The 60,948-nt window shown below is 35.9% G+C and overlaps 1 long non-coding RNA gene across 1 annotated transcript; it reads right to left on the reverse strand.

Annotated features, from left to right (window-relative positions):
* Nucleotides 1-28,150: 28,150 nt before the first annotated feature.
* On the reverse strand, nt 28,151-60,536 carry LOC140141787 (uncharacterized). The gene is made up of 2 exons (XR_011857452.1): nt 60,238-60,536; nt 28,151-31,806 (listed from the first exon to the last, which is right to left on the reverse strand). It is a non-coding gene; the product is annotated as an uncharacterized lncRNA (long non-coding RNA).
* Between the last annotated feature and the right edge of the window lie 412 nt (nt 60,537-60,948).

A 60,948-nucleotide genomic window follows, 5' to 3' on the forward strand; every position in this document is an offset into this window, starting at 1 on the left:
AATTTTAATCAGTTTGTTGACTTAAAAAGTACGCACAGCTCATCTATAGCTCATCGCAGCATATTTTGTTTTATAGATCTGTTGATAAAATATATTACACTACAGTTAAGAAATATTGCATTTTTGCAATCATAGATGCGCATACGCAATGATTTGATAGTAGAATTTGGGTTGTTTTGAAGACCAACGTATTGAGCAAAAACTTGACCTGTGATCACTTGATGACTTCAGGACATTGACCCATTGCAAGGATGAGACTCATGCATGATCAGGGTTACACACAAATTTAACATAATAATTTAAGAGTTACTCATCTTCATAGAGCTGTGATTAGAAGATAAAAGTATTTATTGATGACCTTGATAATATTAATTTTGTTACACAGCATAGAGTTGTTCTGAATTAATTCATCATTATATTTCAATATTGCAAATGATGGAAGATGTGGTTCTTCTTTAAAAGCAACAAGCTATTACTTGATTGTGTTACAAATAAATACAGAAACATTTATAACCATTAATCAAGTGTGATATTCATTGACACATTTGTAATGAGCAGGAACTTAACCCTATTCTTTTGAAGTCTATATATTACTCAAAATACCATTTGCAAATAATGGTGGATGGTAAAAGAAAGATCCATGAGAATTGGGATTATTTTTGCTCAGATATAATGCAATACAAAAAGATTTTGCAATATTTATCTTTTAATTATTTATTGGGAACAAATCATATTAACACAGCAGGTAGGAGATTGTTTCCCTGATAGATTTGAGTGTTAAGTGGATGCTTTTAGTTTTAGAAATGTGAAATCCATACCAGGTAATAAATAATTCGTCTGGCCGAAACAGAGTGTGTCTTTTCTATAATATATAGAGGAATGGCTTATTAATTATAAGATGTAACAGAATAGAATGCCAAGGGGATGAACCAGGAAATAATGATATCACAAAATCAAGCTCTGTGTCACTTGCTGTTAACTCAGGAGTGCATTAAATATAGCATTTAAGCTTATATTTTCAGATGTTAATAGTATCCGGAAGGTCATCATAGTTTTACATTATTTGATATTGTATTGTCAGTTATCTACATGTACTCACAGGAGATCTCTCTTGAAAGACAACATGTTTGAGCATGTTTCAGCTTTTTTAAATAAATTGAATCAATCCATTAGTAAGCTGTTTTAGACCAAATAAAATCAGTTTCATTCCATCAGTGAAAGTGATATGGTCACTGGTCAGCCTGATTGTCTGGCTGTACTTCAGCAATTGATTGTAGATAATATATCTGGGGATCTGGAATATCAAACAAAATTACTTCAGAAGTACAGACATCAGCTGCTTGATCTTGTTTACTACAGGCAAGAATGGCAAACATGTCTTGAAATTTGGAATATGAGCTAATTTTGCATGATATGAGCTAGATTTTGGTGACAAATTGGTTTATCTTTCATCACATGGCCATTTGTGCCGGTTTCAAAGCAAATTCCTACATGTACTTCTCATACATGTATCGTGACAGGTATGTTTTTTTAGTGCTTTTGTACCTTACTAGAGGGGTGTTCACAAAAATTTTGAGAACACATAATTTTGTGAACACCCTCCAGTAAGGTACAAAAGTGCTTCACTTAATCTTGACATCTGATATACTCCCAAGAGCAAAAATGATTGTGGTTAAGTCAAATGGTCATTTCTTACAAGCCTTTGAAATATACATTGAAAGAACGTTATAATGTATACGTAATTCCTAACTTACGGTTGTGATGCAAATTAAGAAAATTGGATTGTCAATTTGACCTTTTCTGTCACTTGTTAGAGGATTGTATAAAATATCCATCTTATCTTACGCATTTGAGCAATTACAAGAATATTATGAAGCAGGTTAGAATTACATTATGGATAATTGCATGGATCAATATTGGGTCTTATGAAGTAATTTTGCAAGAATTTTTTGGAGATCTGATTCTCACAAATTATATCCTGTGCAGAATCTGAACAGTTACGAGAATCAACTACTCAAATTACAACTGACAGGTACTAACAGTAGTCACTCAGACCATTCTCAGACATCAAATTCAGCATTGGATTGTTCCCGAGACAAAAGAAAGAAAACTGTTTGCCACGGTTGTTTGATGGGACCATTTATTAATTTTTCAAACAAAACATCATGTACAACCCAATTTTAGGCTTAAACAGCTAAAAGTGATATCATGCTAATGTATACAGATGCTTTTGAATAATTTTCAACTTTAATTTTCGCTCTTTTACAAAATTATTCAACTTTATAGCATTTTTTAAAAGCTTTTTCGGATGTAAAATGTATCTTTTAATGACCAAATTGGTGGCGCTATTTAGTTACTGGAAATTACTTTTTCACGCTTTTAATGCAAATAATTCCTTTTATTGTTTGATAAAATATGTTTATAAAATTTCCTTGTTGCTTGTTTCACCTATTCCAACTGTTTTAATGGCAGTATTAGTCACCCACCCCTTGCAAATAAAGAAATATGATTTAGGATAAATAGCGCCATCTATAGTTTGCATTTAGTTAATAATGAAGCCAATTCTATATACATCAAACAACCGTGTTGCAAGGACAACAAATTTGAGGCAGGCATGACATGCACTAAATCCGTAAGGGATGAGCTGGTAGCTAGAGCCAATAAATCAATGTGAAGATCAGATGTTATCACAACAAGCACAGTGTCTGGACAATAACAGCTGCATTCAAGTAAAAATCCGGTGACAAAGGGATGTACCACAGGGCAGGCACGGGTCAAATCGTTAGTTTTACCAGGCGGCGGATGACATGATCGAGCCGGCAACTCGTGAAACCGCCCGGCCGTATGGCATTTTCCATATACTCGGTTAGTTTTGTGGGGTTCATTATCGAACCCCAACGGTTTTAGCTTGTATTTATATTATTTATCAACATAGGCCTATTTGTTTGTGATATTTCAAGCGTTTTAAAATTTCAAAATAATCCCATTCAATTACACGGTTGACGATGAAAATTTACTGAATTTAGGGAATGCACGTCATACACCACCTGAGTTTTACCTTAACTCTTTTATTCCTTCAATAGTAGCCAAGATTAAAGGAAGTCTCCGGTAATCATGACATTATGCCTTATACGTTGTTTTATTTAAAACAAACTCATATTGACCATAAAAAAACAAATAAAAACATGTCGTCTCTCAACATGCAATATTCAAAATTCCTTTGCCGAAATTGTCTAAGGCAATGATGTCATGGTTATTTGTGCTCAACTTTCGTCAACCTTCATTGTATTACTGCGTCATCATTGCACCAGACAATTTCGGCATCCGGGAGTTTTGAATATCGCATGTTGAGACACTGCTGTTTTTATGGTAAATATGAGTTTGTTTAAAATAAACCATGTGATTCATGCTTTTCTGACATGTAAGGTATAATTCGTTAAAGAAAGACATTTTTTATTCACCCTATTGGCTACACCTGAAGCATTAAGCAATGTTCACAAGGTAGCATCAATGAGTGATTGTAATTTCAAAGCAAAACAAGCTATTTATCTTGATTCTAAATCTAGCGTACATTTTAGAAGACTTTTCAATATTTAATGTATGCAAGCCAATTAAACAGGACTTTCCCAAATTTACCCGGCTGGGTTACAGCCATTTAAAGGTAGGCGCTAGATAGTTATCTTGTGAAGTGCACCAATTTTGTTTATTCGCTTTTATTATGCTGAGGAAAAATAGACTCTAGACAAGCACATTTACAATCGAGCAAATTTCACATAGGCTTGCAGACTATATGAAAAATGTGTGTTTCAAATGCTCTGGGACAAACCTGGTAATTACAGTGTCTTCATTTTAACTTGCCAATTACTGTGATATTCACCATATAATTGTCCCACAGCTCCCTCAAGCTCCAACAAAGCTATATTTCAAGCATTTTGTTAAAATATAGTCTGCACTGTCAAGAATATGAATTCTATGCTACAGGTGAAGCAATTTTTATTTGTCTAAAAACAACTTATTCTATATCAAAAATTTATTATGTTATAGAAATTACAATGGGGAACTAATGAGTTAGTACTTGGTGATGGATGATCGTGGTATGATATTTATCTATCGGAATACTAAAGGTATATTTTGCAACTTTCGTTTTATGCCTTGGATTCAGAATATCCAGACTTTATTAGGCACCTGGCAATTGTTCATTCTGGGAATATTGTAGGACAATATATGAGTCCTCTTTGTTACAATACTATTCTATACAGTCTTATTCATCTTGAGTAGACAGAAAAATATGAGAGACTGGCATTTGTGAATTGTATGAGTTTCAGCACAATCAAAACTTGGGTGAACCACACATTCACCAAATAAAACAAATGTTGTATGATGTGTTTAAGCGTTATTATGGCATAATGTCAGCACAGACTACAAGTCAATTAGTTAACCACAAAAGCTCTTAAAACACACATTCTCCGACACCATTTTCGCATTTTGCACTTTTGATTTAAGATATATCTTAAAGTTGTAATTTATGATTTAGCATTCACACAAGAAAATTATTATTATTTTATTTCTGACATTGACAAGAAAGTTGACAAACAAAATGTAATGTTCAACTTGGTATAAACCATTCAAGGATAATTTAGGCTTATTCAATTGCTTGTTAAGTACTTTGATTGTTGTTTATGTATGTATTGTCTTTAATTGGTATAATTGAAAATGACTTGGGTGTACTTGTAGCCCATTAGATTCAGATTCGTAATTACAGTTTCCACTTTGTCACTACCTATGCGGTCTTAAGATTTCTCTTCCTTGAATAAAAATTTGCTTAAAAGCCATTATAGTACATAGTGATTGATTCTTGCATTGGTTGTTGCAGATTTTGATAATATTTTAAAATCTCCTTTATGCATGTACAATGAGTTGAAATCATCTTCAAAAGGGTAAATCATTGATTTGTGAAACAAATATACACTATATTTCATTTATATGCCATTTAGGATTCAAGTTTTGAATTAAATTGCACTAGCGGGTTTGATTCACAACAGCCCATAGTGCAGTATGGGTAGTATCCATGATAGGGAATGACTTAAATGAGGCTATTACCTTTTTGTTCATAACTTGTAAACGGAACATAATTCATGTCTTGAATTCGCCCTTTGCACGGATCAAACATCTTACTACCATGCGTTTGCACGCGTTTTGCACTTTGCTGGTTTTGAGATGACCGTGCGATCGGCAAATTGAACTGAGATTATGAGCAAAATATGAGCTTTCTTCTAATGATAAGATAAATTTGGAGATGAGGTTTTAGACTTCTATTATTTCAATATGGAGCAGTAAGACCGTTTTCAGCAAACTCTTCTCACTTTTAAAATTTAAACTAAACTGAAATTTTAATATTGAGACCATCATTTCTCTCACTCATTACCCGAATTTGATGTTGAGAGTTCACAGCTAATATTGCATGCTTTTGAATTATGCCGTCGTGCTATTATAATCAATGAATTCCTCATATCCAAAATTCCTAATACACTGGCAGATTTTCTATAAAACACGGAAGTGTATTGTAAGTTGTTAAACTAAGCCTGACAGCCTATTTATAATTCTCAGTTCAGTTTATCATCACAATATAAATTGTCTGATCATCTTTATTATGCGTTATGGAACACATAATTGCAAATTGGTGCTGATTACTTTTCAGTAATTGATTCATTCTTCACGTTTGCCATTTCACATAATTGAGCGCCTAATCACTGAAAAACCTGTGTTATTAATTTATTTTTGTTTTTGTTTTCTCGATACAGATCAAGTGCAATTACGTGTACTCTCCCGTCTTCAATTTCAATGAGACTCTTTAGTGCTTCAACACCTCATATATTTTGTTCCATGTGCGATCTACAATCTTCTAATAATGCATGAAGACAAGAAGTATGAAGACGGGTTACACGAACCACGAACTGTACTCATCATCAAACGCTTATGGCAATAATTTGATGACATTCTATACTCTATTTTTGTATTTCTCTTTTATGTACAAGTTTCAGAAAGTTTGTGTTTGCATAGATGTGTGTGACAAGAAACAATTGCTTCTGTCAAGAAACCCAAGTTTCTCAGTTGGGGAAGAAACAAAACAATTGGTTTATGGAATTAAAAAACAAACAGGTTTTCTTATCGAGAAACCTAGAATCCAAGTTTTTAGTTATAAGAACCCAGTTTCGCCTTTTGAAATGTTTGAGAGACCTAGTTTTTTCTCCACAAACTGGGCTTTTTGTTTGTTCAACACAAACGTGTTTTTTCAAATTTGAAAAATCTATTTGATTGATCGAGAAGCTAGTTTCTCCATATACTTTTTGCCAAAAATAAATCATCATATTTAAACACTATATTTTAGAAACATGACTATTCATTTTTGATAAAGCAAGTTGTTGTTTTTTATTCACTTAAGAAAGTCGGGTTTCTTGAAAAAAGAAGAAAAAACACACAAAAGTTCTCTCCTTTATTGCGCAAAGACCTTGCTATGGTCATGTCTAGAATTTTTAACAATCTGTGCGAATCCTCAGAGATTCAGCCAATGGGATTCTTCAGTGTTTCTGACAAGAATATGTTGAAATTCTGCAAATGCATTCACATATTGTGACATAAATTGCAATTTGGCTCTCTAGGTATTTTTTTGATTGATTTCTTCTTTCATTGTGTACATTCAAGTTCAATATGATATTTTTAGTATCAGTTTTTTATAATTTGTCAGTGTCACTTTAAGTGCTCAGTTATGATGAATTGGAATGCAAAGAAGACAATAATAAGTCTTTGTGCCATTTTGTTTCACAATTGTAATTGCTTGCCTCAGATTAATTCGTTATTTTAAGATATGTGATGTACAAAAGCCTTTGTAATGCCGTAAGCAATCGAGATTGGTCTTATCATAGAAAAAATGAAAATCTGTTGAGATTTTTTGGGGCTGAAATGTCATATTTCATGGATTGTAATTAAAACAACAGTAGAAAAAATTGCTTCAATTGCAGAGGAGAATAAACATATTCCAGCATGTTTCCATGTTACCCTTGAAGGAGAAACAGTGCGTCTCTACATTGTGTTGCCAGGCACCATGTGTAATAATATTCAAATTTGTAGTTGAGATGCCAGAGGTTATTGAGTCGCATGGCATCAACTGTGTTTTTTACGCGGATGACTCTCAATTATACCTCGTTTTCAATCCCGAGGATCGTGATTCAGCTCTCCAAAAGTTCGGAGCATGTATTGCTGATGTCAAAAAATGGTGTGCATATAATAAGCTAGTCCTAAATGATGACAAGACTGAGCTTGTTCATTTTTATTCCCGCTTTAACAATAATTCATCCACGTCTCCTGTTCAGGCTAAGTTATCATAAATATCACATAGTTGTGCAAATAAGTCGTTACGATCATGTAGGGGTAGAATTTTGCAACAATCTGTGAGAGTTATGTGAGATTCTGCCAATGAATCTTTGATGCTTCTGAGAGTTGACAAGAATATGTTTAGATTCTGGAAATATTCGCTTGAGGAATTTACAAGAATGCATTCTCCAACAGTTTAAACTGACTTTCAGCACAAAAATTCACTAACCTTGAATTTTCGATGTGTGACACACATCTTCATCAGAAGAATGCATTCATAATTCGGCAATTTAGCATCATATTTTTAATATTTGATTCGTTCCTTCACTTTTGAGTACAATTTGATGCATTTATGATTACTTGTACCGTTTATCATTGTCATTTTTAAGTGCTCAGTTAATATAAAATGAAGAAGACAAAAAGTCTACGTGTCATTTTGGTTCCCAAGCTGATATCTTTGCTTGCCTGAGATTAATTTCTTATTGTACATGTACAAAAGCATGTATGTAAATCAAAGCAGCACAATGCTGTTGGTACTTAAACCACTCTTGACATTATAATTAAATATCTTTGCCACAAGAAGTACTGAACAAAATCTTGAGGAATTTTCCTGTGATAATAATTTAATGCCGCAAGCAATCACAATTACTATATAGATTGGTCTCATTACCAAAAAAAATCTGATAAGGCTTTTTTTTTTAAAACCGAAACGTCACATTCCGTGTCTGGATTGTAATTTAGAGCATCAGTAGAATAATTATATCATGCTAAGATTACTACGATATTGCTATCTCTCGCATATATTGTAAATTCGACAAGATATTGAATCAATGTTCAAGTTACAGTTTGTTAATTTCTTCAATTTCAGCGATGTTGCAATACCGCACGTGTGAAGTTTGTGTGTCTAACTTACCGCTTACCAAATGCCACGAATGTTACAGTCTTTTGTCCAAATCATATTCCTGATGATGTCACGCGTAAGTTATTCATGTTGATATGACATCTACGCTGGTTCCTATCTGTTGAGCAAGTTGTATAAACTTTCAACAACAAAAGAGAGCATGTTTTGAATGCTAAAATTATATCACTAACTTTTGCGATTGCAGTTGCGGTTGTCTAGTATTAACAATAAACAATATGCATCAAAATTCGTTGTTGTGGGGATGATGACAGTGTTGTGAATACAGAAAGCCGTCATGTTTATATTGAACCGAACGTAGACTAAACCATGACGTGATATTTAAGTAACGCCATTCTTTACATCAGCTCTCAAAAGTTTTAAAAGAGTTTTGAGGAATAAAGTATGGACATCTACGAATATATATCAAGCGCATGAATTTAGACCGGAAAGTCCAAAGATATTTAATCTTGAGCAATTTATCTGCATTATTATGATCATTTGTTCAATTGTTATGGTATTTGGTAACAAGAAAACAAAAATAACAATTTCAATAAGGTTCGAAATCTTATATGGGATTAACGATTACCATACTTATATCAGCAAATTTACTGAAACATTCGAACTTTGTTCTGAAAGCTTTTGATTAGAAACACTATAACATAGAGTCCGTCTACTCTGAAGTACAAAGTACAGACGCGGACGCACATATTGTGCCGACTTTGAAGGCACGCAAACCTGCAGGACTAACTAAAGGTTTAGGATTTAACTATGTTTCATTTGGCAAAACATGATAATATTTTTTTAATCCAAAAAAAATTAGTGCTGTATTTTTCTGGAATAGGGAGTAGTAACAGCATGCCAACATAATTACCCTCTGAAAGCTCAGATGTTATGAAATCAGTCTTATAAATAAGGAAGATCTCGTAAAGACTGGACGGAAGCCAGATTGGTATTTGTATAAAATCTGTTTTTCTCTTAGGTATTCATCAAACTGAACAAAAACACATCCTTCAAGAATTTTCGAAATATCAGGATGTTCACTGGCCTGTAATTGCCCACATCCAATCTATTGTTCTTATATTGTAAAGAGGAATTATTTTGGCACACTTTAAGTCATCCAGCACAGTCTTGGTGACAATGGAGATTAACAATATGGGTGACTGACAACAGAGGTAAGTCGCAATATAATGCGATTGAAAGTAGTCTTACGTTGAATTAAAGTTTTAACTTTAACTTCGCTCACCTGGAACGTTTTCACTAGTCCGACTAGCGTCTTCAGCAGATGGTGATGCCGTGTTGATATTTTGTCTATACAATCGGGATATCTACAATCGAGTGATATCAACACAGCATCACCGTCTGCTGAAGACGCTAGTCGGACTAGTGAAAACGTTCCAGGTGAGCGAAAAAATAGTGTAGTGTTGAAGTTAAAAATTCATTTTATCTACCACTACGTATGAATATCCACTCGTATAGTCTTACGTTGTGTTGTCGGAAACTAATTAACTTTGATACTGTTTTCTTCCGGTATTTTTTATTCGTAGGTTTCAATTAAGAGAGACAGTACTGATATCAGAAGAAAAATAACATCCATTGTGAAAAAGCAGCAATTACTATTGTGACATTTTGACTTAACAATTTAAAATCTGATCACACAAGTGCATGACACCCTCGACAAATCTTATATTTTCGTAACCAAAACACACAAGTTGACATACGTTACTCTTACAAAACACTATACAATTACAGAAAAACTGTTACTCACAAAACACTATATAATTACAGAAAAGGTGTTATCTAAGAGCACCTTTTTAGATCTAGCCAATGTAGCACATAAACCGATATAGAACATAATACATTTTACGCAACAAACTGCTCCAGATTTACATTGACAAAAACTCAGAAGCGGCATTGTCGTAATGGAGACAAAACCTCAAAACTTTACGACTAAGTCGGCTAAATAGAAACTTGACGGTTTTTTAATTTGATTTTGGATTAGCAAAATAAGTGATACATAATTACTAAATACATTATAGAATTTTGTATAATGATAACTTAATGTCCGAAATTAACCACCCTACGCTCGACCAGGTCAGATTATTCGCATTAATGGTCATAAATAGAAAATAGATAACCAAAGTTTTCTTCGTAAAAATATATTTTGCTTTCTGACAAAAGATTTCCTCCACTTTTATTTGTCAGCTTAAAACAAACACTGCTGAAAGTGCTTAATAAGATATATAAATATGATAATGTTTAAAGTATTGTTCAGACAATGTAGATTTTAAGAGGTTTTGCTATATCAAGGGCTATAAAAAGCATACATGTTGTTGAAAAGTAGTCATATAAAAGTAGGTTGCTACTCAAAATAGCTGAATGAAGTAGAATAGTGTTTTATCTGTGCGTACTTAAATGCAGGTCATCTAACGAATATGGCCTGTATTGCGCACGAGTTGCCTGTTTGTATGAGATCGACATAACAGATGTTTTCACAGTGTCTGGTCTGTTGCCTGTCATTTGAAAAAGAAAATCAAATGTTGTCGATTTACAGTACACTATGTCAAGTTAAGAAACAAGTTAACCCACTTGCTTGAAACTAAGGCATTTATGATCGCTCTGCATTGAATTAGAAGTGTCAACGGGTACTCTATTAATAATCGTGGCTTTAGTTAGATGTTTCTTTTTTTCTTCCAAAATGATAATATGCAATCATTATGAAAGTTCCCAATACATTTGGACGCGAAAAACATAGGGAATTTGCAAAGAAATCAAGGTCATTACGGCGCTACAAACGATAATAGTGCTTATCACTTACCAACTATTAGTGTTAGTTTTAAAATATCAGAGTTCTATTAATCTAACATTGATCACAAAGACTTTTTAGGGAAACGTATGTGAGAGCTATACAAAAGCGCTAAACACACACGATGGTTGTTGTTTTTTGTCCATTACATGCCTTTTAATGGGCAAAAAACAACAACCATCAACCAGACAACCAAACAAGGCATTCAAGTGCCTTATTTCTTCAAAAAATATTTTCTTTAATCTGCACTTACCCAATAGACCTATATTATATAATGGTTTGCAATTGTTAATTCTGTCAGTTACACCTTAATGGATTTTAGAGCAATGAAATAACAACCATTTTCTCGTTACTTCATTCAAGATGACAGCGTGTTCCAGAGATTTTAACACAAAGAACACGTCGCTATTTATCATTTAAGATACTAAAGTATGTTAGCATAGTAATTATTATTATACTTATTGTTCACGTTTCTTATTATGTATATTATCATGTATCTTTATTTTCGATTTTAATATTCTTCTTGGTCCTAAATCATTTTTGTGTTGTGGGGTGAAGGGAACGATAATATAGCGAGTCTATTGTGTCAGTCGCCACAATATGTGTATCCCGTGTTCACCCGTTTTAGTGAGCGTTCCCATTTACTCAGTTAGCGGGATCCCGCTAGTTATTTTAAATATCGGATTTCCTATTTTCCTGGTAAACCTGTCCCTGAGTTTGTTACCATGTGAGAGGCGTGAAAAGTAGGACTCTCACATGACAATAGGATTTCCCTTTTTCCAGATAAACTCTGTCCCTGGATTTCTTGTCATGTGAGAGACGTGGATGGCAAATGTGTGCCTCTCACATAACAATAGAACAATAGAACAATAAAATAATCTACAAGAAAGTGATTTATTTGATTGATTGATTTCCGCGCTCAAAAAGAAGTTTGATCGAGAAGAAAATTCATTGTTTTTGCTCATATGCATCTATCAAAAATATATCTTAATATTACGTGGGTTAAATGACCACTTAAATTAAGTGCTACTATTGCAATACATGGAAACCTGTTTTCAGAATTATAACGAAACAAACAATACCTGAAAAGGACCAATGGTCTTTTTTCCATGAATTTCAAGGATCAAACTGACACTGGTTTAGCATATCTTAAAGACATTGAACCTAATTACTTAATAAAGTAATCAATAGATGGGTAATTTCGTTCAACTTCTAATTAGACACGATGTGTCTTTATTCCCTCAAGTTATACAAATTTGAATGAAAAAATAAAGCATTTTAAACCTTTCTCACTTTCGAAATACTCTACTTTTTTCATTCAAATCCAAGTTAGACAAATATTGTCGCATCATGCCGAATGAGGTATCCGAATATGCAGAACAAAACAATTATTCTCTCATTAAGGTTTAGTGTCTTTAAAATATTGCATTTGTTTAAGTTTACAGATACTTTTTGTGTACAGTATAGTTCCAAGCTATCGGTTATCGGAAAATATGTAGCCGGGTATAGAGTACCCATTGACACTCTGAAGCCAATTAAAGTATCCACACAGGTCGATTATATTTTGCCTTCGTTTCCAGCAAGTAGGTTAACTAGTTTTTCTTTCCAAAATCAATACAAGTTTCAAAATCTGCCGAGGCTTTGTTGACTTGACACAAGTGTACTGTAATTCAACAACATTTGTTTTTCTCTTCCACCTGACAAGCATCAGACCAGACACTGAGAAAACATCTGATTTGTTGGACATATCCATATGGGACTCGTACGCAACACAATGAATCCAGGTCGTCTTTTAATTACAGATGACCTGCATTAAGCACGCGCAGATAAAACACTCCGTCAGTCACGATAGCAACTTTCTTTTACAAATACTTATCATTCATCTTCATAGATTTTCAACAAATATGACTGTTTTTTGTTATATCCCTTCGCCAACACTGGCCTAGATATGCAAAGACTATTATTAAAAAACCTCTTATGGACAAAAAATTATCATTGTCTGATCAGTATGTTTCAAATGTTATTATATGATTCAGTATATGGTATTTTAAGCAACGTTTGCTTGAACCATGAATTGATACAACTCCACAATCATAAAGCAATATGTTATTTATTTATGAAGGATATAATACTTTGTAATACACGGTGAGTCGAAAAAGGTGTAATACGGCAAAGAAGCGAGATTGCGACTGCTCTGTGCCAGAAGTGAGTAAGTGCAATAACTGCCCTGAGAGACCAACAGGAACAAAAGACAGATCATAGAGGTATTTGAATCAGGCGCCGAGGAAAAAACACCATGAACAGAGATGAAAGAAACTATTTCATTTTCGACTAGCTTCTAGCTTCTAGCGCCGCCAACGGCAGCAACTTCAGGAAAGGAGAAGCAAGGTTACCAGTCTGATGAAGTGCTGCGTAGCCCCAGGGGGTCACTCCCATTGTGGCCTGTACACCCTCCGCGATAATGAAAACGCGTAAAAAGGGTAGTTTTTCGTGGGTAGGCACGATACGCGCGTACCGTGTTTAGGGTGTCAAAAACATGAAAAATTGGACAAAAGGGTAGCAAAATTGTAATTGCTAATACGCGGAAATGAAATATAGGGTATGAAATTTGATACAAGGAATAAAATCCCTGTTTAGGGTGTGAAAAGGGTATCGTTTTAGCCAAGTAAATCCTTGTTTAGGGTGCTTTTCAAAAGTTGATTATCGCGGATGGTGTACAGGCCCCAATGGGATTGACCCCCCCCGGGTGCGTAGCAGTACAAAACTGTAACAAGGTATTGTAACAAGGTATGTATAGGCTTAGGAACCAGGGGCACGAGGCGGCTCAGCCCCCTCAATAATTTTGGTGCGAGCTCAAATCTTCTTCAGCCCCCCCCATGGATGGATGTTATGTACGTATTTTTGACTCCTTGTTGGAACTCCCTCCCCCCCCCGTACTCCCCGCAACAAATGTTAATTTTGTCACCCCCCCCTGTTGAAGTCACTGGTATGTCACCAAAAGTGGATTTGATAGTATGCATTCCCATCAAACAGTTTTTATTGACAATCCAGATGAACCTAATAACAAACTTTCTCATAGTTTCATCATACAATAATGCTGCTAATAAAATAGAGACACTTCGTCATTGTTTCATCATATGCTGTAAATAAGACTAGATGAAGTTTATCATTGTTTCATCATAAAATTGCGGTGTAAATAAAACAAGAGGAACTTAATCATTGCTTCAGCATACAAATATTTTCATATGGAGGGTACTCAAGTTTGGTTTGGGTATGGATATGCCGCTGAGAATTTGAAAGTCGACCCATTCATATACCAATTTTCAAAGAATTTTATTATCATAAAGTCTACATAAAACTATGCATTTATTTTAAATATCGGATTGACCTTTCTTTTTTCCTGGCAAACTGGTCGTAGATTTTATTACCATGTAGAAATAGAAAAAGTAGCCTCTCAATGAAATAATAAAATAATGTACGGAAAGGTGATTTATTTCGATTGACTGATCTCCACGATTCGATTTTTGTGTCAGTTCCTGTAGAACTGACACCTTTAGTACAGGTTTGACGATCACGTGACAAATCGAATCTGTGACGTCAATATTAATATCGATATCAATTTAAGGCTGTTCTAGTTAAATTACATACCCATTGGCATTTTGGCTGTTCCATTTAATTTACATACTCAACATTTCCCTGTGCACTTAGTCCATGAATTGATCCTGATTTCATTGTCGTATAGAGTTATATTTTTGTACATAACAGGGATGTTACTATTGTTTTAACTAAATGAAGCATACTTTTGCTTTTATCTTTCTTTGTCCTTTATTAATTATAAATTAGGTGATTTAATTAATATAATTCTTTGTTTCAGTGACCCAGGGGTAAACAGACAAACAAAACATAGGTCAAAATCCTTCAATTTCTGTGAAAATTGAACAAAAAGTACCCAAATCCCTACATTTTATATCTCCCTGTGTTATAGACACATATACGTCGCATTTAAAATCATTTAAATTGCCTTATGCTATAATTGGGGTCTTATACATTTGTATTGTGTGAACTTTGTTTTTAAATACCTTTGGCTTCCAGGTTAGTTTCTCGGAGCTGGTGAGGTGTATCTGGATGTAACTTGGTAGGGTGGTGGTAAGTGGCTGCCCTAAGACTTGATGCATTTTTTTATAAAAAATATGCAAATTAGGTAGCTAATTTGCATATTTAACTTTAAAATTGTTTTTTTTGGGTTTTTTTTTTTTTTGCCATTTCGAAGAACTGGTGAGGCGTACAGGGATGTAACTTGATGAGGTTGTGGTAAGCGGCAGTTTCTCAGAGCTGGTGAGGTGTATTGGGGTATAACGTGGTAGGGTGGTGGTAAGTGGCTGCCCTAAGACTTGATGCAATTTTTGGCGCAAATTAGGTAGCTAATTTGCATATTTAACTTAAAATTGTTTTTGGTGGTTTTTTTTGCCAGTTCGAAGAACTGGTGAGGCGTATAGGAATGTAACTTGATGAGGTTAGGGTAAGCGGCAGTCGTAAGATCCGATGCAATTTTTGTTGCAAGATATGCAAATTAGTCACCACATTTGCCTATTTTTTTTATTTGTCGAATTGCTTTTGGCCATTTTTCGGAACTATATAGAAATGTAATTTGGTGGGGTGATGGTTAAGAGCAGTCTTAAGATCAGATGCTATTTTTGTCACAAAATATGCAAATCAGCCACCTCATTTCCCCTTTTTCTATTTTTAAAAACGCTTTTTGCCATTTTTTGGAACTGGCAGGGGTATAGATGTAACTTGGTATGGTGGTGGTATTTGTTTATTTTTAAAAGGCTTTTTGCCATTTTTTGGAACTGGTGAGGCGTATAGAGATTTAACTTGGTGGGATGGTGGTAAGGGGCAGTCTTAAGATCCCATGTGATTTTTGTCGCAAAATTTGCAAATTAGCTACCTCATTTGCATATTTTTATTTTTAAAAACGTTTTTAGCTAGAATAGAAGGCTGACGCTGCGCCAAAACACGTATGTAAGTGTATAATTATTTATGATAAATGAACTACCACTAAATGTTCCTGTCAGTGCTGCAGTGCAAAACTTCTCATGCAATTCCATCTTTAACATTACATTCAAATAATAATTACATTGTAAATTGGAACTGACACCAATTTTTTTTCAGGAATTCTTGTTTTCGTAAAGAATGAAAGGCCTTGTCTTTGATCATACATATATCAAAAACAAACAGTGTGGTTATTAATGGCCACTTCAACTAAGTGCCGGCCCTATTGCATACCTGGAAAACATCCCCGTGGTCTTTTCTATAAATTTCAATTTGACTTTCAAGGCTCAAATTCAAACCACTGATATTAGAACACAATATCTGCGTTCAGACTGGTTTGTGTTATTGTATTTGCTGTTTTCAGCATTTCAACAAATTTGTCATTGGACCTAGGTGGTCCAGTTAATAGAGAGTTTGCGAAATGCAGTTCAGAAACCTCAACGTCTAGAGGATTATAGAGGATTATCTATTCAAAACCACTCTGCCATGAAAGCATCTAGAAGTCGAAGTGAACACGAAAATCCAATTATGAACGAAAATACGTCAATTTCTGAACAATAGTTTCTACATTTCCTCATTGACGGCCTGTAATGTATTATCATTTAGCTCATGACGTAAAAAAATCAGTTTGCAAAATCGCGTTCTGTAGTTACTTCAATGGCAAGGGGATTAAGTGCCCGTATAAATGGCCCGTTTTTACTGGAGCGAGCAGTGAAGCATTCTTCTAGAAGAGTATAACAAGTGCATGCATATACTTTAAAATATAACAAAGTCGGTAGGGAGGAGAGGAAGGGCATTGGAAGTGGATATGGAGTTGCAATGGAAGTAGCCAAGGGGGAGGGACAAACCTCCTCCTGTTGGATGCTGGCCACCGTGATATTTTACATTTAAGGCCTTTTTTGCCCATTTATGTTAAAAATGTTTCCTCTTGAATGTCGCCTCCCCCATGCCCTCCTCAAAGAAAAACCCTGACAACGTCACTGGGAAAAGGGCAACTGGAGTGCGAAATTATAATGGGGTAAAGTATGAGAGAGCGATGATAGATGGAGGGGAGAGGGAGGGGAAATAAGGAGAGGGGGAAAGGAGGTGCCGGAAAGAGATGAACAGAGATGAGGGGGCCATTTTCACAGTCACATTTATGAATCATCCCTGGAATCATTTCAGGCGCTAGTACGCCCTCTGTTGGTTACCCATCGACCTGAAGAAAGGATCAAGTACAATGTATACCGTCCATCACTCCCATGATGGCCTTCGACCAAGATTGTCAGGTCACTTAAAGCCATATTATAACATTTGCTGAGGAAGACGCCCTCAATGAATTTTTAAAATTCCTTTTTTTACACGATTAAATTGTACTTTATTAAACCAATTATACCCTGCAAAAATCAAGACTCTAGGTGCAGTAGTTTTGTCAAAATTCGAGATTTTGAATAAAACGCCGGAACCGGCGCTTTATTATTACGATGGAATTATTAGTCGAACGCATACACGATGTTCATAACACACAGTAGTACACGGCGTGCGGTACGGTGATATACACAACAAAGGGTCGTGCCACAACATGACCGAAGGAGTGGTACGTATTGGCGACATGTGCGCTGGTAGTTAATTCCAAATTTCTTTGCTTTGCCGTAGTTGTTCGGTTCAAAAATAAAAGGGGATATTTGACAGTATAAGCTAACATTTTATGGCAAAGAAATGCTAATCTATTTTGTTTGAAAATGTTATAATATGGCTTTAAATGTATTTGGTTTTGACAAGAAGAACATTCTAATTCGGTCGATTCACAATACGATGCGCCTCCAACGTTTGTTGGGGAGAGGTCAAAATACGCAGTGCATAATGGGAAAATGTCGACATCCAAAGCCCGCGTAATACGAATACAAGACGGAAACAGAATGTCACTATGTGTTTAAATGTCAATATAATGATGTTACAGGCGAATGCGGATGGAATTATTAGTCGAACGCATACACGATGTTCATAACACACAGTAGTACACGGCGTGCGGTACGGTGATATACACAACAAAGGGTCGTACCACAACATGACCGAAGGAGTGGTACGTATTGGCGACATGTGCGCTGGTAGTTAATTCCAAATTTCTTTGCTTTGCCGTAGTTGTTCGGTTCAAAAATAAAAGGGGATATTTTGACAGTATAAGCTAACATTTTATGGCAAAGAAATGCTAATCTATTTTGTTTGAAAATGTTATAATATGGCTTTAAATGTATTTGGTTTTGACAAGAAGAACATTCTAATTTGGTCGATTCACAATACGATGCGCCTCCAACGTTTGTTGGGGAGAGGTCAAAATACGCAGTGCATAATGGGAAAATGTCGACATCCAAAGCCCGCGTAATACGAATACAAGACGGAAACAGAATGTCACTATGTGTTTAAATGTCAATATAATGATGTTACAGGCGAATGCGCAGTAAAACAGTAATTTACAAAATATAGTAGATCCATATTCTATCTATTGAATACACGAAATCCTTCATGGAGCTATTTTCAACATTATTATTATCACACTAGTGTGAAAATCCAATGGTGGTTAGAACGGCGATGTCGACCCTGAAGGTCAAAAATTGGACTGAAAAGAGGAAACGCTGGCGGCGCATCGTATTGTGAATCGCCAGAATTGTATCACACAAACCTAATTAATTTTTTCAAGAAATTACAACGTAAGATTACCTTTGAATCTCATACAAAAACATCACCTAGAACTTCAAAAACCACAACACATAAAATAACTTCTATTACTTCGTATTTATCTAGCGGTTATCCATCGGTTTTTGCAGTTTGTACATTAATTGGAGGAATATCAAAACCTACAAAAATGCGGTTCGGCTAAGTTCTTTGCCGCTTGGAACAATCATAAAATGGCCTATTTTGTCATACATGTACTCATAACAAATCAATCATTTAATGACTCTCTGTACTGGCATGTACTTGTCTCAAATGAAAGAAAAAAGAGGAGAGATAGGGGGAAATGAGAGCAGAGAGAAATAAATCGCAGTTTTATGACACATCATTTTGTGGAACTACCAAGATATATTGTTACCAAACCGTACAATGCCGTTCCTCGTGTCAATCAATTTGCCTTCAATCCACATGTGTCTGAGGAATATCTGTTCTATAATTTGAAGGTAATAATTCAAAAGGACGAATGTCTCATAGTCAACTCCGTTGATATATGATATGTTGCTGTTCAATAATAGCATTTTTCAAATAATGTTGGATCTAGTTTATATAGCCTATTTTATATAGAGATCCAAAGCGCAACAACATCAATATGTACGTTGAAGAAAATTCTGAAAATTAAAACCATACTCGGAAGCAAACATATTGCACACCTAAACAAAGCTTCTATAAAAAAATATATAACTTGTTCATGCTCTGATAATTCAAATTGGTATCATTAAGAAATACATTATTAATTTATATCTAGATGTTTTTGAGTACTTGTACTTTTGTGTGCTGCATTGGTTTGATATTTAAAGGCGCGAATAAATAGGTCAATCACTCGAAATCGAATTGGTTTTGAGTCTCCTCCATTTCTTCAATTGGTATCAAAATCGTATAAGTAGCAAGCCATGATATAAATCCTTTGATTAATCCGCATATTCTTAACATTTATGACTTTTGAATTGCCATTTACATACATCAATGTTCTTTCACATGTATCAGTTTAGAGAGAATACATAAAACAGTGAAATTGGTACACATTTCAGTAGTGCTTTCTTTTTTTTTAGATTCCGAGGTTTGTGCAATTTCTCGTATATTTTATGTTGGATAGCCTTTGTTCTCTGACACGTATTTGTCTTCAAGGTGATTTAGCTAAAAGGGTTGCAAAAAGAAAGCTGTGATAAAGATCAACGTGCTATGATGAGCGGATATAAAATTAATGCCAAAAAAAGATGACATGACAATATAGCTCCCATACACGAATTATTCTAAACGTTTTAAATCATGACCAATAAAAGTTATCACGTTTATCTCCAAACATGCCAAATGTTAGTAATTTTGGATAGTTTCTGCTTGACACAGATTGTGCGATTGATCTTATAGTCATCACGATAAAGTGATGTAATCCGGTGTACAATAATCTAGATTTATCTTACTTTCTATGCTGCTGCATTGTCGCTGCTCCGAAATCAATGTTGGCCGATTATACTTTGAAGAATTGTATCACGTGACCACCCTTTGGATGGGGAAATCGACCGAACGTAAGTATTTCGTAAAAGATTATCGTAGACGATGCAACTTGAAGATTTTACTTGAGCATTGTTGAGTTAAAAGAACACGTAGAAATAAAGAAAATATACTAGAAATAAGAAAAGTTAAGACAAGATATATGTGGCAGCCACCGCACCTTGCGACCTCCTCACGCTTGCTCTGTGATTGATTAATTCACACAAAACTGTTTGATTGACAAGTTTTCTGTCAATGACTATTGACATGTCTGAATAAAATGTAAAAACAAAACTACATTACGCAAGATAAGGTATAAATATATAAACGCAATATAAAGTCCGCTTCTGGTAAAACCCAGAATTGAACTTATATACACCTAGCGTTCTTTTACAGTTGTGATCCGGGATGTGGAAAGTCGACTTTGCTTTCAAGATTAGTACGTTTTATTTGAGTTAATTTTGTCTATACTACAGATGTTGGGTCGATGTACTATATTGATTACAGCTTTTATAGATTCTGGAAAGAAGATCTTGTGACAAAAGTTTTGCACACACTACAGGAGGAACTAACTGAAAAGTTTGCTCCCTCCGTACGTACAATGGTGCGGAATAAAAGAAATAAAAGAAAAAAACTTCAAGTTTCGAATAATTAAAGAGTGAAGATCTTTGGAATTTTCTTGACTTTTCAAAATTCATGTGTTGGATATCCAATTCGTGCATGTCCATACTTTATTCTTCAAAAATAAACGTCGGAGAAATGGTATGGTTCATGTAAAGAATGGCGTTACATAAATATCACGTCACGATTTGGTCTACTTTCGGTTCAATATAAACATCACAGATTTCTCTATTTACTGTTGACTCCAAAATATATCGAATGTTGACACATATTGTTTATTGTTAATACCAGACAACTGCAACTACCAACTTTAGCGATTGGATTTTAACATTTTTAATAAACATAAAATTATCCTCTTTTGTTTACATAACTTGCTCAACAGGTAGGAACCATGTCAATACATGAATAACTTGAACAACTTGTGTGACATTATGATGAGTACGATAGTTCAAAAAGTGACAGTGACATTTGTTAAACGGTAAGGTAGAAGTAAGTGTTCATAGAAATCACCCATATCAATTCCTTCTGCCTAACCTAACCTCCCATCAGCATCCTGTTTTACAAGAATGTCCACATATTTCTTGGACATGAAAATAATTTCCTTTTCCGAGCCAAAAGCTCAACAAGTTTCCTTTGGATGTACTTAGTAAAGAATCGGAAGGTTTGAAATACATTTCTATCATTTATATCAAAGAGCATATTTATAGAATACCATACCAGATTGGGCTATTCCAGAAAATAGATGCACACCCCCTATAGAGGAGTTCGGATATCCGGACTTTTTGTCCACTCGTGACTGTTGGAAATCCAGACTTTTAAAGTGCCCAAAGGCAAAAAAATCGGGCAGAAAAATAGTTTAAAATCAGAAATCCTCAATTTGAGAGCTCATTTTCAACATTTCCATGATTTTCTCTTCATTTGATTGGATTTCCAAGTTTTTCCAGTAACATTGGCAACTGGAAATCCAGTCGTTTTCAGAAAGCAAACTTGGAAATCCGGACATTTCTTTGATTGAAAATTTACTCCTCTATAGGGGGTGTACACCTATTTTCTGGAATAGCCCATTGATCAGTTAGTGCTGTACATCGTCTTTGGTTTTTACTCGACGATTGTTTTCAGATGACAAGTCATATCAATATATGCATTGAAATAGGAAAATCACAAGTTTCTCATATCGCATTGTAAAACTCCTCATGTTTTGATTTGTATGTATGTATGTATGAGACAAAATATCGGATGCAGCCTTAGCAATATTATTTGGTATCTTTTCAGGTCGATTTGTACAAAAACAACAATAAAGCGTCCTTCCTTGCACCTTATATTGGATTCTTTCGCTTAACCAATGCTTTATTTCATATGCATGAGGCATAAAATGCATCGTTTTTTCTATAGGAATATATACTGGGTATGTTTTGGGGCTGACGGGTCACAAGTTATGAGAAAGCCAAATTGGAATGTTCGACACATTACACTCACGAGGATGAAATCATGTTATCCTACAGCAACAATAGAACAGCCCAAATAACAAGTATATTCAAGCAACGATGTGTTCCCATAGGTATGTATAGGTATTATTAAACTTATGATCTCAATACAAAGTTAAGACGTACCTTGGTGACAAATTTTCGGTCATAACAGGCATGTATCCTCTTTGGTCCTAGCATTTATATAATATTTAATGTCTCGCACAGACTGATATCCTGCTAGGACCTCTCAATATAATATTGCCAGTTGGAACTATTAGAAGGATTAGGATTTAGTCAATGCAGTGGCGTAGCGTCATAGGGGCACGGGGGGGCACGTGCCTCCATCGATCTGAAATTTTTTAAATCCCATAGGAAAATTGCCAAAAAGTGGCCCCCCCTCCCAATCATGGTCGGTTCCCCCCCAATCGGATGACCCACGCTACGCCACTGAGTCAATTTGTCCTTTGGCAAAACATGGTAATATTGTTTTAATCCCGAAAAAATAGTGCTGTATTTTCTGGAATAGTGAGTAGGTCGGATAATTCGTGAAATGTATCATAGTAAACTATATTGACTTAAATACAACTAAAAGTCTGAAACCCTACATACCTTTTAAATCTCATACACTATACACCCGTAAGAAAACGAAAGCATGAAACATAATATAAATACATATTCCGTTTATTCCAATTGTTTGTTCTGAGGTTTAGGGGACAAATCAGAAGTTTTAAATTCATTATATTCATATGGAGTAACTAGGAAGTAAGTGCGTTGTGAACTGCGATCGAACAGAGGTCCTTCTTGTTTTGACAATATTGCATTATTTATAAAATGTCAAATCTCAACTCAACGTTAGCTTGAATAAATGTCAACTTTAATATTACTTATTGACTTCAATATTGTTTGTATAAATCCACATCGCAAGTCATTGATTACTGAATCTAAACAGGGCTGTTTGAAAGGTGTTTGAATTGCATTGTTTCGTTGCAGCACGGTCCCTGGTTGCAGACACCAACATCATACATGCCAGTGGTTTTAAAGCCAAGCTGCTGAAGCTGGGTGGAAATTTAAAAGAACATTGGACTTCAACCATTGTCTGAAATATGGAACAGAATCAGCAAGTATTGGGTGAGTGATCTCTGATCTGTCATCATAGACAATAGAAGAGCTGCCATCCAGCAGATGAATTCTATAAATCTAGGCTGAACTTACTTTGCGTAAACTATCCACTTTTTATCTGGAACCTCCAGACTTCATCAGGCAACTAACACGTTGGACTAATGACACTGATAGACGACCATGTGTTGCCTTGATGGCCCGGTCTGATGAATGAGATAAGTTAGAGCAGAGTCCGGGGCGCAGAGCCCTCCTTCATGTTCAGTAATGGTTAAATACCCAAATGGCTTCTTTCATTCATTTCAATGCTCCTCCTATGCCACACCACTGTTCCCCCTGATCCAGGATAACAATGTCATCATTGTCGATTGGATGTCCTATATGCTATACGTTTAACGGGTCAGTTGCCCAATGAAGTCTTGAGTTGATGATAGCATCTGTTAATGCAAATTGAGTTTTTCAAGCCTCTCCTTGTTTTTTGTTTTTTCAAAATACCTGCGTGAATATTAAACCATTGCATTAACTTGACAAAACTGAAAGGATACAACTTGTTGAATAATCAGATGATAAGACAATTGATAGGCAAGTTAAAGACACTGTTGTTTTATATGAAACTATTATTTAATTTCATTAATTCATTAATACAAAGAATAGAAGAAATAGAAATGTTGGCACCCATATATCAAAACCAAATAAATGAAAAGAAACGCAAAAAATATACTTTAAATCATTTGAAATTTAGCCACTTATTAAGTGATAGGAGTTGTTAAAATAAAACATGTTTGTGATAAAGGTGTATCAGCTGTTCCAGCTATAATAGTGACAACTCATTAATTTCCTTGTGCCTTTGGATGGATTGTAATAGACTGGCCTCAAAAAGAAACTTACAATTTTTCACAAGGTAATATCTTAAAATCCTGTCCATAAAAGTGATTATTACATACAGGATTACTTCAATACTCTAAACACATGTCAGTAACCAAGCAGCTGTTGTCAAACTGACAAAACAGTAAAATGCACTGACACGGAGCAGCTTCCGGGACCACATTCACAGGCGAATAATTGGAACCCAGCAAAAGAAATCTGTGAGAATGCATACAAGATCCTTATACAGGTGATTATTTCCAAAGAGTAAGTGGAATAGTGTGGAACGGGGCTGCTTCTGCTTTTCACATACTTTCTTCAAGAAACAGGTCTTGTTCCACACTATTCCATTTACTCAGTTTTATTGTGTTGGGTGCCAATTATTGGGCTGGGAATGTGGTCCAGGAAGCTGTTCCATGTCAGTGCATTTTGCTGTTGTGTCAGTTTGTCATTTTTGTTCATTTTTATGGACAGGATTTTAAGATAAGACCTTGTGAAAAGTTTCTTTTTGAGACCAGTTTAGTATAAGCATATTACTTTGCTCCTGAAAATGTTGGTACCTAAATCTCATTGTTGATAAAACTTACGACAAAGCATTGTTATGCTGAGCGATGTAACTCTGCTGTAGCATTATATGGTATTAACAAATAAATTCCCATGCCCCTACAGTGAGTTTATCCTATCCATAGCAATATGCAAGAGGTGACACTACAGCTGGAACAGATAAACTACTGCTACTGTAATCATATCAAATAATCAAAAATAGATGGCGAAAACAAAACACTTCAAAAAAGTGTCCACTATAATTATTAACAGATGAACATATACATTAGTGATCCCAGGGCAACATACTTTGATTGTAATATGTAACAATTACTTCATATACCAAAGTGCCAAACGACTCAAATATGGGTTGTCGCTCTTTAAAGCAAAATAAAAAAAACACACTGGCTTAGAAATGTATACAATGTAGCTATCTGAAATGGAATTTGCTGTACATCCTTGTATGATTGGCACATGTTTATTTGTCAGAAAAGTATCAAATTTGGTCATCAATCAGGAAATAATAACCAATTCGAGGGGATAGTATGAGAAAGTCACATGTGCAATATCTGACTTTTGTCATTTAAAATGTTTAACCCTGTTATGGCATCAAGTCTGAGGGTAGTGGGACTTGAGATACATGATTGTACTTGCAGGAGCAACTTTAATCACCTGATGAACAACTCAAAACCTCATGAGATAAAGAAACAATTGCAAAGCTGTTGAATTCCTCTGCAAATGCAATTGATCTGTTCGGTAAATCCCATAAGCCTTTGCGAGTACACCTAATATGTTGTCATATGACATCACACAGACTTGCAATGAGCAGTAATGATGTTCGCTAAACGATGTGCACATCAGCGTGACGTCAAATGAAGACATTTCAGGTGTACTCGCAAAGGATTATGCGATTTACCGAAAAGGTCAACTTGAAGTCCAACATAACACAAGGCAGTCATTGCACATACAACCTTCTTGCACCCTCACAGATTGACCTTTTTCGGTAAATCCCATAAGCCATTGCAAGTATACCTGAGATGTCATTTAATATCACACCAATTTGTGCCGATGTGCACATCATCTAGCGAACATCGTTACTACGCATTGCAAATCTGTGCCAATGCAGACATCATTTAGCGAACATCGTTACTGCACATTGAAAGCTGGTGTGACGTCAAATGACGACATCTCAGGTGCACTCGCAAAGGCTTATGGGATTTACTAAAAACATCAATTGTTTCTAAGACATGCCTTTTTATTTGTCAAATAGTCTGGCATATAATGTTCTGCTTAATCCAAGTCGTATAACATATGCACAACTATTATGACTCTATACTTTAATATCATTTATGAGTTCAACTATCCATATTTATATAGGGCATCCATATGCTTAACATTTTATAACACAGGTACTCCACACTTTCACGGTTTGCATTTGATGCAAAATTAACAAGGTTGTCTGGCTGGGAACACAAACCATTATTAGCTTGCTTTTTCATTCAAATAATTTAAATTTGTTTCAAAAGAATCCCTTGAATAGTCACTGCTTTTATTGTCATCTGAATGACATTTCTTCACAATTACATGTAGGTAGTGTATTACATTAGTTTATATTTTATACATACTTTGTCTCCATTTGGAACAATGAGTTGCTCTTTAATCCATGCAAACTGTACTTCTAAATGATCTTCATCTGAAGTGTGTGAGTTGCTTTTGTGGGATACATTACATGATGTAACCTAGCTATATAAATATATTGTTACATCTCTTTATTTTTATATTTCCCTGTTGATTTATAATAGTATGGGTTTATGTATACATAGGTTTAATCCATTATTTAGGAACACTGAGTTACTCTATAAATCACTTATTATGCAAACAGGTTTTTTATGACTTTCATCTCAAGTTTGAAATTTTTGAAATGGCAATTTAGTACATGTATTTATAGTCCATTTGGCTTCCTCGAGAAAGAAGACGTCAGTTCATGCTACAGTGGGTGTAGTATTAAAACGTGAGCATTGACTCAAAGAACTAGCGTGATTACGCGCGAGATCAAAGCCGGTTCATCTGTCCACACACAAAGACACTCCATGACGTCACTCTCTTGAGGAAGCTAAATTGACTATGAAAAATACACATTACAGTGATGGTACTTCTACAATGACTATGTAAACATTGTTAGGGGACACACCAAATGATCAATGCAGACCTTCAAGAAACTTACCTAAAAGTGGAGTGAAAAATCAAGAATCTTTTGTTTTTCAGAATATACAAGAGTACAGTCAACATTTTTTAACCTTCTATCCCTAACAAAACTAGTTTCACTGGTAGGTCTTCATCAGTCTTTTGGTTTGGTCCCTTAAGCTATAAGTTGTGTAGAAGTTAATGACAAATTTAAATGATAAAGACATATCAAATGAAATTAAATTAAACACAATAACATACATTCAACAATATTTCTCTCACAATTGTTTCCACAGTAAACATGTATAAGCAACTTTTTTTTAATGAAACATGGAAAAATGAACTTGTGTAATAATGTTTTAATCTTTGCCACAAGTCTAGAAAAACAACTTGGTCTATTTAACAATATTGTTACACTCATAACCTAATCATGGCTTACCATGATAACTGAGAATTTACTGAAACCACATATTTCTGTTATCTACTGTAGACAGCAATTTACATTCTATCTATAGATAGATATAACTTCAAGTCATGTCTACTGAAGTGAGAAATTGGCTTAACAAAAACAACATCATTTGCTCTCTAGGACAATTCCAGTTGAAATGCATGAACCCCAATGGAAGACATAGTCTTAATATTCCACACACAGCGTGTGAATTTCAAATTTGAAATATGCACTCCCTGTGTGGAAGATTAAGGTCAAGTTTTCCATAGGGGTGTATGGATTTCAACTGGAATAACCCATTTTGAGTTCTATTTTGGGTGCTGCTATCTTTCAGATATATGTTTACGCCATATCCAGTGTAGGATGGCAAATTGATGTCATTGTATTGCCTGACTTCATATAGTGTATTGTAATTTGATATGGTCTGTTTGGTTGTAATACCGAATAAGTACTAAACATATCAATATACATGTACATGTATCACCTTTTTCTCCAATTTATGAGGTGAATTTGACACATGTGCAGATATAAAGCATTTGGTCTTTACTTTTCTTTAAACCGTAAACTTTCAAGACACAAAGCCAACAAGCTATGCAGAAACAATATATGAAGCACCACAGAAATTGCATTGCTGTCTTTTGATGTAGTAATTTGAGAAATCAACACAAATGAGAAAAAACAAAAACGATAACAAAAACAAAACAAAAAAGTTACATGCTATAGAAGTTTATCTGTTGATAAACTGGTAGCCTAAGTACAGAGAAAGAAATTGAAATATGATGTCGATTCCCTGCAGAATTTGAACCACTTAAAATTGCCTCTTTAAAGGATTTTATTATTTACATACAAACACTTAGAAACAGAACAAAAGGTTACATACTATCCTTTATATTTGCCACACATTTCCAATATCATTACCATCTACTTTTATGCAATTTATAAAAATATTGCTCAAAGCCGCCACACCATAATTACTGTAATACCCAACATAACTTTTACACTTTGAAGAATGTTATTTCTCATCATACAAGTTACACAATTACGTCCAAATGATGCACATTACCGGAGAAATGCTATGTATTACAGTATTCCTTATTATATTAACTACCTAACCATGCATAATTCAAATCACACCAACTTTGAAAAAAAAATACAATACTGTTTTCATTAGTCGACATATTATGCTATTGTTGTAAACTAATACAATGTATGTACTTGGTAACAAAATGTACTCTATATTATAATATTTCCATGTGACCTCGCTAGAATAACAATTTCACTTTATCATTACACTTTGTCCATTACTAAATTGGCACATTTTATATCTTTTCAAGAAATATCACACTTTTAATAGAAACACATTTGAACATAAAATTAAGTTTTCATCAGCATAGTTTTAAGTGTTTTGAGACAAAGATTATGCTTTTCATTTGATTGTCAATAACCTAATTTTATGCACACAAAAATTGGTACAATTTTTGGAGCTCCGTTTGCTTCTCAAATGCCATAATTTATTCTTCAAAGTCTTGAAAAGGCTCACACAAAAAATATATGGACATATGTCAATTTAGTAATGGTCAAAGAATAGAATGTATTTAAGTACTGCATTATGGATATGACCCTATAAATGTACACAACCTGTTGATGATCATTATCTTCTCCCAATGGATGTGAGCTTTTAATAACTCAGCAGGAAAAATTACCATCCATGTCATTAGAAGAATTTCAAAACAACATTATTCGAACAAAATTCAAAGAGAGAAAATAAAGGCAAGTTTAAAGAGGACTGGATATGAATTGAATTTGCATATAGAAAATACAAAGCCCACAAATTGGAATGCTTAACAACCTTAAGATGTCTGCACAAATGTGATGTGATTAAGCAAAATCAGTCGGAAGTCGGAAATATTGATTTTGAGATATAGCCATACAAAGGAAGTATTTCCTTTTGTTTCCTATTGTTTGGGAAGTTCTTTAACTGCTCATATCTTTTGAACTGGTTGTCCAAATTCAATGGGGTTTTCTGCAAAATGTAGCTTGACAAATGCTTTATACAATCATGTAAAAATCTGAAACTGAAATTTTTTATGCCCAACTTTAGACTGATTCTGCTTGATCACAACACACATGTGAACAAAAGCAAGTGCAGAATGATATGTGCAGAATGCAAGGAAGAACCTCTAGGGAGAACCTTTAGCTCTGCATGTAGGCATGATAGCTTTGTGGAAAATCCACTATTGGATTCTCATATTCTGTCGGTCAAACATCCGGGCTATCTCTAGTCTCGGGCCCAAACTGCATGTGGCTCACGGTTTGTTGTGAACAACAGAAACCGGCTGTGAAGGAGGCTACATAGCGATGTTGTTGGAGTGACATTCAATTTCGGGAAAAACAACACTCGACCATGGAATTTAATTTTATGTTTGTCAGTATATAAACGGTCAATCAAGTAAGTTTCTTCCACTCTGAAGACTTAGAAACGGTTGTTTGATTCCACTGACTATTTGCGATCGAAATTTACATAACACCAATGACAGAAATCATCAACAAAAATCAAATCAGGGACTTGTTTTCACTCGAACATCATCAACCGGAAGTGACGTGACACGGACCGACAGAATATGGGATTAAAATAGTGTATCTCTGGCATTCTGTTGCAGATTTGAGTCAAACATAGAATAGCATCTGGCATCTCAACTACATAGTTGAATATTATTACACATGGTGCCTGCCTGGCAACACAATGTAGAGGCGCACTGTTTTTCCTCCAAGGATAACATGGAAACATGCTGGAATATGTTCATTCTCCTCTGTAATTCATTGCACTTGCTTGAAGCAATTTATTCTACTGTTGTTTTAATAACAATCCATGAAATATGACATTTCAGTCCCCAAAAAGCTCAACAGATTTTCATTTTTTTTTATGATAAGACCAATCTCGATTGCTTACGGCATTACATTTTATCACAAAAATATGCCTCAAGATTTTGTTCTATATTTGATGTGGAAAAGATCCGTAATTATAATTTCAAAACTGTTTGACGTAACAACTGCCTTGTTCTAGTATGCTATTCTGTTTTTACACAAATGCTTTCATACATCACAGATCTTAAAATAACGAATTAATCTCAGGCAAGCAATTAAAATTGTGAAACAAAATGGCACAAAGATGTATTGTCTTCTTTGCATTCCAATTCATCATAACTGAGCACTTAAAGTGACAGTGACAAATTACAAAAAGCTGATCCTAAAAATATCATATTGAACTTGAAAGTACACAATGAAAGAAGAAATCAATCAAAAAAATATGAAGCCAAATTGCCAGGGTAGAATTTGTGTAACAATCTGTGAATGCATTCCTGTAAATTCCTCGAGCAAATATTTGCAGAATTTCAACATATTCTTGTCAGAAACACTGAAGATTCCCATTGGCTGAATCTCTGAGGATTCGAACAGATTGTTACAAATTCTACCCCGACATGACCGTGGCAAGGTTTTTGCTCAATAAAGGAGAGAACTTTGGTGTGTGTTTCTTTTTTCAAGAAACCCAGCTTTCTTAAGTGGGAAAAAAATTGATTTAACTATCTAATTTTTTTTTTTCAAATTAAGTTTATGGAATCAAGAAAACCAAGTGAAAAATAACTTGCTTTATCAAAAATGAATAGTGATGTTTCTAAAACATTGTGTTTAAATTATAGTCTTTTATTTTTGGCAAAAAGTTTATGGAGAAACTAGCTTCTCGATCAATCAAATGGATTTTTCTCATTTGAAAAAACATGTTTGTGATGAACCAACAAAAAGCCCAGTTTGTGGAGAAAAAAACTCAAAAGGTGAAACTGGGTTCTTATTGGCTTCTCAACTGGATAAACTATGTTTCTCGATAAACCTGTTTGTTTTTTAATTCCATAAACCAATTGTTTTGTTTCTTCCCCAACTGAGAAACTTGGGTTTCTTGACAGAAGCAATTGTTTCTTGTCACACACAACTATGCAAACGCAAACTTTCTGAAACTTGTAAATAAAAGAGAGAAAAATAAAGTATAGAATGTCATCAAATTATTGCCATAAGTGTCTGATGATGAGCACAGTTCGTGGTTGGTGTAACCCGTCTTCATACTTCTTGTCTTCATGCATTATTCGAAGATTGTAGATCGCACATCAAACAAAATATATGATGTGTTGAAGCACCAAAGAGTCTCATTGAAATTGAAGACGGGAGAGTACACGTAATTGCACTTGATCTGTATGGAGAAAAATAAAACAAAAATAAATTAATTACACGGTTTTTCAGTGATTAGGCACTCAATTAAGTGAAATGGAAAACGTAAATAATGAATCAATTACTGAAAAGTAATCAGAGGCAATCTGTAATTATGTGTTCCATAATAAAGATGATCAGACAAAATTTTATAAGCCGATGATAAACTGAACTTAGAATTATAAATAGGCTGTCAGGCTTAGTTTAACAACTTACAATACACTTCTGTGTTTAGGTGATAGAAAATCTGCCAGTGTATTAGGAATTTTGGATATGAGGAATTCATTGATTATAATAGCACGACGGCATGATTCAAAAGCATGCAATATTAGCTGTGAACTCTCAACATCAAATTTGGGTAATGAGTGAGAGATGATGGTCTCAATATTAAAATTTCAGTTTGGTTTGAAGTTTTAAAAGTAAGAGTAAGAGTTTACTAAATGCTAAAAAAGTATTACTGCTCCATATTGAAATAATGGAAGTCTAAAACCTCATCTCCAACTTTATACTATCAATATCATTAGAAAGCTCATATGATATTTTGCTCACAATCTCAGTTCAATTTGCCGATTCCACGGTCATCTCAAAATGAGGTTCTACCAGCAAAATGAGTGCTGTGTGTGTTGCAAAAGCCTTCTGCTGCAATTGTTAGAAAAAACGTGAGAAACAAAAATGCACATTTTGCACAGGGAGAACCTTGTTTTGGTAGCAAAATGGCGGATCCATGCAAGGGGCGAATTAAAGGGCTGAATTATGTTCCATTTAAAAGTTATGAACACGTAAGTGATAGCCTCATTTACATTCCTCATGGTAGATACCACCCATACTGCTCTACGGGGCACGGGCTGTTGTGAATCATCTTTTTACTTCTAACATCAAACCCGCTAGTGTAATTTAATTGTAAACTTAATGGCATATAAATGAAATATATAGCGTATTTGTTTCAAAAATCACTGCATGGCCCTTTTTAAGATGATTTCAACTCATTTCTCACTGTACTCATTGTACAAATGAGATTTTCAAGGAAAAGGTCAAGATTTAAAATATTATCGAAATCTGCAACAACCAATGTAAGAATCAATCACTATGTACTATAATGGCTTTTAAGCAAATTTGTATTCAAGGAAAAGAAATCTTAAGACCGCATAGGTAGTGACAAAGTGGAAACTAATTACGAATCTGAATCTGATGGGCTACAAGTACCCCAAGTCATTTTCAATTATACCAATTAAAGACAATATTATACATAAACAACAATCAAAGTACTTAACAAGCAATTGAATAAGCCTAAATTATCCCTGAATGGTTTATATTTTTTTTTAATATAGCAAGTTGAACATTACATTTTGTTTGTCAACTTTCTTGTAAATGTCAGAAATAAAATAATAATTTTCTTGTACGAATGCTAAATCATAAATCACAACTTTTAGAAATAATAATAAGATATATCTTAAATCTAAAGTGCAAAATGCGAAAATGGTGTTGGGGAATGTGTGTTTTAAGAAATTTTGTGGTTAACTAATTGACTTGTAGTCTGTGCTGACATTATTATAGCAGTGCCATAATAACGCTTAAACATGTCATACAACATTTTTTTATTTGGTGAATGTGTGGTTCAAAGTTTTGATTGTGTTGAAACTCATACAATTCACAAATGCCCGTCTCTCATATTTTCTGTCTACTCAAGATGAGTAAAACTGTATAGAATAGCATTGTAACAAAGAGGGCTCATATTGTGCTACAATATTCCCAGAATGAACAAGTGCCAGGTGCCTAATAAAGTCTGGATATTTTGAATACAAGGCAGAAACACAAGTTGCAAAATATACCTTTAGTATTCCGATTTAATAAATATCATACCACGATCATCCGTCACCAAGCACTAACTCATTAGTTCCCCATTGTAATTTCTATATACGTAAACATAATACATTTTTAATATAGAATAAGTTGTTTTTAGACAAATTGCTTCACCTGCAGAATAGAATTCATATTCTTGACAGTGCAGACTATATTTCAACAAAATGCTTGGAATATATAGCTTTGTTGGAGCTTGAGGGAGCTGTGGGACAATTATATGGTGAATATCACAGCAATTGGTAAGTTAAAATGAAGACATAGTGATTACCAGGTTTGTCCCAGAGCATTTGAAACACACATTCTTCATATAGTCTGCAAGCCTGTGTGAAATTTGCTTGATCGTATTAATTGTGCTTGTCTACAGTCTATTTTTTCTTAGGCATAATAAAAGGTAATCGACACAATTAGTGTTCTTCACAAGATGAATATCTGGCGCCTACCTTTAAATGGCTGTAACCCAGCCGCGTAAATTTGGGAAAGTCCTGTTTAATTGGCTTGCATACATTAAATATTGATTAGTCTTCAAAAATGTACGGTAGATTTAGAATCAAGATAAGTAGCTCGTTTCGCTTTTTGCTTTGAAATCACAATCACCCATTAATGCTACCCTGTGAACATTGCATACATGTTTCAGGTGTAGCCTATAGGGTGGATAAAAAATGTCTTTCTTTAACGAATTGTACCTTATATGTTGAAAAATTATTATCAAGCATGAATCACATGGTTGATTTAAAACAAACGCATATTTACCATAAAAACAGCAGTGTCTCAACAGGCGAAATTCAAAACTTCGGACGCCTTGAAATCGTCTGGTGCAGTGACGTCACAGTATACAATGAAGGCTGCGAAAAGTTGAGCACAAATAACCATGACATTATTGCCCTAGACAATTTCGCAAAAGAATTTTGAATATTGCATGTTGAGAGACGACATGTTTTTACTTTGGTTTTTTATTGTCAATATGAGTTTGTTTGTAAATAAAACAATGTGATTCGTCCTTGATAATTATTTTTCTAACATATAAGGCATAATGTCATGATTGCTAGAGACTTCCTTTAATCTTGGCTACTATTGAAGGAATAAAAGAGTTAATGTAAAACTAAGGATTTGACCGTGCCTGCCCTGTGGTACATCCCTTTGTCACCTGATCTCTACTTGAATGCAGCTGTTATTGTCCAGACACTGTGCTTGTTGTGATAACATCTGATCTTCACATTGATTTATTGGAGATAGCTGCCGGCCCATCCCTTACGGATTTAGTGCATGTCATGCCCGTTTCATCAAATTTCATCAAATTTGTTGTCCTTGCAAACAGTTTTCTTTTTCTTTTGTCTCAGGAACAATCAAATGCTGAATTTGATGTCTGAGCATGGTCTGAGTGACAACCTGTACCTGTCAGTTGTAATTTGAGTAGTTGATTCTCGTAACTGTTCAGATTCTGCACAGGATATAATTTGTGAGAATCAAATCTTCAAAAAATTCTTGCAAAATTACTTCATAAGACCCAAGATTGATCCATTCAATTATCCATAATGTAATTCTAACCTGTTTCATAATATTCTTGTAATTGTTCAAATGCGTAAGATAAGATGGATATTTTATACAATCCTCTAATAAGTGACAGAAAAGGTCAAATTGACAATCCAATTTTCTTAATTTGCATCACAACCGTAAGTTAGGAATTACGTATACATCATAACGTTCTTTCAATGTATATTTCAAAGGCTTAATTGTGAGAAATGACCATTTGACTTAACCACAATCATTTTTGCACAAAAATTATGTGTTCTCAAAATTTTTGTGAACACCTCTCTAGTAAGGTACTAAAGCACTTCAATTAATTTCCATTGGTACAAAAACATACCTGTCACGATACATGTATGAGAAGTACATGTAGGAGTTTGCTTTGAAACTGGCACAAATGGCCATGTGATGAAAGATAAACCAATTTGTCACTAAAATCCCTGCCAAATTAGCTCATATTCCAAATTTGCAAGACATGTTTGCCATTCTTGCCTGTAGTAAACAAGATCAAGCAGCTGATGTCTGTACTTCTGAAGTACTTTTGTTTGATATTCCAGATCCCCAGATATATTATCTACAATCAATTGCTGAAGTACAGCCAGACAATCCTCAATAAGGTCAGGCTGACCAGTGACCATATCACTTTCACTGATGGAATGAAACTGAATTTATTTGGTCTAAAACAGCTTACTAATGGATTGATTCAATTTATTTAAAAAAGCTGAAACATGCTCAAACATGCTGTCTTTCAAGAGAGATCTCCTGTGTGTATGTAGGCAACTGACATAGGCAATACATTATTAAATAATGTAAAACTATGATGACCTTCCGGATACTATTAACATCTAAAATATAAGCATTTTAATGCTATATGTAATGCACTCCTGATCGAGTTAACCGCAAATGATGTAGCGCTTGATTTTGTGATATCATTATTTCCTGGGTCCTCCCCTTGGCATTCTATTATGTTCCATCTTCAATATATAATTAATAAGCCATACCTCTATATATATTATAGAAAAGAAACACTTTGTTTGGGGAGACGAATTATTATTTATTACCTGGTATGGATTTCACATTTCTAAAACTAAAAGCATCCACTTAACACTCAAATCTAAAAGGGGAAAAATGTCCTACCTGCTGTGTTAAATTTGTTCCCAATAAATAATAAAAAGATAAATCTTGCAAAATCTTTTTGTATTGCATTATATCTGAGCAAATAATCATTCTGATGGATCTTTCTTTTACCATCAACCATTATTTGCTAATGGCATTATGAGTAAAAAACTTCAAAAGAACAAGGTTGAGTTCCTGCTCATTAAACAGTAAAGCTAATTTTACTTGATATTATGTGTCAATGAATACCACACTTGGTTAATGGTTATAAATTAATATTATCAAGGTCATCAATAAATACTTTTATCTTCTAATCACAGCTCTATGAAGATGAGTAACTTCAAATTAGTATGTTAAATTTGTGTGTAAACGCTGATCATGCATGCAGTCTCACTGCCTCATCCTTGCAATTAGGGTCAATGTCCTGAAGTCATCAGGTGATCACAGGTCAACTGTTGCTCCTTAGGTTTGCCCTTCAAAACAATCCAAATTAAACTATCAAATCATTGAGTAATTATATACAGATCAATTTAAACAAAATATGCTGTAGATGAGCTATAGACTGTGCGTACTGTTAAGTCAACAAATTGATTTCAAGTCACTGTCAAAAAAAGCAATTAGTCAAATTATCTTGTATTTCATTGTGCACAAAATGTTTTGCATATTACTTAGAGGTTAATAACTGCGCATCGGTTATTTGGAGGGCATTGTGAAAAATCTAAACATTTTGCCTTTGGACCCGCGGAATATCCCGAGGAGCGTAGCCCGAGGGATATTCCGAGGTCCAAAGCAAAATGTTTAGATTTTTCACAATGCCCGATATATTACCGATGCAAAGTTATTAACCTCATTCATAACTTCGTCACTTTAATCTCTTCACCTTACAAAATAACACCAAATTTTGCTCAAAAGTTTATAAAAATAGATGATTTTTACATCTTCCCTTTCCAAAAATCGATCAGACTAAAACAGAATGACCAATAACAAAAGTGCGTATCAGAATCTGTGCAAATATGGTAGCGCGCAATCCAAATCTGACAGCCAGCCTTGCCAGAGTTTGTTGGACGCTTTAATCGAACGCGAAGTCAATTGTGTGCGACATTGGAACAATTACGCATTTTGCGGTCAATTGTGAGATATTAATGACCTCGATTTGCGTTCGCGTTTTGCAAATAATAAAATATGATTGGATCGCACGCATCGCGTTTATTAATGAGGTTATGAATGACTCTTAATCTTGTGCACTGGTAATTAAGCACCTATTTTAATATTGCTTAATAAAATGCGTTTATAAGCTCATCTTGTTTACAAACACTGCAGATTTCATTTGCAAACATCATGCAATTTACCACAAGACAATTCCCATCTCATGTTACTCCCTTCAGGTATTGTGGATTACTTCTTTTCTCTGAAGACACTGTACCTAGGTGTGTATAAATTGCAATTTTCATGGAATATTTCAAAATCTGCTTAAAAGCTTTTTGCATTTTCTTTGAAACCTTGCCATTACAAATGCTTGAAATTATTATGCCATTGGGGTCACTGTTTTTACTCATTTCTGCAGTTGTGTGTTGTGGTTTTTCATCTCCCTTTTGACAGCAACAACATGTATGTATTTCCAAAAACAACTCTAATCATCATCTCTAATATCATTTGCCCTGTGCACCTTTTTTCCTGGAAAGTGTCATCCTGCTAATGACAGTAACTATTCCCCCCCTTAGCCAAAAGAGCTACTATTTCACACTTAATCTATTTAGTGGGGCGCACCCTATAGTTAAGCCTCATCACTGAATAGTTATAGCCTAAATGACAGAAATATCATTACATTTACAGGGGTGTGCTTTAACACCAGCCCTACCGCCACTGGCAGGTAACTTTTGTATCAGGCAAGTAAATTTTCAAAAGTGACCGCCTCTTTGGCAGGTAAGAAATTGGTTATATTGTTGCCTTCAGCCTTCAGCCGAAATCACGGGTATCCAGAAATCAATGTAATCAATAGAGTTTCCACATACCAAGTTCCATGACATCAGCCCAGTACTGAGTGTGTGTGATAAAAAATGCAATACTAACACCCTCTAGGATTATAGGATATCGATGTCATTGATCAGCAATTACCATACCCCAAATCATTCTGAAATGTGTGTTAATTACAGCTGTATCCTTTTGTGATAGGATGGGGGTACTTGAATAGTGAATTACACGTTTGTGTGAAACACTTACACTGGTGAAAGAGAGCTGTCTTCATATTGAAATATCATATGAAAAACAGACAAATGTGGCAGTTCTTGGAGGGGGGCCAACCCGGACAATGCTCAAAACAAAGAGTTGACAAAGAGTTGAAAATGAAACAGGACCTTCCATGTTCCATGCATCAATAAATCATATACACGCAATGTAACATGGTCAGAGTAAGTTAGATTGTTTACGAATTGTGTTTCTTTAATACTGAGTGTGGCTCTGGGCAAAGTTTTAAGTTGCTGTTGGCCTGATAGCTGTAGCTTTTATGAGTTACCTGCCCAAATAGTAGTAATCAAACAAGTTAAGAATAAACCCCTGATTTCAAACAAATTTATTTCATTCTTTCTCAAAGCACTATTTTCTTCCACATATTCCAATGCAACATGAATAATAAACCATTTATGAAATTTTCAAAACAATAAGTCTTTCACCTGCAGATTGCCATTTACCATTAATGGAAGGACTGCATCTGCAGCGAAAAATGTTCTCAAAATCACTTAGCAGACCCAATTTAATCATCATAGTAGTAAATTGCAATATCACATTTGCCTGTAACCAATCACTACTTGCATCTCATCAGCTATTTGCAATGAAAACTGCGCAACAAAGAAATATGACCTTACTCAGCTGGGGAAGACAACTTAACAAAATACACATAGGCTATTCACACAGGATGTTAGTTCCGGATATTATTTCCCTATTTGGAGCAGATTCTGGAACAGACTGGCCCATTGGCCCATACCAACCTGGAGCAGAATGATCCATACCAACCTGGAGCAGACTGGTCCATACCATCCTAGAGCAGAATGGTCCATACTAAATTGGAACAGACTAGTCCATACCAGCCTGGAGCAGACTGGTCAATACCAACCTGGAGCAAACTAGACCATACCAACCTGGAGCATACTGGTTCATACCAACCTGGAGCAGCCTGCTCCATACCAACCTGGAGCAAACTGTTCCCCGGGAACTGTTCATACCAACCTCAGGGCCAGATTTACCTTTTGGGGGGGCCCTGGGCCAGGCCAAAATTTGGAGGCCCCAAACGCACAGTGAGGAAGGCATGTGCATTCAAGTGGCCCAGTTTTTAGATTTTAATAAGACATTTGTGCGCGAAGTGCACGAAAAAATTTCTGACTATTTTAGCCCCGATTGAGGCTGATTTTGCTATGAAACAGGCCAGCAATTTTGTAATTTTTGTAGGCTGTTTTGGCCCAAAACATGGTGTTTTTCGGTTAAAATGGAAGATGCGCACTGCACAGGGCAATTTTGGGGGCCCGGGCCCATCTGGCCCTATGGTAAATCCGGCCCTGACCAACCTGTAGCAGACTGGTCCATACCAACCTGCAGCATACTGGTTCATACCAACCCGGAGCAGCCTGCTCCATACCAACCTGGAGCAGCCTGCTCCATACCAACCTGGAGCAGACTGATCCATACTAAACTGGAGCAGACTGGTCAATACCAACCTGGAGCAAACTAGTCCATACCAACCTGGAACAATAACTGGTTCATACCAACCTGGAGCAGACTGGTTCATACCAACCTGGAGCAGACTGGTCCATACCAACCTGGAGCAGACTGGTCCATACCAACCTGAAGCAGACTGATTCATCCCACTATATATTACATAAACATGCATGCATCCATGTTACTCAACTGGGTAAGAGGCTCAACCAAAGTACATACATATGTTGTCCTCTTACTTACAGAAGGTGAAAAGATTCCAGAAAATGATCGTATGAAAGTGTCCTTACCATCCTAATGAATGTGACTTGTGCATATGTTGAAGACACAGCTGCTAATTACTTTGTCATATTTCAGTACAATTTGTGCCAAATCTTGCCATGTATGCATAGCCAACAAAGGTATGTACTTGAATCCATTTCAATCAAGACTATCTCGATAAAAAGCCCCCAATACGCACTGTGCATGTGTATTTTAATGAAAGACTTCATTTAGTCACAATCACCATAGGTTCCAAGTTCTAATTTTGAGTTGAATCATTCCGTGTCTACATCCAATGGCAAAATGCAATCGGGACAAAACATGAAAAAACACTCAGCCAATTTACCCAAGTGGATGAGAACGGTGCAAGTCAATATAGTTTTCAAGGAGGCAACAGTGAGAGAGAGAGAGAGAGGCAAAAAACATACAATTCAATACAAGCTACTCCAACACAAATTGTGCTATGTTGTAACACTATGAGCTACAGATGCGGGAATGTGATTATTAAGTACACTGAAGTGTTTTGATTGGGGTTTTATGAACTCCCTAGCTTACTAGGATATAGGAGTGCGCTCAAAATTTGAACTCTCTTACTTTCTCCTCAAAGCACAATTAGGGCAACATAACTTTGCAATAATACTTGAAACAGTACAACCTACTCTAGCACATTCATGCAATGTCCCACTTCTAAGAATGAACTAATTGGAGTACACTTTGATGCGTTGTGAGCGGTGAAATTGACTGGTTTTCCTATTTTAATCTATGCTAAATTGAGGCAGCATATCCCATTTTGCACAAACAACAGCTACCTGTACCATCGCCAAAATCGACTACAAGTATTGCTTTTACCACATTCACTTGGATGTACTATATTATCTGTAATTTGGTGGGTAAATAAATTTTGGGCCTAATTTTTCACACAATTAGTCAATTAAAAGCCATAATGCAGGACAATTTTCCCCACCACCATTTTGGCCAAGCCTTTCACACCTACAGCATCCTCGGGAGTTACCCTCCACCGACCCAGACTTAAAATACCGGAACAAAATTGACCAAAATGTGTGAAACATGTGCATCTTTACTTTTTTGGCATATTTCAGGCCATAGTTATCCTCATTTGGACCCATTTTAGCAACTGTAAATGTTCATGTGATTTGTGTGCAATTGTCCCGGCTAAGTATTAGGTATCAGAGTATTTCATTCAGTCTCAGATTTATGTAGTAGAAGCAGAATATCTGTAGTGTAGACACTGTCTTCCTACGAGTCAACTGGATGTAAATTGACATACATATGTAGATGAGATGACCTACATTAAACATAAAGTGCTTTTTAAAAAACAGTTTGATCGCTTGATGTTTGACTGTTGACAGATTTTCTGTATTATTAGAATACATAGAATTATTTTTATAATATGCAGTGGCGTACCGTGGCCGTCCCAACCCGGGGGGCTGAAGAAAATGCAATTTCTTTTTTCCTCAACAGCCCAAAAAGGTTGACCCAATTTTTTGTCGCTCGTTTGAAAAAGTGAAAGAAAAAAAAAAAAAGGGTTTCAGGCGCTAGCAACCTAAAAGCAACACATTTTGATGTATAGTACCATTTTTCAAAAAATTTTATGCTTTATTAAATTTTTCCGCCCTTTTTTTATTTAATAATTCTTTTTGCCGCCCCTTCGTTTTTGTCGCCCTGTTTTTGCCGCCTTCATCTTCCGTCGCCCTTCATTTTGGCCGCCCCTGCTTGAACCCCGGGGTGTTTAAACATAAACATTGTGTTTATATTTGATTTTTTCTTTCCTAATTGTTGAACAGTATGGACTCATATATTATGTCGAGTACATGGATTTGGCACCATTATTTTGTTGTGCAAATTTATTCCTTCTTTTTTCCCTGTTATTTGCATTGATGGTTCATCTGCTTTTCAATATAACATTTCAGGTCATCTAAAAGTAGAACAATTAGTAGCAGTACTGTAATATCTGTAACATAGACGTCCTCCTGCTGTGAGTCAATTGGGTGCAAATGTGTGTTGATGAGGGCTGGCTACAACTCTGATATGGTTATACATTGTATGCACCGTGCAACATCATAATATGGACCTATCAAAATATGATATTTTGCCATACACTGATTAGGGGCCATTATGCCCCCTCAAGTAAAAGTTTATAGAGTTTGGAAAAATATTTGGACAATCCTTAGTGATCAACAAGATTTCATTGTAGACAACTGCAAGGGGAAAGAAACAACTTGAATAAAAGGAAAGAGAGGCCGCAAGATCTATATTCTAGTTGGAATGTATTGGCAACTTTGCAAGAAATAGCACAGCGCTAGACTCAGGCCATGTTGTGTCCTTAATTGGCTGGCGTAATAAGCGTTCCCAATGCACCACGTTATACACGGCTTGAGGGCAACACTGGTTGCTTTCAGTGGAATTGTGTGCGGATTGTCAATGTCCGCATTTTGATCTCAAAGTTCTTGTGATGCCCCAGAGTACCACCTTTGATCATCCATACATAGTAGTTTATTTGATTGTGTGCTGAGTCAACAATGTAGTAGATTGATGACGGTAAATGGCACGTTTATCTCAGCAATTTGCATCCCAAGTGGGAAATGAATGTGCATTCTCCATGTCTTGTTGTGATCAATATGTGTGCCAATCTCACTCTGTATGTCTGCAATTGTTTCATTGCTTCTCTGTATGAAGCAGTGGTGTTTGGAGAATACCTCTTTGAAGACTGGCGATATCCATGGTGACAATTGTTTTTGATGCTTTAACATTTCTCTGACAGACTATACAGACTATATTAATAGTCAAAGTCCACATGCATTGTATGCTGTGAATTCTCGCATATATTCATGAGGGCCGATTGTTCGATCATAACATGTCTAACAACCATGCCAGCGTTAGCCTTGACAGAATGTGTTTGATAAGAGGAGGAGGAGAACCCACAGGATAAAAATATACCTGCATAACATGCAGGGATAAAAAGAATAGAAAAAATAGAAAACAGTATGTGTATTACAATTCTTGTAAATCTGAATATAAAGATATAATATGTGGAGTACCTCAAGGCTCCATCCTAGGCCCATTATTGTTCATTTTGTATGTTAATGATATCATAAATACTTCCACCATTCTAAAATTTGTCTTGTTTGCCGATGATACTACTATAACTTATTCACATAAGGACATTGTGTCCAAATACGATCTTATCAACAATGAATTAAAGGAAGTTAATAATTGGTTTAAGGCTAATAAGCTATCAGTGAATGCAAGCAAGACTAATTATATGGTGCTTGGTACAAATCACAAAACATCACGCGTATTGTACAATGTTACTAATAATATTATATTAGATAATGTAATCCTGGAAAGGTTGAATAAGACCAAATTTCTTGGAGTGACAATTGATGAGAATCTAACTTGGAAATTTCATATTACCAACATCTCAAAGAATATATCTAGAGGTGTTGGTGTAATAAACCAACTGAAACATTTTGTTCCCGAGCGAATAATGTATTCACTATATTGTACTTTAATACTTCCTTACATAAACTACGGTATCTTAGCATGGGGAAATACTTGTCACAAATATTTGGAAAAGATTTTCAAACTTCAAAAAAAGCCCTTAGAATGATATCGAATAGTCACTTTTTAAGTCACTCAGCCCCTATTTTCAAGAATTACAATTTGCTTAATGTTTATGATAGTTATGATCTCGAACTAAGCACTTTCATGTACAAGTATAATACCAATCTGTTACCAAAGGCCTTCAATAGTTATTTCGTTGAGCAGAGGAATCACCTCAGGTATCACACAAGAAACGCTGAAGTCTTACAAAAACAGAGTTTGCTAACAAAACAATAAGAACCGCCGGACCAAGAAAATGGCATTCGATCGACAGATGCGCCAAAACGGCTACATCAGTAAAACTCTTTAGATCCCAAATTAAAACAAACCTTATGGAAATGTACACTTAATACCTCTTAGTTTTGATTTACTTATTTTTATTTTTCTCCTTTTAAAACAAAAATCGATTAAAATTAACTGATCTCTTAGCATTTATACTATATTCACAAAATGTCAGCTTTCTTTTGCGATATCACGTGAGCATATGTTATGAAATCTTGTCTTAAACTTATATTCTGCATGTTCTTTATTCATCATTTTTTTTCCTGCTTAGTTCGTTCTACATGAATGTATGGAAGAGGGTGGGGGGGTGGGGGTGTTTGTATGTATGTAATTGTATTTTATTAGACAAATTAAGAAACTTAGGCTAAGGTTAAGGGGGTGTTTGTTCAGGCCTTTTTGGCCTTCTGAGCATCTCCTCATTCAAATGTGTTGTTTTGCTGTTATTGTATTGTTGTATTTTGAATGAAATAAAGATTTGATTGATTGATTGATTTCGCAAAATTGAGTAAAAATTGAATACATTAAAAACATAGCAGGTGCTACTTCTGATAGCTTGAAAGTTGCACCCATTTTGAGATTTTTTCATCTCTAAAACTAAAAAAACCAGAAAGTGTGTCCCTCTGGAGGTTGAGTCAAACGAGAGAGAAAAAGATAAAGAATACAATATACAGGGAAAAGGAAACCAGGGTTCTACTCCCTAAAAGCAGATTGAACCACATAGCTCAGTCCAGCTTTGCAGTGCAACAACCGCTGTAGTTCTTTTGGTCTGAAAACAAATTAACTCTAAATTAGCTGAATAATTGTCATAGCTACGTCATTCTAACAAGTTGTCAATTGTAAACATATTTACCTTGAATAAATCCAATAAAGCCATTGAACTTGTCATGAAATATCTTAATTGATTTCAAGTATTTCTTAGAATCCTTAATGTGACAGGAAGACAAGGGTAGAGCATGACATGCCTGAATAACGTGTTGCAATCCATTACATGCGTAAACTGACTACCTGTATTATTTCTATAATACATTTTGTACTTTTAAACTTAAACAACACTTGTTGGTAACATGATATGATTGTTTTGTGGGGTTTTTTTTTATTATAAATAAGTTTAATACAAAGCATTGGTTTTATACAATACAAAGCCCACATTCCAATGATGATTTAATTTATAACTAATCAAATTATTTATTTATTTAATATTTATACAGGGTTACCATCTGTTGTTACAGGCACTTGTGTCATAAAAGACAATGTACACAACAATCAGGATATATCACTATCAGAGCCTTTGTATCAGGGCACAGAATTAGAATTCCCAATTTCTTATCTCAACCCAGGCCAAGGGCTTAGAACAAATCGTAAAATTGATTTATTGGGAGTGGCCTTTCTTTTCTTTGCTGGTTTTCTTCAATTCATCTGTTTCTTTCTTTTCTCTTCAAATGCCCAACATGCTTAAAATTAGCTTTGTAACTTTAGCCTGGCCCCATATCTGGACCTAATTATGTGTCCACCCAGACCACTCATGCAATGTGCTATCAGCAGTAGATAGCAGCACATACACACCCGTGAATTACAAATACTTCCGAGGACCTGAAAAAAATGACAGAAGTCCAAATGTGTGTGTGTCCTCGGTGTGTCGGTGGGTTGTTATGTCAAGTGCTCAAGAGGTCGGTAATACCGAATAAATTCGATTCCGGCTAACACTATGAGGACATTAAGCTATAGAGGGGGTAGTAGGGTATAATACCTCATTTTTCACCGTTTAACAAGGTTTGCGTAGCGAGGACGCGTATTTAGGTCCTCTGTAAAAAAATTTCCTCTGTGTGTCGGTGTGTTGTTATGTCAGAGTCCTCGGAAGTATTTGTAATGCAAACGCACACCCACCCACCTAGTGTGCTATCAGTGGTAGATAGCAACATACGCTTTGTCATGCAATGTGCTATGTACATGTATCAGAAGTAGATGGAAACACACCCCCACACATGTAGATTGCTATCAGGGTAGATAGCAACACACTAAGCCGTCGTATTGTGCTATCAGGGGTAGATAGCAAAACACACTGGGCCATGCATATTGTGCTATCACTGGTAGATAGCAACACACACTGGGCCATGCATATTGTGCTATCAGGGGTAGATAGCAACACACACTGTACCATGCATATTGTGCTATCAGGGATAGATAGCATCACACACTCGGCCATGCATATTGTGCTATCAGGGGTAGATAGCAACACACACTCGACCATGCATATTGTGCTATCAGGGATAGATAGCAACACACACTCGGCCGTGCATATTGTGCTATCAGGGGTAGATAGCAACACACACTCTGCCATGCATATTGTGCTATCAGGGGTAGATAACAACACACACTCTGCCATGCATATTGTGCTGTCAGGGGCAGATAGCAACACACACTCTGCCATGCATATTGTGCTATCAGGGTAGATAGCAACACACACTCGGTCATGCATATTGTGCTATCAGAGGTAGATAGCAACACACACTCTGCCATGCATATTGTGCTATCAGGGGTAGATAGCAACACACACTCGGCCATGTATATTGTGCTATCAGGGGTAGATAGCAACACACACTCTGCCATGCATATTGTGCTATCATGGGCAGATAGCAACACACACTCTGCCATGCATATTGTGCTATCAGGGGTAGATAGCAACACACACTCGGCCATGCATATTGTGCTATCAGGGGTAGATAGCAACACACACTCACCCCTGCATATTGTGCTATCAGGGGTAGACAGCAACACACACTCGGCCATGCATATCGTGCTATCAGGGGTAGATAGCAACACACACTCGGCCATGCATATTGTGCTATCAGGGGTAGATAGCAACACACACTCAGCCGTGCATGTTGTGCTAGCAGGGGTAGACAGCAACACACACTCGGCCATGCATATCGTGCTATCAGGGGTAGATAGCAACACACACTCGGCCATGCATATTGTGCTATCAGGGGTAGATGGCAACACACACTGTACCAGGCATATTGTGCTATCAGGGGTAGATAGCAACACACACTCGGCCATGCATTGTGCTATCCGGGGTAGATAGCAACACTCACTCAGCCATGCATACTGTGCTATCAGGGGTAGATAGCAACACATACTCTGCCATGCATATTGTGCTATCAGGGGTAGATACATGTAGCAACACGCACTTGGCCATGCATATTGTGCTATCAGGGGTAGATAGCAACACACACTCTGCCATGCATATTGTGCTATCAGGGGTAGATTGCAACACACACTCGGTCATGCATATTGTGCTATCAGGTAGATTCTAACACACACTCGCGCCATGCATATTGTGCTGTCAGGGGTAGATAACAACACACACTCGGCCATGCATATTGTGCTATCAGGGGTAGATAGCAATATACACCAGGCCATGCATACTATGCTATCATCAGGGATAGCAACACACTATTATATCATGATAGAAACAGAGTGCAAAATGTATTTTAACTCACCATACACATTGAAATATATATGCCACCAGGAATGAGATATTAAATGTGTGCACAATCCACTAAAGTGCATTGTTATTGGGCTTTAGAGGATCAAATTATGCACATTAAATATCACATTACTCCAATACACACTTCAGCACTACATTTAATACCTACATTTACCTAGTCCCTAAGACATAGTTCTGGAGTTCATTCAACCATCTTGTCAGTAACCTGTCTCTTAAAGAGGTTGGCTTCTACATGAACAACTTTGCACATTTTTGTTCTGCTTATTTGTCTGCACGGCCATTGATAAATCTCTAGTTATTATTCACACTTGTCTGATCCAAGTGTGAACTTTATCCTCCTTGTACACTCAAGTGATATGTAGTATGATCTAACAACCTTTTTTGTACAGTTAAGTCGTAACAAATAGATCACAAGTAACATTCTGTGACCTTTAGAATGTTACACATTTTGCAACATTTGGAATGTTACACCTTGTGATCGATGGTCCAGCTAGAGGCTCCAGCCTAGTTTGAGAAACTCAGAAGCTCGCTTCATATCTTTACACTTTTGGTTTATTGCTTACATTGTAGGTTTCGAGTTGGAGCAGTTGGTAAAAATGGAAAGTCTACTGCAAATAAAAGCTCTAAGAATAAAAAAACCCTCTTAATTATGCATGTTTGTTCAAAACAATAAGATAACAGCTTCACATTCAAAAAGCTTGCCTATTGATGAATCCTCAATATTATCGTTCTGAATACCACATGTAGGTCAAAGTTTGATGGGAGCTACATTCAAACACCATTTGGTAACATTTCCCTTTCCTTCCAAGCCAGTATTTCACATGAAATGTCCTGAATTAATTGTCCTCATCTGGCTTGACGAGTATGTGTGAGTTTAACAATCTGAAGGTAGATTGATGTCCAGAATCAAAAGACCTCAAATACTTAACAGGAGTACATAGTATATAAATTCACAATGACTGTTTCAGTACATATAGTTCTCCAAATATTACTTGAGGAATTATTTAACAATCTTGGTTATATGCACTCAATATCAGCATGTAAAAGGATACCAAATCAGACAGGTGTTTTGCCTTGAAACTAGGGTACATTGCACATGAACTGATCTGCCAAATTCATCATTACCTTTTTTATGTCTGAATAACTATTGTTTTCTTGATATTTGCCCTACATCGGTGAGCTTTGAAAATTAGAAGGATATGCGCCATTTATCTTTGTTGGAATAACAATTATGATATCTGCCCTACTTTGGTTTAGAATTGTAAGGAAATATGCCACGTTTGTTAGCCTTGTATTACTGTTGTGCCCCACATTTGTCATTGATCAGTAATTTTATTTTAGTGGTCTTTTGTGTCACCACTACTGATTTATTTATCAAAGATGATGTTCCACATGACATAATGGTTCAAAGAATTGTTATTGCAATGTTGTTATAATATCAAACTAAAAGGAAGAGATTTGATAATGACTAAGTTGATCCTAAAATGTCTTCTTCGAATCTTTTGACACCAACTTGCAGAGAACCTGCAGTGATCAAAACCCGGGTACCTGGGTTCCAACCTGTTGATTTCCTACCAGAGCCTGAATTCCCTTAGCAGGCTACCTGAAGCGAAGATTACAAAAACTTGCTGTAGTTCTGAAAGCTTGCATGACAAGTTCAATGGTTTTGATGAGTTGGTCCCTAGCTACAAAATTCAATTCTAAGAGGCCAGAATTCATTTCGGGGATAACTAAACTATAATTTATTAGAGATCAAGCGATGTCAAACAATATCGCTACAAGCTGTTGTTTACTTTAAACATTTTGCAGATATAAATTTTCACTAAATACCATTGCTACTCACTCACAATTGTTTGGAAACAATTTATAAAAAAAATTGAGTGCAAATTTCTCGCTTTACATTTGAAAGAATGACATGATTTCTATCTATTGTGTTGCAGATTATAATTGCATATTATTGTTTCAAATTAATTTTGCATAGCGTTCTTCCTTTCTACAATTCTTTTGCTCATTCCATGAGCCTCAACAAGAAAAAGCCTTACAAGCTATATGTACATACAAGACTCACACATGAGCCATAAACCTACGCAGTACGCACCATGCATGAATGATGAACTTAATTGTTTTGTAAGTCTTGCTTACTGATTGCATATGCTTACCTTACATGTAGGTCTACACTACAGACATAACCCTATCTACACCAGAATTGGTAAACATCTCAAATGACCAAGCAAACTAATAAAACAACCAACATATAATCTCTAGTCTGTCCAGCTGGAAACTACCAAATCAGGTCACTCACTGCCCGCTGCAGCAGTGTCCAGTTTAACTTCAGTGTCTAGTGACATGCACATTGATAATTAAAAAAGTAGAGGCAGATTGTTTTAACCTGAAGGTTGACCTTTTTTCATATTTTTAGTTTGTTTTAAAATCAATGGTGAACCCATCTTCCTAGAAATGAGATGGATATTGGCAAGGGGAAGTCACAGATAGCAGGAATAGTTTAGAAACTCATGTCATTCCCCATGGGCAAGTTTCGACACTTTTCACCAACCCCCTTACATCAACTTTCAACTTGATGTTATAATTACGCATTCAGTTTGGAAATGCCCACTCACAGATGGGTCTGCCAGCAGGCTGGATTGAATCTTTTTCAGTGAACAAGATCAACCAACATGTACAACATGATCTATGGTCTGCAGAACCGCAACATTTCAAAGTGCTAAAATCACAATACTAGAAAACATTAAAGGGAATGATCAAATGCAAATCACTTATAAATCGCAATATTACTGCAACAATAAACATCTATCTGGTATTTCTAAGCTGTGAACCAGTATCTTAGCTGACCTTTTTAGTAGACTTGCAAAACAAGGCCATAGCAAGACATGTTTGAACTCTTTGAACCCCAATGGGCTGTTAGAGGTCTGGTAAATGTTTTTAAAGTCAAATTAGGACAGGCATTTTTATTCAAATGATTGGCAAACCTCAACTTCTAGCTGATACTGAAACGCTCAACGATATGTCCCACATTTAATTCATTCTCAGGAATTCACGTCTTGTTAAAATTGTAAATGTCTGTCTTCCCAACAACAGGAGAGGGCAGTATGACACCTTAACATGCATTGACTACAAGATACTACAATTTATTGCAATAATTTTTTGTTATTTAAATATGAACTAAAATAATTTCTTTTTTATTTTACATTTTAAAACACAACATGCACACTTTTTAATAGCAAGAAAACTTAATAAATTATTAAAAAGTTTATTAGTCCTCACTCAAAATTAATTTTACTTCTTGTACACATACATTCCTTAACCAAGTGAAGATCTCTGAAGTTTGGAGCACATTCTTTATATATTCAGTCTAATTCAGATGTTTTAAATACAGAAGGTTCGGAAGATTTTTAATATTCAGGGGGGGGGCAAAATGTTGGGCCTGCTCCGGTACGCAAAATGCTGAAGGGATGGGTGCGGGAGAGGGTGTCCCCCTCAAACGCGAAGTGCAGAAGCCTTTGAAATGCATTAATTTTTACATTACATAAAAAGCAATTAAGCAAAAAGTACAATAAATATTGTAAGAAGAAGAGTTCAGACACATAGCTGATCATTACTAAAAACGTTTAAATCAGGCCTGTAAAACCTTCAGTAGACAGCCATGTCAACTATGTTCCAAGAAAACAAGTATCATCCCAGCAAACACAAAAACGTTTAAAAAAAATTAAAATGTTTTAAACAGGTCATATATATATTGGGTTTTGGTTTCAGTAAAAAAAATCAGGTCATGATGCTTTAAATACTTTTCATTTAAAATAAAAAATACACACACCTAAAAAAAACTAGCCAGAGTTTCTGACCATGGCCTAGCGTACCTATCCTAGAAATCTGTCAATCCGCCTACATGTAGATACAATCAAGAGACACAGCATCCACCAGAAGTACTGACATACATTGCAAAGTATCACATGGAGGCAAAAAATATAAAATCAAGAAAAATCTATCCATAATGGCAATTTTGCACTAAAGATCTACATGTAGAGAGACCATTGTCTTTGTTTGTTTAGAATGTATTCAGTCCCTCATTTCAAATATTTAGTTTTGGTTTCTCTTTTGTTCAGAAACCAAAAATCAAGGGATTAAAAAGTAGAGCTGATCTGGTTTGCAATCATAACACTATTATGCTGGAAGGACACAGTATAGGGTATATAACCAGAAGTATACAATAGCCTATTGTGCTAACATAATTATTATCATGATTGATATCGAAATCTATCCCATGGACGACAGTTGATGCTCTCTGTCGAAGGTAGGCATGGTAGGTGGCATATTACACTGACGAGTTCTAGGCCTAGAAATCATATACATGCTGGCGTATATTGAAGGATGGGGGCGGGGTGGGGGGTTTGTTTGTTTGTATGAAACATAAACGATGCATGGAGATGATTTGATTATGAATGAGTTTATTATCCCCGGGAAGCACAACCCATACCTCTTTAAGAGGGGTATCCCCTCCCTATAACCACCTCTTCCCTAAATTACCCCTTTCCCCCTCCTCCTCCCCTACATTCGATATCTTCATCTCGAGCTCTCCTCCCCTTCTCTTTCACTTCCAATGCTCTCTCTCATCTGTTTCTCTCTCTCTCCCGGCCCATATCCCCTTGCCCTCCAACCACCCCCACCACACACACACACACATCCCACACAATCTCTTTTCCCCTCTATCTTCTACTTTTTGCAGTAAAATTGCTTCAGTAAAAGTCATTAGGTTATTAGAGGTCATATAATGGCCTTCCATCGATTCTGGTACATGGGATTAAGGACATGAATCGATTTTGTTTATAAGCGCCTATACAATTACAATAGTGACCCTTTTGTAATGTCGAATGCAAATATTTCGATGGTCTATATTTTTCACAGGTGAATTAGCCTAGACTTATTCGGTTTTGTAAACCACTCTTTCAATGTAGATTACCATGCTCGATTTCTCTCCTCGTGAATATTGCACTGCACGAAATTTAAACATTTCTTTTGTATACTTAGAGTAGGTAACTTCAAATCAAATAATTTTACGATCCACACCACTTATAAGAAACTGAAACCAAAACCAAAACTGACTGACACAAATGTTCGGTTTTAAACAAAAGGTAGAAACAATGAGTTTGATATCTTATGATTCAAGTGGTTAGGCAGGACAATAGGAAACCATGTGACCAAAACCAAAACCAAAACTATATATTTGAAATGAGGCAATGTACAATGGTGCATTTTGTTGTTGAAATGTTGAAACAAGTTGTCTGCAAAAAGTGGCCCAATTTCAAACAAGGCACTGTCAGTTTTCTGAGCCACAACAATCAATGTGGTCTTCAAGTAGCCCAATTGGGTGGTTTTGCCACAGCCATGGCAACACTAGGGCCAGTCCACCTGCTCAGGTTAGGGAAATGTGGTCCCCTCAACACTTGCTTGTATTGAGGTCAATATGTATTGAACAATCTTTATCCTGCTTCTTGTCCCCCTGAATGATGCAAACAGTGACACGGCTATTAAATTATCCCGTAACAGTATAACGCTAACAGCAATATTGTATTTAATTTTAGTCACCATAGATAGCAATTTTACGCCTTCTTTCAATAAGTCAATATTGTCGCCATACTTGGCTCTTAGATAAAAGGTCATCGTCATAGAGGCACATCTTTTAAATATTTGCAACTTCCGTATCAAGTGTTTTCCCCAGAACTCCTACAGGGGACTTTGAAAGCACTTCATATACTCAAAACACAGTATTTCGAACTTGACAGTTAATGCTATTTTCGCTCTCAGCTAACTTTTGACCCATTTTTTGTGCATCAAATTTGAGATAAAATCTGTCAAAATAGGTTCAAAAGTCAATAAATCTTTCCAAGATGCTTGTGACTAAGAGTGGAATTTTTTGTTTAGCCCGAGGAGAGAGAAGACATTTTTAGGTTGAAATACCGGCTGGAGTGTGGTTAGGAGACATGAAAGACGGTTAAATATGGGATGGGATGGCGCTGATGTTCAAATTCATGTTCAATCTATTTTCTTAGTACTTTATTCAACTGGGCATAACAGGGTAAATGTCAGAACTGCTTAAACTTTAGTTTCACTCTACAGATAGTGTGGCCTAAGAGATAGAATTTCTGCAAGAACATCAGAATCAATTCTTGCAAATATTTTTGATGGATCATGTGCAGGTAGGAACTTTCTTGACAGTGAGAACTGTTTTATAATTGAATTTTACCGTGCATATCTTTAAAAGTAACAAACTTGTTTATTACTGTGAAGGAAGTAGTGCACAGAACAGCATAGAAGGTATCTTACCCTTCCCAAAATCCTTTGCAACATGATGCAGCAGCATCACCTCATTACATCAAATGACACTTCTTATAACTTCTATTAAACATTGTTCCCTTTGTTTTCATGTTGAGAATAGACTGGCTAAATATGGGTCGATAGTCAAGAAATCTGTACAAATTTTGCAAAATCTGGGTGTGCTCTGTTCATTCATATACCTGTACTTTTTGTCACTATCGACCCATGTTGCACAAGATAGCAAATCAGTTCAGAATTTGAAATAAAATGAAAGAAATGCATTGTAGGAAGTATAAAATATCTCAAAGCTCACAAGAAATTTAAAACAAATGCGAAATGTGATTTTTTTTTTTCTATTCCCGACACTTTTTTCATGGTATTTTGAGAAAAAAGTCTGATTTTCGCCAATTTTTTCTGGAAAAACCTAAAAAAATTTTTTTTGAAATAAAAAAAATTCCGCATTTCTTTTTGTCAAATCATGCGATTTTACAAACGCGCGCGCAAGCTTTGACACAAACCTTTTTTTTTTTGCCTTATCAGTTCTGCTTGTTGTTATAATTGGTTAAACAACAGCAATAGTTGAACAACTATAGAGGGAGTAAGACACAAAATATTTGTGGAATTTAGGAAGCGACTACCGTATTGTTTGTAATAAACGCTCCCCCTCTAATAAACGCCCCCCTCCATAATATTTTTTGGATGCTTCAAATGGTAATTTACATGTGACACAATCTGCTCAATGGGGGCTAAAGGAGGCATTTTTGAAAATTGAGTTACCGTACTATAATTATTACCTTAAATACAAACAATACCCTAACATGTAACACCAAAGGTCTATCATACTTGGTTCGAAAATTCTGTAGACCCTCAATCGGGTCCATGGAGAATGACTGGTAATTGTTACAATAGCATTAAAATCAACCCAATACATGGACCATCCCAGTCTGTAAGCAATTTGCCTTCCAGCTCCCAGCATTTTGTGGGAGTTCACTTACCCATCCTGGGTCAGGCGCACTTTCTACATACCACGTCCGTGTTCTCACTACACCGGGCACTACATTAACGTTGTGTCAGCGACTAAAACAATGATATTGTATCCGACCAATCAACGCAGCTTGGCAGCGGGGATATTTGAAGAGGCTTCCTAGCTAAATAATGTGCAAACATTTGCAAACCGCACGCGATAATATTATACGCAATATGGACAATATGCCTAAGTCCGAGTCGAGTGGTTGCCTTTTATTATTGCGCGTACCATGGGTCTATCAGACGCATGCCAGTTGAGCTCAATACCTCTCAGTTGTTGACAAGTGTCCCATCCGATCTTGCGTCACATCCCACGGCATAGCTTTGTGCTACCATATTTGAATTGAAACTGGGGCGGGGCGTTCGTAATTGACATCGGAATCACCGTGCTTCGTTGAACGATTATTTGGAAGGGAGATCTCCAACAGATTGGACCAGTCGAGGAATCAGCGCTCAATGGACTTTCGCGTTCACTTATAATACGAGTACATTTCTATATTGCTGCATGGTCGACTGTGTGTGTAATCAGTGGCGTCGATTTGTGGATGAAGAGGAATGGATTTTTGGCATTGAGGAAAATAAAGGGGGGGTTGCAGGACTTCGGCATTTTTTTCATAGGGTAATTTATGTAATTATTTACATGAACTGTACATTATCCAGAGATGGAACCGAACCGAGACTGGGGGCCAGTCTAAACACTCTGAAGCTTTGTGATGTGTAATTTGTTAAATGTATTTTATTGTTTTTTTACTCCATATTTTTGCCTTTATCTTAATTTCAAATTTGTCGCCTTTGGCCTCATAAACAAAATTATTTTGCCTGTGATGATATTTTTGCCAGTTCCATTTCATCAACTAAAGTGGATGTACATCAACTTTCAAAATGCCAAGTAGAGAAAAGAAATTATTTTGACCCCTGGCAGTTCTGCACGCCACATAGTATAGCTTGCTGCAGGACCTTTTCCGCACTTTTAAGAAACATGTATGTAGGCCTACATAATACAAAAATTTACATGCTCAATAGAAACAGAATTCAGCTGGAAACTTGAATATTATGATCATTGCATACAGCTAGCCTTGATTCAAGGCTTCTTCCTTTTCCTCCATTTCTGTCTTTTATTTTAAAGAAACAGTGAGTCTACAATGCACCGCAAACCGAAGGCGAGCATCCATGCAAGTATTTGTACAGGCTACTAGTATGTAATAGAATTCCAATATTGACCAACTACTAATTTACTATACATGTAGGCCTGAATTTTATTAACTAGTTTACATTTTTTGTAAACCAAACACTGTTATTCAACACAAACACATACGTGCAATTGTGCATGTCTTCATTGAGCAAAGCCAAGGTCAGCGATATACTACCCCGACCCACAGACCAGTGTTCGAATTAAGGAAAAATAAATGGTTGTCCCACGGACAACCAGGTTACAATTTCTGGTTGTCCTTCTAAGTTTTTGGTTGTCTGTACGTATATAGGTCCGCTTTGGCTACAGATTTATGGTTGTCCGGCGGACAACCGAATCAGTATTTTTGGTTGTCCGGCGACTTTTTTAGTTGCCCCGGGCGAACGGACAACCAAAATTTCGAACGCTGCCACAGACCCTATACCCGACCTTCACCCTGGAGCTAGTGCTGGCTGCTACATGTATGTAAGTGCTTGGCTCCACAGGGGAATATTTGCCCCCCCCCACTAGTATAAGAGGCATAATGCTCTGTCCTTCATCTGACAAGTGATCCCCACTGGCCTGCCATTTGAAATTATTTTCTGGCATTTACATGACATCAAACAATTGTCCAAATTGAGGCAGTGCATTGGCATACTGGCTAAAATTTACAATGGGGGGGAGGGCAAAACAGTCCTGCTGAGTGCTGACCCACTGGCAAAATAACTTCACTGTGATAAATGTGCACAAAGCATGCCAAAATGGACAACAGATCATCCTAAATCGTAAATGTGTTTAGTGAAACTTACAAATCTGGATTTTGGTTTTATGTAGGCCTATTATATTATCATACATGTATTTCTTTGCTCCCCAAAGCCACATTTCCGGATATGAATCCTGAATAGTTGCATCTTGGTACAACGCTGAAAATACAAACCTGGTACCATACAATGTACAACCTTGCAGAATTCAACCCCAGGTGGAATTTCATTCAAAAATGATTTGTACATGTATACAGAAGGCACTAGGCCCCTCTGCCCATTTCAAATCTGAATCTGACACTTCCCAGAATGGAACAAACATGAGCTGCATGTTTGTAATTCTAGCAATTTAATGACTAATATAATCATGATCCTACAGGAAAAGGGTTTAAGGCTAGGTAATCCTAGTTAATTTTGTGACCCCAACCCAGTTATGTACCGGTAGGCTCTTGTCGAAAAAGATGGCTCCCTTCAACAAGTGAGAAACTGGCAATTTAACAAATTTTTAACATGGTTTGCTAATGCTATATAAATTTCTGATCCTTGGTTGTTGATCACTGCACCCCATCATAATCACATGACACATTCGTATTTTTAGTGTTAAAACAGACTTAGCTTGTCTCTGATTGGCTGCTGAGGTGATCTGCTGTTGCCAAGTAGACAAATATGAATGCCGTATAGTGTTGTTAGCTCTGATTTGTCAACATCACGGTAGTACACGCTCGTCAAAGGTTTAGAGCAAAATATTATATGATGCTGTATTTCTGTACGGCAGTGTTGATGGGCGATACTTTGAGACAAAAACCATTGCTTGGTTCCATTTTTATTATATACTCAATGGGCCATATTTTATGGGACTCAAGTCTCACAGGTGTTAAAAGATGCCCTTATTTGTCATAATGTCATCTAAAACTTTACAAGGCTTAGATTTTAGTACTCTTGCATGATTGCTAGTGCTACTCTTGGTCTTGCATGTTGCATGATTGCTTCAAAATTGCCCTGCCCTGGATCCAGGAATCAGGAAAGCTATACGTATTATAGTCCTGCCAGCAAGACTTTACAACAGTCTTTATCATAAACATAATGACATCTACTGACCTAGGTATGACGAGTTAGGCCAAGTAAAAATAAGAATAAGTTTCTCGTCCGGATTTTTGAAAATTTGGAGGATGAGGGGCTCTTTATTTTCTATTTTTTATTGGAAAATGACGCTAAATACCTGTATTTGGCACCATATTTTGGGTATTCAACATACAGATTGATATCTGAGAAAAAGGAGGAGGCCCTTTTTATTCTATTGTTTTGAGAGGTAGGCCCCTCTAGTGTCGATCACAAAACTCTTCTGACATGATGTATTATTCATTTACAAAACCGTAAAATAAGTTTCAACTTCTGAAACATCTTTTTCAACAAGTTATTAACTGAAAGTTTACAAAATAAAAAGAAATTTGAAAAATCTTCAAAAAAGGAGGAGGGCGCGGACGAGAAACATGTATTTTATTATAGAACTGCCCGTGACATGACACATGTACTTGCAAATTGCGCTTGCTATACACAGTAGGCCTACAGGTGAGCAATGAATATTATAGAGAGGTCAAACAGGTTGTAATGTTAATTTAATATATTGTCAATATTAATATTTTGCCATAATGAAAATAATTAACACTGAAGATACGATACGGTACCCTAGATGGAACCTGCTACAACTTGAGAACAATTCCTCAAACGTTTGAAATTTGTAGTTACCAGTACAAGTACAACTACTGTGTCTTGATACATGTATGTCACTGTCACAATGTCTGATGTTATTGCAAAATTTGCCGGTTACTCATCTGCCTAGATATTTTCACAATCACATGCATCCTGCACGGACATGCGGACATCCTGCAAGCATGATGATTTCATGATTTTAGTGCTCTTGCATGATTTCTAGTGCTACTCTTGCATGTTGCATGATTGCTTCAAAATTGCCCTGCCCTGGATCCAGGTAGGAGTCCCAGGGGGGCCACTCATACATAAAAGTTGTAAGCATGCGTGTGAATGCACTTCAGAAAAGCACCCTTAACAAGGACAACCATTGTGTCTTCAAAATGACCCTTAACAAGGATAAATGGTTTGTTAACCATACCCTTAACAAGGTCAAAGTTACAAGTGGATTAAATCCAACCCTTAGCAAGGATGCATGATCAATTTTGAAGAAAAAAGTAAAAGACATCAACTTTCAAGGTTTCTTATTTCCTTTATTATTATACTCTAATTATTAGATACTTCCTAACTGGATTTGGTAGGCGTAGCCTTAGGCCTACTCAGTTATTCAACATAATTATCGCCTGCATTATTAGGGCAGTATATTTTATTAGGCTAATGAAAGTCGATTCCCAGTTTCCCGTTACCCTACTCCGCTCAAAACAATTTGCTGGCCAAATATTTCATTATTTTGAATAAAATGTTGATTTCTAACAAACTTTAACACACAAATAAATAATTGTGGTTTTAAATATATCATAAATCACTTTCTGTTGATTTTCAGGGGTTTTCTTTGCAGTAGGAGCATGGTATATGGTTAATAATGAATTAATAATGAATACCTACTCAATTCTCTGTCCCGCACTCTTTGATCTGCTCTGATCTCATCCCGTAAAAAATATTGTGAAACTTTTGATAATAGTTGTACAATCACCTTCATGTGGTTGTAAACTACATTTGTAAACTACAAACTGTGATTTATCAAATGTATACATGGGTAGTTAGTGGTTACACATGTAACAGATGCAATAATGAAATGGTTTAAAATAATGAATAATGAATAATGAAATGGTCACCTACACAGTCATGAAAAAGTATGTAACGGGAAACTGGGAATTGACTTTCATTAGCCTTATGACAATTGTAGTAGGGGTAAGGATGTGATTAGATTTAACTACCCTTAGTACGGACACATGGTGTCAAAAATGACACCCTTATTTGCTATAATCAATGATTTTGAGACCCTTAACACGGGCCCGTGCGGGCAGTAGTTGCAGTAGAAAAAACCACCCATATTCCGCGTTTTTGTTCACACGCATGCTTACAACTTTTTATATGAGTGGCCCCCCTGGGGTAGGAGTCGGGAAAACTATTATAGCAAGCGCAATTTGCAAGTACAGGACAGGTGCATGGGTGTTTCCATTTATTTATTCTGTGAAAAAGATAAAAGAATATAGATCTTTCTACATGATATTATAGAGTACACATATGAAAACAACCTACCGAAGTGAACCCTATTCTTTACTGTTCTGTTTCTTCATCTTGTCCTTCTGTTTTTGTTCTGCATTGGTGATTTGATCTTCAGCTTTGCGTGCATCTTTCGTCCCGTGTGTCTTCTGTTCATGATCATGTAGTTTGTTGGCAACTTCACGTTTACTTCGGCCTTTTCCACTGGCGCCTGACCCACCACTTACGGGAGGATCATAGTTATAATGCTCGTATTGATCTTGTTCGTCTGACATTTTAGCTTCTGGGAAGAAAACAAACTTTTTGGATACAACTTCGTGCAAAATTTATCACGTTCACACAGGTTCACAGCTTTGTTTTGGCCGACCATATGTTACTAGTGTTTCTAGATTTTAGTGAATGAACGTTCCTATATTTGAACAAAAAGTGTGACATTACTCGATTATACCATATTTATTTGATTCTACTACAGGATTTATTAACATGCTTTTGAATGCAATCTTTAATAGTTCAAAATCAGTGACATAGAGTAATATAATATTCCTTTCTTACCAAATTTAGAGTTAAAAACACCGGCCAGCCACGTTGCTCGGTCAGCTGTAAAATAGTCACGCAGCAGCTATTTATTATTCAAGGTCAAGGGAGCTGTTTTATAGCGGATTGGATTGCTCAAGTCAATGTTTGATTGTTTGTCAAACCTGGTCAAGGACTTTATAACAACAAAAAAAATAGATTAAAATAAGCTAT

Source organism: Amphiura filiformis, chromosome 20 (assembly GCF_039555335.1).
Source record: "Amphiura filiformis chromosome 20, Afil_fr2py, whole genome shotgun sequence".
In the NCBI taxonomy this organism is placed as follows: Eukaryota; Metazoa; Echinodermata; class Ophiuroidea; order Amphilepidida; family Amphiuridae; genus Amphiura; species Amphiura filiformis.